Here is a 72089-nt window from a genome sequence, read left to right on the forward strand (position 1 = left end):
GGAATTTTAAGGGGAAATGCTGTCCAAATTGGGGTTCTTGTGTTTTATTGGATTTGGGTTTCTTTAGGGGTCGTTAGAGACCTTAGGGTTGTCTAAACCCTTAGTGTCGAGTGTTTATTATTTTATTTGCAAGTTCCTTTGGTTTGACATTAGTGACTTGTGGCTGAGATTTATGACTCGTAATCGAGTCTCATTGTGCTTGTTTGAATGTTTTAGGGCGTGACGGTGATACGAGACGCTCTTCGGGCGGAAATTTGTGAAACTTCCTTTGCTTGCTTGGTGAGTGTACTACTCACTTGGTTGTTACTACATGGCTTTGTTATATGTGCAATCTATGCTTTGAATGTTTATGTATATTGTTGTTATTGAATGAGACGAAGGTGTACTTTATCTCCCTCGTACTCTATGTCTTCTATGACTGTTTACTGCATCAATTGAATTCTACATGAATATACTTGAATTGGTGTCATTTGGACGAGTATCCAACGACCATTACTGTTATCACTGAGTTCAACCCCATTGGTGGTCGATTGAATCGAGCCGGCAAGGGCTTGGTCGTGAAAATTGACGAGCCATGGGGACTGTTATATGGAATCTTGGAGTATGAGACTTTCGATTCCGGTATACTCGAGTATTACCAATTCTAAACTGTTTGGAGTTCGGGCCCGGTAGGGGTATGTGAGGTGGAAGGAATGGGAGTAAAGTGGAGTCTACGTTTGGTTACTCTTTGAACATTGACGGAGGGTCAATGAGGTAAGATCAAGTATGGCAAGCGAGGAAAGAGGCTCTTGAGAGCCGTTCGTATCCTTTTACCAATTTTATTGATGTGTGCTATTAGTATACTCCCTTGTGGAATGAATTTGGAATGAAGGGTTTTATGCTTATATGAACTTCGCTGCTTGAGTGATGGTACCTCATTGGGCGAAACCTCACCCTATTCCTTTTGTTTTCCTTACAGGAGTTTGAACACCTTTTGAAAGGCTATGATAGTTGGTTGCCGAGTTGAGCTAGTTTTAAATACTCTTTTGTATAGCTCCTCAATGAATGAAACCCTAAGTGCATTTTGATCCAACCTTTTCTTTTGAGTTGTAATTTGTAAAACCGTACATGTATAAGTTTGTTGGATAACTTTTGTATGCTATTTTGACTTGTAAATATTTAATTTCAAGGTGTATATGCTTGGTTGATGTTTGGATGGATTTCGGACAGATTCGGATTTCAAATGGCGGAAAAAAATTTTTGGCAGGAAAGGACAGGGTCGAATCCAGCCAAGAATTCGGCCAGAAATTGGCCGGATTGCCCCTGGAAATTTTGGCATCCGGCCAGTTGCTCTCTGGCCTATATCCGGCCAGGAATCCGGCAGGAAATCCGGCCAGATTCCGGCCGGATTCTGACGTGTACGTCACTGTTCATTTCGGCTCCGATTTTCGTTTTTGTTTTTGTGATTTCCTGACTCGTTTGGGTGCGCTTTTATGTTCCGGAACGTTTTAGATCGTGTTTAACTGCATCGTGAGTCCTGACGAGAGTTGGGCAGGCAGTCTGCTAACCCCTTTGGTTCGCCTTAGGGGAAGGTGGGGCTGTCACATGGATTATATAATCTAATAAGAAAACAATAGAAAGATAATAATTGATTAATGCCATTTGTTTAATAATTCAAAACTATGATTGCTAAATAAGATAATGACTAATTACATAGAGATGTACACATATGGATATATAATATTCCTTTTGGTTTATTTTTTGAAATATGTTTTAAACTCTTAAAATATTTTGAAGTAATTTTTTTTTCAAATATTTTGTCAACTACCAGCCATCTGAACTTTTTGTTTAAGAAATTTATTTACAACATAATATAAAATAAATTTTTTGTATAAAATAATTTTCTAAATAAAAAATACCTAAGTACTAATTAATTATATTCACACTTAATCATCACAAACTATTAAACAAAATAAGGTCATAATAAAATAAGATAAAAAGAACAGAAAAAACTATTATAAAAGTTCCATGAATCGATCACCAACTAGTCAACAAAATAAATAAACCATAAATTTTAAATTGAACTAACCTCAAAAGTTCAAAATTATGAAATTAATCTTAAATTTTGTTAAGAATTGAGATTTACCTTAGAGTTCAAAAATTGTGATGAGATTTGGAATCATTTAATATAGAGTGATATTTAATACACATCTAAAATGTACATAGCATGTATTAGATTCTTTTATATATGTGTAAAGAACATCCATTTGCAAGTCATATCTCAATTTCATTTTTTTGACCCCAATATATATATATATATATATATATCAATGCATGTATGTATGTATATGTGTGTGTGTGTGTGTGCATATAGGCCAATTTGCATCACTATATAATTGCATAAGCTTACTGAATTTGAGTAATCACTTGCAATACTTATGTAGTTCATCACACTCTTACTATTCCAAGACTAAAGAGGAAGATTGGAGGATTACAATCTTCTAAAAACTCATAATTCAAGAAAAATAATTGTTAAAGCTGATGATAGTGCAAGTTGAACGAATAAAGATCTCAAGTACAGTAACTGAAAAGATTTTTGCAAAAAATATCCACAACCATATCATGTTGAACCATATCATGTTGATTGGATTAACAACACTACTATCATGGTAAAGAAATGGTATTTAGTTTCTATCTTTGATGGTGCCAAATTATTATCATTGTGTTATCTCTTCTATAGATTTATAAACTAACAAATTTTTTCTGAAGGCAATATATTCTTAATGCATATTATTATTAACAAATGAAAGTGTTCAAATTATTTTTAAATTTGTGGTATTATGCCAAGATATAAACATTAGAAGGACTCTTTTGTCAAGATATAAACATAGATCACGGGATAATTAAACAGCAAAACACTCCAAACTCCCTTTAATTATTAGTATTGCTTCTGCACAGAGAACCCTCAAGTCCTTTGTAATTTCTTTTTCTTATAATTTGTTCTGAAACTTTGGCCACCACTATAGCAATGAATGGACATCATTTATTTTATTTTTTTTCAATTCTCTGATTGTTTTCTCTTCTTTTGTTGTTTAATTTTTATATTGGATTAAAGGTTCTCGCAGAACGTGTTTGAAGTATATGTCTCATAAAATAACTAAAATATCTTGCAAGTTTAGTCTCCACCCGGATGAAATTTGATAAACTGTCACGATAACGTATTTTCAATTTATAACGTATAATTATAATCATTGTTTTAATTCATCTTGAAGATCTCTTCACTAGTCTTTACTTGTTCAACGCTATGCATTCTATTATGCCATACTTGATTAGTATTTCAAGTTAAAAAAAATTCTCTTCTACTAAGGCATTAACGGGATAGGTGTTAGTTAATTTTGAGTCATTTGCATAAGGTGCTCAAGGAAAAAATGAAACCAAAACTAAACTAAATGTACAAAAAGGTTTCTATTTAGCATTTTTTTATGTAGAGAAATATAAAAGCAAAACACAAGAGGTTAAATTAGACCACGTGTAGTGGCAAGACAAGATTTTTGGTTCTGGGAGAACGGGACTTATATGTACAGAAAATTGGCAGTTTATGGGTGCAATTTTAAAATTATGGTTTGCTTTTTTATTTTGTCTAATTGCAACTCAAAGGAAAAAGTTTTTAATTAAATTTTTCTTTCATTATCACAAGATTATTTTAATAAAAAAATGATTTAAGTTTGTGAAACATAATAGGTAAGCTATACATTCATTATTACATCAAAATATACATTAATGTACTTGTTAACATAACTATCCATTTCTCTTCTTTCTCATTCTTACAAATCTAAGATAGTGTTTTTAAACTCGGTGATGGATGAATCGGTTGAATGTCTGATTCGATTAGCCGATTCACTGATTCCTTAATTTTTGTAATTTTTTAAAACAAAAAAATGGCTAATAATAATTAAATACCTAATTACACTTATAAATTTTAAAACAATGAACAACTCTTGGGAAAATCAAAAGAAATGCAAACTTCACTAGAATAAAAGAAAATATTCATCATTAAAGAAATTCATCACATGGTAATAAAATTTTAAAATATTCATCCATTGCCATTTTAAGATTTAATATTTAATTGATGGCTGAAAATTTTTACCCATTCAAGAACCATGTTAAGAGGGAGAAAAAAAATCAAAATATTTACATTAGATTGAATAAGGAAAAAATCAATATAAAACAATTAGGAAAAAGTTGGCTAGCTTCAAAATAAATTATCAGGGCCATAGATCACATAAAATCAAACATCGTCACCAGAAACATCATCATCGACATCTCATCTTCCACTAGATATCAATATTATCCTAAATATTTTCTTATCTGTTATGCATAAAATCTCTAGATCTATAACATCATCACTTTTATCATCATAGTCACCACATAAAATACAACTAAAGAAATAAAACCAGAAAAAAATAGAAGACCGGTGGTGGTAATAGGGGCGCGCAGTGGGTAGTGGACGGCCATAGTAAATGGCTTATGGTGTCACTAGGAGTGGAGGTGGAGGAGAGTAGTGTGGCCAATAGAGAAGATGAGATTTTGGGATGTTTATTCCTTTCCGTTGATATTAGCCCACAAAGTACATAACAACAAAATAATGATGAAGAAATGGAGAGTTGGAGAAGAAAGAGAGACGAGAGTTAGGGAAGAAAGAAAAGAGGAACAAGAGAGTTAGAGATGACAGTTGCAGAGTTAATCTAAGGTTTTGTGTAGCTTAGCGTTTGGTTTCTTATGTAAAATTTAAAATCGACGTTTCACGATTCAAATAGTTCTTTAACGATTTAGCGATTTTTTTTTTTTTTTTTTCAGTTTTCTGCTTTTGCATCGAACCAGACTGGAGACATGGTCTGTTTCCGATTTAACCAGTCAAACTGGCCGGTCTAAGTTTGAAAATATTGTCCTAAGGGGAAAAGTATAACTTAACTCTTATATAGTATCAAAATTTAAAAGTAATCACATTTCAATCCGTTCAACCTTAGTCTATGCGAATTAGAGGCCCAACGAATGCATGAAACACTTTGTGCAGTTTGGAAGTACACAAATAACATTGCCAATTAGATGTAAATCTTGATTTTATATATTTTCAAAAAGAACATTTGGAACTACATAATTTTATTAGTTTATATTTTACATATAAAAGATCGTGTGTATGTAGAATCAAGTACTTAAATATGAGATTTGGCAGATAAAAATGAAGCAAAATGCAATAATTATTTCAAAGGTATATGCATTTTAGTTCCAAATTTTTTTTGATATAATGAATTATTTTTTAACTAGTCAATATGTAATGATAAAGATGTTAATTACAGATTGAATATTATAATCAATTAACTAATTAGCAAGGTCAAAAGTTTTAAAAGGGAGTAAAAGTTTAATTTTTTTTCATAAAGCAAAAGCTAGATAGGGTAGGACAATAGAACTTTGTCAAAATCTTAAGAGGACAAAAGGGAAGAAAGAAAGACTTTCAATAACTTTTTTTAATAATTTTCTAGGAACAAAAAGAAATATGTTGAAACTTGAGGAGCGATTACCTTGTCACTGCTGGATCTGCCACTAATAATGTACTTTTATACATGATAGTAATATACCTTTTTAAATATATAGCAAATATTCAAATCCAACTATTATTTTCTTAACATCAGTATTGCAATCCACTTGCAGTATCAAGCATTACTAATTCTACTTACTTGGAACCTGAAATGAACTAAGAACTACTGTCAGGCCCAGTGGCAACCTACAATTCTGCAAGTACTTTTCGTAAAGCAAGACATCAATATGTTCTAAAAGGATATATGAAATTATAAGTTCAACAAGTTAAACAGAAAAATAAATGAAGAATCAAGCGAACCACAATAACACAAGTTTGAATCAAACTTCAACTTGTATTCCCCCTATCGCACCCCATTTTTTTGAAAAATAATAAAATTTATTTATGCGCTATTGAGAAAATTTGAGTTTATTTGAAAGTGACGAGTGAAAAATGAGTTTTTTATTTTAAAGAATAAACAAAAGAAAACGGGCCTAAAATGGGACTTAAAAAGTGTGACGATTTGGTCCCAAAATAATAGTTTAAAAAGGGTTTTTAAGAAAAAATAGGAGTCGCCGCTTGGTATTGAGTTTTGGTGCACCAAGTCACATAAAACTGTATTTTTAATAAAAAAAAATAGATAAAATCCTTCTTAAACGACTCCAGATCTTTGAAAATAAGAGAAAAAAGTTTGGGAGTCATGGTTGAAGAAAGGGAAGGCAAAAACTTGACAGAATCAAACCTAAGGCACTCTTTCAACTTAACCAAGACTAGTTGCGGGATTTAGTCGAAAATTTTCTTAGTGCAACCTATAAAACTTATCACATTTGGATGTTTCTACATGGATACAAATCTAGACCAAAAGGATATCGAGAGGGTCGAAGTATCTCTTCAAAGTTTAATTGGTGCAAATCACATTAATTATGATGCCCAAAATGATTCTTAGAAGAGGTAACGAATATGCAAAAGTGAGACTCGAAGAAAAGAAGAATTATAATATATAGATATACGTGACCTAAATGAGAGAAATGAAATATAACGGGTACGGGGGACTAAAATTCGTGACTCAAATTTCCTTATTATAGGTGAGATACGAGTGTGCTAAGCTTAAGAAGCCACACACGTTCATTTCCCATATTTGAAGGATGACTCTCTTAACCTAATTAAGCAAATGAACTAACATACTTCTAATTTCCTAAATGAAATGCAAGTCTAAATATCATGTTTCACACACATAGGGATAAGAGAAATAATATATAGAGGGAATATCATGTAAGATGAGAAAAGAGCCTAAAAATGGAAAAAAAAACATGTATGAAATGCGATGAATGTCATGTTAAGAATGTGAATCTAGCGCAAGAACGGCCTAAAGGGTCTAGCGTTGGATTAACCCATCTCTACAAGTCTTCATTAGAGTTGGACTAGTGAGAAATTGGGGAGAATGGCCACAAAGAGCGTTGAACTAGTGTGGTGATGTTATGCATTTATTATAACTAAATAAATCATATAAAGCAAGTAAACACATAATGCACATTGAACACATAACACATAGGCATAATTTTCTAGATGCAAAGTCCTAGTGAAAGCGAATAAACACGTAAGCACATAAGCATGCAAGCACACAAGCAAATAAATGCAAATAAAAACCTAACTATTATATTTGGGGCTCTAACTACAATCTAAGGGGGAAATTAAAATAATAATAACCTAACTATTACATTTATCTAACTAATTACATTTTTGGCAAAAATTAAAACCTATCTATTACATAGCCTAATTAAATACATGTCTTGAGCATCTATCTATTACAATTTGATATTTAAATGCCTCTCAAATAATCATCAAAATTAAATAAATGAAACTTAAAAAAGAATAAAATGAATAATTAAAAGAAAGAGCACTCGAAACATGCAATTACACATAAAAATACATTGGAGCACATAAAAGAATTTAAAATAATAAAAGAAGTTACCTTCCTTGAAGTTGTGGTTAAATGGGTGAAATTTGCCCTATTTATGCTTCAAAATCAACAAAATGATCAAGGCATCAATTTAAAAAATGGAAATAATCATAAAATCTACCGATTAAAGTACTAAAATGAAGTATAATTAACAATTAAGGAAGAAAAGCAACTTGTATTTAAGAAATCAAAACTGTCAGGAATCTAATTGCAAAAATTAAGAATGTTTTTGAGGTCAAATGATAATTATTACAAAAATTAGGGGTCAAAATTAAAGAAAAATAAAATTTAGGGATCAAAATAAAAGCAACTTGTATTTAAGAAATCAAAACTGTCAGGAATCTAATTGCAAAAATTAAGAATGTTTTTGAGGTCAAATGATAATTATTACAAAAATTAGGGGTCAAAATTAAATAAAAATAAAGTCTAGGGATCAAAATGTAATTAAATTAGGGACCTAATTGAAATAAATCCAAAGTTTGTAGGGCCATAATAAAATTACTCAAAAGTACAGGGACAAATCTGCAAAAACATTTTCTGGTTTCTTGACAAATCAGGCCACTGGGCCATTTTTCTTACTTTTTGGGTCAGGATTCCCTAAGCCCAGTCGAAAGTCCAAAAGAAAAGGGCGGGCCGGCCCGGCTTTTGGTCCAAACAAACCCAACCGAAATACATTGGGTTTAATCATTCCAAGCCCATGTCAAAATCCAACCAAAATAACCAACAACCCGTTATGTATAACCCAGCCAAAATAAACCTAACCCAAAAACTAGCTTCTTACAAAACCCAACAAAATATTAAATCAACTAAAAAATCATTAAACCCTAATTATGCATTGAAATCCAGAATTAATCTGCCCAAAAACCACTTAAAATATGAAAAAGAGGATTAAAGTTTAAAGGGGGGCAAAATTGATTAATTTTTCCAGATTTTGGGCCACAATAGAATTATGTAAAAATCTAGGAGCCAAAGTGCAATTTTTGGAAATTTCTGTGCATCTCCTTTGAAGCTTTCCTCTACAGTTTCTAGGTTTGCTATGGAAGTTCATTTAACTAGCCAACATTCACACGCCTATTGCATCATGAAAAGGAAGACAATCAAGACCTTATTCTAGGGAACAAATCAAGTCAAAATCCTTTCCAAAAACTCCTAGCAAAATCATCCAAAACATTAGCCAGGTTTCCCAACTTCGGTTGAAGAAAGCACATTCTAGGAACCAGAAGAAAGAACGAAAAGCAGCAAACTTGCTCAACTAAAGGAAACCTAACACTAGTCAAATCATTCACATGTCTTGCCCTCCCTTTTTTACAACAAAAAAGCAAAGATTGAACTTATTAAAACGCAGCCCTGATTAACCAAAAAAAAACGCAGCCTGCATAGCCAAGATACCAAACCAAGCAAATAAGCAAGAATCCAATGCTCAGGTTTAGAGGATTTGAATTCGCATAGGAATTGAATGTTGGATCCTTAATCCAACATTGGACTTATATGTGAATAATTATGTATTCCAAACTGTCGATTAAGGTTAAACCCAATTAAAGTGATCAAATATAGTTTGGACTTAATGTATCTAATAGGATGTGGGCCTTTAATGTGTAGAGACTTAAGGGCTCCTATTTCTATGATGGGCTGAAATAGGGCTCCAAAAGGTAACTAAATGTTACCTATAAATAGGGTTTTGGTCCCCAGGTCACACGTATCTTTTCAATTGTCGTATTTGCTAATATCACAAAATACCTCTTCCCAGATATCCCATCGTCAGGAAAGATACCAGAGAGATACTAAAGGGCTCTCTCAAAGGATCGGTAAATACGTGTTGACCTGGAAGGCCACCCCAATATCTTTGGAGATTCATATATCAGTTTGTCAATATGAATCCAGGTCCGCTTCCGCAATTTTTCTTGTTAATTTATTTCTTAATAATCGCCATATAGATTTTGGGTTTAATAGGTGATGATTTTCACTAAAAGTTAATATAAATTACCGCCCTAACAAGTGGTATCAGAGCCCCTTATGGTTGATTATTAGGAAATAATTTGTAGTCTTTGAAAGTTTCATCTTAAAGATTGTAAATTATGAATGATGTCCTACCCCTGTTTTGGTTGTAAAGAATCGGTAAAAAAAAAAAAAACTATGATTAATTTTAGTTTTTTTTTATTTGTGCGGCTAATTTTGTTCCGTGGTTGCAGTCATGTTCATGATTTGGCTTTATGGTTCAGTTTCATGTTTTGGCTTTTATAATCCGTAAAAGAATTGCAATCACTTTTGGTTTTGTTGCATGGCCAATAAATCAAGACTACTTGTTTGCTAAAGTCATTAACGTGCTTCCTTAATGATTATCATGTGAATCTGTGGATCCCACCATTATGGACAAGTTAATTTTGTTTCATGTTAACAATTTTTAGTTCATGGTTTTATTTGCTTCCGCAATTCGGATCGGGGTTGTCCCGTACTTTGACTTTCGAGTTTTTGAATCAAGTTATGGTAGCAAGACATTGTTTCCGTGGTCCCAGTGTCTTTCACATGTACTGGCCAATCCATTGTTTTCAATTAACACACGAAACGTTTGCTTGCTATGACATTCTAATGGACCCTACAGTGGTCAAACTTTGGCCATAATATTTTACTAAGATACTTAGTTGGCTAATTTTCTATGTGTGACCGGTCAATTGTTTCTATTTTCTTTTGGCTTGCATCTTCTGTTTAAGAGCTGATACACATATTTATATGTTAAGTAATTAGGGTTTCTTTAATTTAAGTGAACCCTAATAAAGTTAAATAAGACATTTAAGCCCTATAAAATTCATATGTGTGGCCCATTAAACATGTAGTTTTTTTATAAAGTACTTATGGATTTCAAGAAAATTTTTGGGCTTGAATGTTAAATTTGGGTCAAATTATGGATATGGACTTTTGGTCCAATAAGTCATGATTTAATTTGATTGATTTGACCATGTTTGACCACGTTTTGACCAAAGTTGATTTTGATCAAAATTTTTATTTAATTTGGATAATTTTAAATTTGAATATTGTTATTAATATATATATTTTGGAATAAATTAATTGAAATAATATGCCACCAAAGTGACCTCTATTATGGAAATTAATTTATTTTAAAATATAACTAGTTGGGTACTTGTAATTTTATGAATATTGATCGGCCCAAAGGAAGGTCAATATTTAATGAAATTACATGTGCACTTGTGGTAATAAATACGTGATAATTATTTGGATTTTACATGTGATTTATAAATTGGCCCAAAGAAAAATTTATTTTTGACATGTTATTATTATCAGTGTTTATTACTGCACCAAGATATCACTTAGAAGTTAATATTTTTGTCCAAAGATAAAATATTAATGGAATATCGGTATCTTGAGATGAGACTACCATTATTTGAATTTATTATTGTTTTGATTTATGTGAGTATAGTTTTAATTATTTTATGTTTTCTGTTCAGTTGCGAATGATCTTACAAATATTACTGCCAACATCAATAATATTCCTATGTTGAATGACACAAACTTCAAATTCTAGAAAGAAAATCTCTTGATAGTACTTGGAGTAATGGATCTCGACCTTGCATTAAGGGATGATTCTTCCCCACCTCTTACAGATCAGAGTACCTCTGATGAAAAGAGAAATAATGAGAGGTGGGAGAGATCAAATTGCTTGTGTCTGATGATCATTAAAAAGGTTGTTCCAGAAGCATTCAGGGGAACAATGTCAGAAACGACTGTAACCGCTAAAGAGTTCCTTCAGAACATTGAAAAAAGGTTTGTCAAGAACGAAAATGCTGAAATTAGTAGGCTCTTGACACGCCTAATTTCAATGAAATATAGTGGTAAAGGCAATATCAGAGAGTACATCATGGAGATGTCTCATCTTGCTTCGAAATTAAATGCACTTAAGTTGAAACTATCTGAAGAGTTACTAGTGCATTTGATTTTAATATCTCTTCCTACACAGTTTAGCCAGTTTAAGGTGAGTTATAACTGTCAAAAAGAGACTTGATTTCTAAATGAACTCATCTCACACTGTGTAGAGGAAGAGAAAAGGTTGGAACAAGAGCAGACAGAAAGTGCTCATCTGGTGTCAATCACTAATAATAAAAGCAAGGGACTTAAGAGAAAAAGGAAAAAGGAACTGCAGGTACAGCGTCACAAAAGAAACAACAAAAGAAATCAAATGATCAGGGAAAAAATAGTTGTTTCTTCTGTGGAGTTGAAGGGCATCAAAAGAAGTATTGCACCAACTATCACGCCTGGCGTGCTAAGAAAGGTATGCTTCTTAATTTGGTTTGTTCTGAGGTTAATTTAATTTCGGTATCTAGACACACATGGTGGTTAGATTCTGGTGCAACAACTCACATCAGTGTGCCTATGCAGGGTTGCCTGAATTGCCGAAACCCTAATGATAATGAAAGATATATCTACGTGGGCGATGGCAAAACAGTTCAAATTGAGACAATTGGAGTTTTTAGATTATTGTTAAAAATTGGATTTTATTTGGATTTCTATGAGACATTTGTTATACCGTCTTTTAGACGGAATTTAATTTCTATTTCTATTTTGGACAAATTTGGTTATTGTTGTTCATTTGGATATGGAAAATTTGAATTGTTTCATGATTTAAAATTGGTTGGTTCTGGTTCTTTAATACATTACGATAATCTATATTTAATTGATACGATTGTCTCATTTAATGAATCTCTGCATTTGAGTACTAGAGGAGTAAAGAGAAAATTAACCAATGAGAATTCAGCTGCATTATGGCACAAGAGATTGGGACATATCTCCAAACGGAGAATGGAAAGACTTGTGTCAAATGAAATTCTCGACCTCTTGAATTTTACAGATTTTAATGATTGTATTAACTGTATAAAGGGGAAACAAACTAATCAAAGGAGATTTGAAGCCAATAGGTCTTCAGACGTCTTAGAACTTATACATACGGATATTTGTGGGCCATTTTCTACATCTGCTTGGAATGGTCAACACTATTTTATAACGTTTATAGACGATTTTTCAAAATATGGTTACATATATCTCATTTCTGAAAAGTCACAGTCACTGGACGTGTTCAAAAATTTTAAGGTTGAAGTTGAGAATCAAGTCAACAAAAGAATTAAAAGCGTCAGATCTGACCGTGGTGGTGAGTACTATGGTAGATATGACGGTTCAGGTGAACAACGTCCAGGACCATTTGCTAAATACCTAGAGGAGTACGGTATCGTCCCACAGTATACTATGCCGGGTTCACCCACTATGAATGATGTAGCTGAAAGATGAAATAGAACACTTAAAGACATGGTAAGGAGTATGATATGTCATTCTACTTTACCAGAGTCACTCTGGAGTGAAGCACTTAAGACTGCAGCATATATCCTTAATAGAGTTCCAACTAAAACAACTATCAAAACCCCTTATGAGATTTGGACAGGATAAAAACCCAGTTTAAAGCATATGCATGTTTGGGGGTGTCCAACTGAGGCAAGGCCTTACAGGCCAAATGAAAAGAAATTGGACTCAAGAACGATTAGTTGTTATTTTATTGGATATTCTAAAAGATCCAGAGATTACAAGTTTTATGATCCCACAACCAAATCAATTTTTGAGACAGGAAATGCTCGGTTCTTTGAGGATGTCGAGTTTGGGGGAGAAAATATAGTAAGAACATTGTCTTTAAAGAGGAATATATTAATATTCCCACAGGTGTCATTGATTTTGTTCAGGATCCTATTCATGAATAAGATCATGACATGACAAATCAAGACAATGTCGAAAAATAAACTGTTACAGAAGTTCAAACTCTCCCTCTCCAAGAACCAGTGCCATTAAGAAGATCCACTAAAGAAAGGAGAAGTGCAGTGCCAGATGATTACATTATTTTTCTCCAAGAATATGAGGATGACATTGGATTGATGGAACATGATCCAATCAACTTCCGTCAAGCCATGGAAAGTTCAAATTCTCAAAAGTGGATCGATGCTATGAATGAAGAGATTAAATTCATGAAGGACAATGATGTTTGGGATCTTGTCCCATTGCCAGAAGGTGCGAAACCTATTGGTTGTAAATGGATATTTAAAATCAAGAGGGATTCGAAAGGCAATGTCGCTAAGGGATTTACACAAAAAGAAGGTATCGACTATAAAGAAACCTTCTCTCCGGTCTCTTCAAAGGACTCTTTTAGAATTATCATGGCACTAGTGGCACATTTCGATCTTGAGTTACATCAGATGGATGTAAAGACAGCGTTTCTCAATGGTAACATTGATGAGACGATTTATATGGTGCAACCAGAAAATTTTGTATCGGAAGATCCAAAAAATATGATTTGCAAACTTAAAAAATCCATCTATAGGCTCAAACAAACGTCTCGACAATGGTATTTCAAATTTCATCAAGTGATCATCTCATTTGGTTTTGAGATAAATTTAGTAGATGATTACGTATACCATAAGTTCTGTGGGAGCAAGTATATTTTTCTGGTATTGTATGTTGATGACATTTTGCTTGCCAGCAACGATATTAGTCTATTGCATGAAATCAAGAAATTTTTGACTAAGAATTTTGAGATGAAAGATCTTGGTGATGCATCTTTTGTGCTAGATATACAAATACACCGAGATCGATCTCAAGGTATTTTAGGACTATCACAAAAGGGCTATATCGAAAAGGTTCTCAAAAGATATGGCATGCAAAATTGTAAATCAGGTGACACTCCTGTGGCAAAAGGAGACAAATTTAGTTTTGAGCAGTGTCCCAAGAATGCTTTTGAGGAAAAAGATATGCAAAAAATTCCTTATGCGTCAGCAATAGGGAGTCTAATGTATGCTCAAATATGTACATGTCCAGATATTACGTACATTACTGGAATGTTGGGTAGATATTTAAGTAATCCAGAATTAGATCATTGGAAAGCAACCAAACAGGTCTTACGGTATCTACAGAAAACAAAAGACTACATACTCACGTATCGGAAGTCAGATGAGTTAGAGATCATTGGGTATACTGATCCCGATTATGCTGGATGCCAAGATACTATGAAGTCAACGTTAGGCTATATCTACTTGTTGGCTGGAGGTGCCATATCTTGGAAGAGTGCTAAACAGTCCCTCATAGCATCTTCTACTATGACTGCAGAGTTTATAACTTGTTATGAGGCATCCAACCAAGGAATTTGACTGCGAAATTTTGTCACAGGATTACGTGTAGTGGATAGTATTGAAAGACCATTCAAATTATTTTGTGACAATAAGTCAGCAGTCCTGTATTCCAATAATAACAGGAGCTCGACGAAATCTAAACATATAGATATCAAGTTCCTGGCTGTTAAAGAAAAAGTGCAAATGGACAGTTATCGATAGAGCATATCGGGACAAACTCCATGGTTGCGAATTCGCTCACTAAGGGATTACCATCCAAAATGTTTCATGAGCATACTGCTCATATGGGTGTTGTGTTGTTAAATGATGTCAGTTTTAGTGGGACTTTGTTATTTTGAACGCCCTTATGATATTTTTCAGTTATTAAGAATTTGAGGATATTTTATGCATAAATAAAGTTTAGATTTATTTACACTCTGACTTTGGTATGGTTTGATCTCATGAAAATTTAAGGTGGACCAGTTGGAAATAGACATGTTCTGATCACATTATATGAAATTTCTATACTACACATCCACATCATGATTCATGTCATTCAATTGTATCGATATATGTGACCATTGATGGGTCGAAATACGAAATTGTAACAAAGGCCGCTTTGATCCTATATTGGTGTAATTGATGAACCGAATTGGTTATAGATACATTGTGATAATGACAGTAAAGTTGAGCTCATACGGTTAATTGCAAAACATAATTATAAGGTTACACATATAGTCCAAGTGGGAGATTGTTGGATCCTTAATCCAATACTGGACTTATATGTGAATAATTATGTATTGCAAACTGTCGATTAAGGTTAAATCCAATTAAAATGATCAAATATAGTTTGGGCTTAATGTATCTAATAGGATGTGGGCCTTTAATGTGTAGAGACTTAAGGGCTCCTATTTCTATGATGGGTTGAAATAGGGCTCCAAAAGGTAACTGAATGTTACCTATAAATAGGGTTATGGTCCCCAGGTCACACGTATCTTTTCAGTTGTCGTATTTCCTAATACCACAAAATACCTCTTCCCTGATATCCCATCGTCAGGAAAGATACCAGAGAGATACTAAAGAGCTCTCTCAAAGGATCGGTAAATACGTGTTGACTTGGAATGCTACTCCAATATCTTTGGAGATTCATATATCAGTTTGTCAATATGAATCCAGGTACGCTTCCACAATTTTTCTTGTTAATTTATTTCTTAATAATCGCCATATAGATTTTGGGTTTAATAGGTGATGATTTTCACCAAAAGTTAATATAAATTACCGCCCTAACATTGAAATGAACAAGAGGAGGGTTTGGAGTTACCCTTTGATAGCCTTTGGAGTGGAAACCTCAGAGAGAGATGGATCCAATGGTGGAAAGGTGAAGTTGAAAATTTCTTGGAAATTGGCTTCAAGAGTTGACAATGCTGTGACTTCGAGCCCAGATTCGATGATCTTAGAGATGTTTTCTCTGAAAATTTCCAACACAAAAGTTCTTCTCCTACATCTATAGAGTATCTAGAAATTAAGAATCGATCCAAAAAACGTCAAGAAGAAGAATAAAATGGTCTCTGGATAGGGCTTCCTGCTCAACCCTGGCTCAAGTTTTTCCAGAAAAATTTCTGCACTTTTTTCTTCTTCTTTTTCCTCTGTTTTCTCTCTGTTTTCTTTGTTCGCCACCTCTCTTTCCTTCTTGTTCTTTTGTTACCTAATGGCTGCATTTGGAGCCTTTTTATAGGAACAAAACCTCTCTCAAAACCTAGGATCAATGGTGCATATTTTGCTGCACCTTCTTGGCAATCTTTGAGCCATTAGATTGGCCTGATTCCAGAAGATTCTTGATGTTTTGGATTAGGGCCAGGTGGCCATGTACTGGAGTGATCGAATGGAGGAAAAAACGAAAGAAAAATGAGTGGAATTGGGAGGAGAAATGGAGCTGCAATTTTGCTATACTGATGCCTCGCTCATGGCTTTGTACTGCTGGAAGATGATGCGCACGTGGCTTACACGCGGTGTGGTTTTTTTTTTTTTTTACAAAAACTAATTTTGATTTTTGTTTTCTTTACTTTTCTGCTTTTCTTTTCTTTCTCCGATTTTTCTAAAAAACATGATTGTTCTCAATAAATAGAAATGAAACAAAATAAATTAAAATAAATAAAATTTAACTAAAAAAATGAACAAAAATAGGAATAAAATGAAAACTAAAATGGTAAAATTTTAGTGTCTACACCCCCAATATTCCTTCAAAGTAGGTGAATTAGCTTCATTTTATATAAGGATTAGGCTCACTTTTGCTCACGCACAATCACACACTTGTTGAGCCAAAAGTTTTACAATCACCACTAACCTATCCAAGTTATAAAAGAACTTATCTGTCTCACGATGAAGAGCACTCATTCAAAACCCTTTGAATAATCACAAATCACTATTACACCGAGTAATCTTGTGATTATAACCATTATTCTCTCTACTTATCCATTGTCTAACTCCTTCTTTCATGATTAGGAACACTAGTTATTTATACTTGACAAAAGGTGCCTTCAAAATTCTCAATTACTTCTGTAATAAATCAGGAGCAGCTAGTCGTTAGTACTTTCGAATGAATATACTATATTCAAATTTGCATCCTATCTTTTTCAAGCATAGAGTCTAATTCATAGGACAATTGAGGTTGTTTCCTACTTCTTCTTCAGGGTTGTAGAGTTGGTTCCTCTTGACAGTACTTTTAGGACAGTTTTAGAATTTCTACATCTGTCCAAATATTTGGCCATATAGTTATGTTTTGACATTTTTCGACACTGCTCCGTTCAGATGGTTGCTTCTTATCCAAATTTTCATCTGTTAAAACATCCTGTTGCAGCATATAACTCATCTTCCACGAGTATATTTTGAATACCCAAAGGCTTTGTTGATGTGTCCGATCCTGTGTTCAAATAGTTCAAATTTTCACTTTTTGTAAAACTTCCTCTTATAAATAGAACGTTAGAGAATATTGTTCATCTGTCCAAATTTTGTTCGAAAAGTAGTTCTATAACTTGAACATCCGGAACACTTAGACAAATTGTGAGCTCATCCTTTATTGGTTTTGTTATCATCAAAACAAACAAGGTAGATTAACAACTAAAATAAATCATGTCTTATAGACAATGTTGTAGCTGGAAGAGGTAGCTTATTCACTTAAGTCACGTCAGGCAGCATGAGACTGATATTTGAATTTTCGAGAGAAATCTTTAAATGTTAAAATCAAAATAAAAAAGGTTATGGTAAAATGTGTCAATATTGCTTTACAAAATTTACTTTTGATGTTAGTTATATTTGCCACTTCTTTGACTATTGATGTAACAAAGGACAATTGCTTGCTCACTTGAATTTTCTGCACAACCAGTTCAATCCTCTAACAATATCCCCCCTTTATCAATGTCCAATATTTTGATGAATTTGTACAATATGTTTTCTTTCACTATAATGCACAAAATTGTGGGGAAACATATGATATGATGATTTGTTAATTCCTTCTATTTCAGCATTGTTTTGTTCTAAAGAAGATCGGGATTAGATTTGGATTGGAAGTAGAACAAAAAAATATTAATTATTTTAAAGTTCAATTTACAAAATTGGTTTCTTTCAAAGTTGAATAGTAATCTCAATCCTTAACTAGTTTTTGTAGTTTATTTCATTATTTCTTTGTCTCTAGCTATCATAACAAGATAGTTAAATCATAAATAGTCACTATTAAGATTTGTATAGCCCAATGAAGAAATGCTACTGGTAATCTTACTAAGTTAGCTTAGTTTCATAAACATAACATTTAATATAGCCAGTCAGCATTACAGTTGAAATACAAATAGTCTATTCATCCAAAGGAACCGATGCCTTCAACCTTATAGATGATTTACTTGTAAAGTTGTTTAAATTTTGTAAATCAAGAAAGTATAATCATGATAACAAAATCAATGCTCCCAAATTGAGGAAAGCCTGTTCAAAAAACAACCACATGGCTTGATTGGAATAAAAATTTAAAATACTCAAGTTTTATTGAGAGAGTAGCACTTAGTTATTTATATCGTATGTGTACTAATGTTAAACTAAAAATTTAAAATGCCAACTTCACGCCTACCACTCCAAGGAACAATATAGCATAAATACGAAAAAATACATAACTAATACGTCTAACAATTATCTAGAATTTTACATAATTAATTATTCAAGAAAAGTAATGAAAATTAAACAATCTAATATCCTAATATCAGACCCTATAAAAGTCATCATACACCAATTTAAAGGATGTGGTGGAATCCATATGATCCAAAGAATTAGTATCAAAAGTCATATCTCTTCATAATCAGGCTATGGAAGATATGAGATTGTATGCCTTCTACTGACATTCTTTCTATGTCAGCTATAAGATTTGGAACTAGATAACTCTGCTTGTACATGTATGTTGTTGCTTCTTTTAAGCAAAGATAGATGAGAGCAAACTCATCATAAAGGTGGTGCAAAAATCTTCGAGCTCTACAAATTATGCTACGGGAGTCAAACACAAAGTCATGCTGAAGAAAAAAGTTGAGAAACCCTTTGCTCAAGGAAAGAGAAAAGGATCAAAAAATGAGAAGAAAGCTGAGAAACCATTTGCAGGGAAATCTGATAGTGGTTTATTTTTGCCAGTGGCCTGCCATCATTCATCTACAGTTTCCCTATGGAAAGGTTCTAGGATCTACATCTAAAGGGGAATCTGCTTCTGAAAGGGAGGGGAATCAAACACAAAGTCATGCCGAAGAAAAAAGCTGAGAAACCCTTGCTCAAGAAAGGAAAAAGGAATTAGAAAATGAGAACAAAAAGGAATCTAAAAATGAGAAAAAGAAGGGGAAATCTGAAAATGAGAAAAAGAAGGGATTTGGAGATAGAATTTGAAAAGTATTTCAGTGTTACCGCTGCTCTTATCAGGGCAATCCCTCCATTGATAAGCTGATGAGGCACTACTACAAAGATGTATCGGCCAAGCACATGAGGGTATTAGATGAACATTATGGGTTCGGATAGAGTAGATCCAAACAAAACCTTTATGATTTGAAGCGGTGCAGCAACTGTGACAATTTGTTTGAAAAGTCAAGGACCATCAACTTGAAAGTAGGGGGTTCCATTTAATCCTAACTATTACGGCCATTATGAAGACGATACGTTGAAGCTCCCATGCAAGGCCAATCACCCAAAGCCAAAACCAAAGCCAAAGCAGTCATAGCTAAAGCCACAGTAGCCATAGCCGCCAAAACCACAACCACCAAAGCCACAGCTACCAAAACCACAGCTGCCAAAGTCACAGCCACAGCCACAGAAGTAGTCAACTGATTAGTAGTTACTAGTGATTGCAACAACGGCCACTAGGGATTGTTAGTTCTTTTGTATGGGCCACTAGTTAGTAGTTAGTAGTAGTCAACTAGAATGTTTCAGACTGGTCATTGGACAATATATGAGGAAGGATGTGTCGACCTCCATTTTCTTTTTCCTGTATGGGGTCCGGTAGTTGCTTTTCTTAATCATACAACACATCAAATAGAATAATAATAATAATAATAATAATGATGATGATGATATCTAGCTATTCATAAAAAAGAAACTCATCATAAAGGCATTCAGGTATCATGGAACTGTTTTTTTTACATCGATAAATGAGGTTATAGATTCTAACAAATTTAGTTCTCTATTCTTGAAACTATCCTATGAATATTCAATCTAAATAGCCAATCCCAAATTCTAAAATCACATACAACCTTCCTCAACTTCATCAAATTTAACAACCAATGACAAAGCGCATTTCTTGTTTGAAGATGTATGGCACTTGAACTTTTCATATGTACCATATGAAACATATTTATGTCCAACAGTGTAATGTCTACTGAAGAACCACTTAGAAGTGATAGCAGTGATATATTGTATTGAATCATAAGCTATCACTTTCTAACTTGATGGAACCCTAATCACCTTTTTAACTTTTCTAATTTAGCTTACTGATTGTAGAAAGAACGTCAACATCATTGTCATACATAGTCTGAAGAAGACATTCCAACTCATCACTAATGGCTAACGTAATTGCTATCATGTAATGGTTTAGACTAATTACTTATATACAAGATGCAAACATGTTTGTCAATTGGATAGGGTGATAATTATCAAATACATACTTCATTTCAGTCTTTTTCTGCAATAATTTAAATTCAGCTAGTAAATATAATTGAACAAATTTTAATTTTCATATGATCTATTATAGATATCAAAAGAAAAAAGAATCCAAACTATAATAATGTCATAACTGTTATAAACATGAAGGTACTTGCAAATTTACTACGCAGCCACAAGGCAAAGGCAAAAAATTAGTTAAATATTTATGTTTCCCCTCTTAAAGCTAAAATTTTTCAACACACTCCAGTTAATGTTTAAAATGTAGAGTACATGAAAAATAGCTTATCATGTGCAAATTGTGTATATTTTGATATTTTGATATCTTGTCAATTCTAACCTAACTAATACCAAAAGTTAGATAATTTTACATTAACTAACTATCCGATCGTACATATATATTAGTGGTGGTTGATATGGATTTTAGTTAGATATAAGATCTCCCCATGCTATAGATTAGGTTTAGAAAATAGGATGCTAGTTGTTGGTTCATGCATTTTATCATACAATTGTTTCAAAGAAACTTACACATGTATCAAATCGTGATACATGTAAGTGACAATGATAAAATTTTAAGTGAAAATAAAATATAATAATATTCAACTCACTATAGCAATGCTCTTGTCAAGACATCTCATTAGTTCATTGTTCAATTTTTTTTATAGCTAGAAGGTGAACACAAATCATCATATGTCAATGTACTTATCAGTGTTTAAGTAACACTTATCTAGTATTCATACATACAATTTGGGCATATCAAATTAGTCACAAACTAACTTACTGTTCAAAAAAAATTTGACACTATGTTATACTAGATTATATGACTTAATAAGAAATGAAAATAAGAAAAATGACTGATGAATACCTTTTATCATAGTGGTAAAGCCAAAGACTATATACTAAAGGTGCTTAAATTTTGACACAACATACTTTCACAAAATAAAAACTACTTCCTCCATCTCAATATTAATGTCATATTTTCACTTTATTGATGTCATAAAATAAATGTCATTATTTCAGATTTAACACATGTCTTTCAATCTTGTCATTTGAAATATAACATTTTAAAATCCTAATGCACATTTAACAAGGAAATATTTTGAATTCAAAAAATACATATGTAAAATTCACCAATGTCACATCATCTGGACATTATATTACTATATTTCTACAAAAATTTGAATTTCTAAAAAAATGACTCTAATGTTGGAATGGTGGGATATTACATTTTATGAATCTCCTATAGGTAGTTATCCTTTAAAAACATTACAAAATTAATTTTTTATTGATTTTGTTAAAAAAAAATATTTTCAATGTGAATAACTAAACTGTCATACAACAATTGATCTTTTATCAATGATGCAGCCGTCTTTTAATAATTTTCATCACCGAAAACTCTTTTCACAGTTGAGATTGCAACAAATAAGATAATAACTAATTTCATATGGATATAAACAAATGGACATACAATATTGCTTTTGGTTTATTTTTTAAAATATTTTTTGAACTCATAAATATTTTGAAGTAATTTTTTTCAAGTATTTTGTTAACTGCCAGCCATCAATTTATAATGTAATATAAAATGAGATTTCATGTAAAAAGTTCTAAATCCTAATTAACTAATTTCATGCTTAATCATCGCAAACTATTATACAAAATAAAATCATATTAGAATAAGACAAAAAGTTTTGAAAAGCAATAACTATTTGGATTCAGTTGATCCACAAACATACTCCAATGGTTAACTACATTAAGTAAAACAAGATTTGATTGCATTTGGCAAAAGAATGGGCATAATAGTCAAAGTATACATGGGAGATTGAAGTGGTAAATTGTTTTCGGTTTGAAGTAAGTTACCTCAAAACATATGAGGGAAAACTATAACGTCTTGGATATTTTTTGAGGTACTCAACAAAACTTTTTAAAAATAGTTATATAGGTGTTTTTCAACTTTGAACTCCTTAAAATTGTTAAAATGATCCCCCACATTTTCTAATGAACTTTTTTAGTCTCTCATTTTCAAAATCAACCAAAATAGCCTATTAGATGTAAAAAAAAAAAAGGTGCCCCTTTGGTCTCGGAGCTCATTTTTAATCAATTTTCAAGCCTAAAAATGCATGTTTCCTTCACATGCCCATAATTTCAAGGACAAAATAGGAACATAATTATTTCCCTAAAAAAAAAGAAAAAACACAGGACTACCTCCTTAGTAGGAAAGCCTAATTCTTATCCACCAAACTCATAATCCAACACAAAAGAGCAAGGTCACCTGCATGAGAGCGATGAAGAGGGTGTGGGGATCAGATTAAAGAATGATTAACAACTATTAAGAAATTACCTTATTGGATAATTTTACAAAATGCCAAATGAAGAAGGAAAGTAAAGCTTCAATCTATCTGATTATGGTGAGTTTTTCCAACACTTTGATAAACAAATGTACAATGTAAAAATCTTGTTTTATATAGTGTAATATCATGATTTGCTGCATGTATTATGTAATATTACAAAGATATCACATGGTTTTTCTCTGGTGGGAAACGAATTCTTTTACCCTTAAAATTGTGGGTATGTGAGGTAAGCTTGCATTTTTTGGTTGGAGAATAGATTTAACAAAATGAGCTGTAAGACCAAATAGATACATTTTTTTATATCTAAGGGACTATTTTGACTGATTTTAAATATTAATGACTAAAAGAATTTTTTCCCAAAAATGTGACTATTTTGACAAATTTTCTCAGTTTTTAAATCTTCCCCCTTCCCTTTGCCCAAATTTACCTATTTATTTTAGGCTTGGATATGTAGGAGAGAAAAGCAAGGAATTGAATGGCTGCAGATCTCTCCAAACTTAAGAACTTTTCTTCCTAAAATTGGGATGAAAAGAAAGGAAGTGAAAGTCCACTATTAGTAAATAAATACATATAACATGGAAAATGATAAGTCTTTTAATCCTATTTGGAGTTTGTTCATTGGTCAATGACCAACTATTAGACTTGTCCGGTAGTTGGCCATTGACTAGGATAAAACTTGCCAATCTCTCCTAAGTGGGATCACAAGAGCTTTTGCTTTTCATGGTAGCAAGAAGCTCATCAACCAATTAGGATAATCTTGATGGGTTCTTTGAAAATTGATGTCATGTTAACTTTCAATATTTGAATCTTAATGTTATATTGCTATTTGATGTATGCATTGATACATAATTGCACTCTCAGTACATAATTGGCTCAAATAACTGATAGCACCGATTTCATTATATCAAAGGTTCCGATTTTGTAACATGCACACCTCAAGATATAATAACCAAATTAAACATATTTTTTAATTAAAATTTATACTACAAACTATAGAGTATGAATTAGTTGTACTTCAAGCTATGAATGTATATAGATTGTACCAATATAATATAACTTCATTTACTTATAGTTTGTTATAGTTTTAGATTATAAATGTAATTTATGGATAAATACACAAGACACTCAAATTTGCATATGAATTTAATAACTTATACCATACATAATTTCAATTTGCAAATATAATCAAGTTTCAATCATAATTATAAAACCTGACCTAATCCAGTGATCGAATTAGTTAACTCGGTGAACCGGCCATAGAATCGAGTTGGGTTGCTAATTAGATCGGTCAAGCAAGAAACCCATTGACCAGTCAATGACCTGGTGGTTTAACGGTGAATAAAAAAAAGCACCAATTGAACCATCGAATTTTTATTATTTTTATAATTTAAAACATATTATTATATCATATAATATAATTATTGTGTAATCCGTGGTTGAATCGCTTAATCCGCAATTGAACAGATGACCCGGTCAACTCTTCGAGTCAAGTTTCGGATCGAGTTTAATAACTATGGTTTCTATGATACTAGCCTATCATGTTGGTGTCATATGCGAATACTTTTGTCTACACTTATATATTAACAATTTATACATTATTAGAGTAAGATGCATCACACATTTGCAAAATTTAAATTTTAAATTCAAAGTTAGATCGTTCATATATCTAATGGGCGATAGTATATGCACTATCATTACATAGAAGATCTATGTTTGAGCTAGGTACAATAGAGTTAGGGAAGATCGATACTTAGTCAGAGACAAATGACGAAACTTTTGGTGTTTATTTTTGACTAATACTCCTTTTCTTTTTTTATTTAAATTCAAGTTAATTTAGTATCAATAAATTGTAACTGCCATATTTCATTGGTTACTATTTTGAAGTTATAGTGATAATATCTAGGGTAAAATACAAGGACCTCCCTTGTGGTTTCGCGAAAAGACACCTTACCCCCTATCGTTTAGAAACATGCACATAAACACCCTAAACTTCATAACTAAAGTGGAAATTGACCTATAACCGGATGTGCAATCTACTGACGATGGGTATGCGAGGTTCCTTTGAAAAGACCTTGAGTTTCATTCCCAAGTTACCCTTCAGTTGATATATTGAAGTGACTGAGTTGAATGATGAAATTAGCACGCACCATAACAGCTCATTAAGAGACAAAGAAAGATGAAAATAGGAGGTGCTCAACTAGTCAACTAGTCAGCTAAATGCGCCACCCAAGCCTTTCGGCAAAGGCCAACATCTTCTCCTTCTGGTCCTGAGTGAACTTGGTCCTAAATCTCTTCTTCGATCCCCCGGCTCCTCCACTGCCCCCTCCACCTCCTCCTTCGCCACTACTAGGATTCAACACGTCTTTGTCTTCCCTCGAAGTCGAGGGAAGCGGTAAGGGCCTCTGGTGATGATGATGAGAAGGTGGAGTGACGTGGAGGTAGCCGGAAGGATGGGGGGAGCGGAAAGAGTAAGTTGGTGAAAACTGGTGATGGGCATGGTGGGGATGATGATGATGAGGATGGTGGGGTGTGGGGTGGGGCTGGTGGAAACCTTCGCTTTCGGTTTCTTTCCTATCGGATCGAGCACTCCTCGACTTTGCAGGGGCTCCACTCGAATTTTCACGTAAGACAACAATCAGGTCCACAAATGCTCTGAGGATGAACCTGTATGATTTCTTATCATTTAAGTTCAAGTAGCAAAACAAGAGCTCTTCCATGAATTCCTAATCAATTTTCCCATTGTGATGCAGTCTTGCGTCAATCATTTCATGGTTTAGTACTTCAATCATTTCTTGAAATCATCATAAGGGCTGACGGAATATTTCAAAACTGTGATAAAATCTTCAGGGTTTAGCACTTCGTTCACGTCTCCCTCTCCACCGTCATCATCGTCACTTGCCGTTGTTGTTGAATCATTGATTCCACCTTTGTTGACTGAGTTGGTGGTGGTGGTGGTGGAGGAGGTGGAGGTGGAGCTAGTGCCTATAATGTGAAGCGTGCTTGTTGTCGAGCTCGTCCGAGCCTCCTCTATCAGTGAACCCGATGAGCTAATTGTACGATGCATGATTGAAGAATCTCCGATTGCAACACAGGAGGAAGAGGAGGAGTAGTGCAGAGATCCTGTCGCAAAGGTACTGGGAGAATTTCCAATGCCGTAATCACTTGCCATATGTCCTCCAGAAAATCTTTTCTTACTTGAGGAGGAATCCGCCTCTTCTTACCAAGAAGGTCCGAAAGGCGAGCAGCTTCTGGAATACGAGAGATAGACCTTATACTGCAGTCGACTATAGGGATAAGGGGCCATTCGTAAGCCAAGGATGATGCCAAAAACTTACCGAGGTTCCGTCTCCAATTTGATAGCAAATTGTATCCATTACATCATCTCTGATTCGGATCATATACGAAGACCGAATCAGAGTCTTTAGGCTTGTCCACCTACCACAGAGAATTCCGGCGAAGAAATTTCCTCTTAACCCAAGACAAGACCAGAACAAAGAGCCTAGGCGATCCACTCTGTCAAATCTAGCTAATAAGCTGAGTCAGTTCTTGATTCTCTCTCCCTCTCTATTATAAATGAGGGTATTTTGGGTATTCGACGTGTTGCCGGTAACTCAGCCGGTTCAAAAAGTAATTTCCACTTTAATTATAAAGTTTAGGGTGTTTATGTGCATATTTCTAAACGATAGGGGGGTAAGGTGTCTTTTCGCGAAACCATAAGAGGGTTCCTTGTATTTTACCCTAATATCTAATAAAGAAATTAGTATTTCCTTAGTTGGTAATTGAGAGTTATACTAACTACTAATGGTATACTAACATTAAATTAATCATGATCTATTTACTAATACAAGAAAATTAAGAGTTGGATTGCTATATTACATTTTTATAAAGAGAAATTAAAGATAATTCCTTCATTGATAATTAAAAATTATATTAAATACTAATTGTATAGTAAAATTAATTTTGTATCGTAAACTAATATAAAGAAGTTAAGAGTTGGTTGTTACAAAAAGAAATTAAAGGAGGTTTCTTATTTGATATTTAAAAATGATAATTGATAAGGTATTCTTACTACACTACAAATTTTAAAATCTTATTACCCTATTTTCGTAAGTGCACAGTTCGCTTATTGAGTATAGGGATAATAGGTGTCGATCCCACAGGAAGTTAGAATATGGCAATCGCTTGAATTTAATTACTTGCTTTATTATCTAGACAATAAAAGTTTAAGGAAGTAAAAATCAAGAAAGTTAACTAGGTGGTACAACCGATCATAGAAGATGTTAGTTTAGACAGTACAATCAGTCATATGATATAAGTAATAAATATAATACTGGCCATTAGGTGGTAAAACCAACCATGTAAGCGTTATGTTGCAAGAAAATAAATAAAAGTAAAGAACAAGTTAGATGAGGATTACTTTTAAAATTAAGTAAGAGGATGCTAGGGATTAGAATCCCTTGTTGTGTCAAGATTAGAAATTAGTTAAAGTGATTATACTTTATGCTTTCATGATTTGTCAAAGAATAACTTCTAAATGTATGTCATCGCTTTCGCCAATGAACATTAACTCATTGAATCATCCCTCACCTATTTTCATATAAAAACAAATAAGAAACAAGTTAAATAAACTCAATGAATTTATTGCATGAATCGAACCAACACGACTTTCATGAGAATAAAACTAATGTTTAAGAATTTAGATCTATTTGAAGGCAACTTTCATTGCTCAACAATAATCAAATCATTCATAGTTGATGGCCAAGCAACTACAAAGTATAAGTACAAGTTTTTAAAATAACAAATCAAGAAAAAGTATAATCATTCCCTAATTATTTCAAATCAAAACTACAACAAATTCATCTTCACCCTAGGATATGAAAAAGAAGTTTAGATAAATATCATAATAAGAACATCTAAATATGAAACAAACTTGTAACAAAGCATGAGAAATAAGAACAAGAGACAAATTTAGGAAGAAGAATTCTTATTCAATGTCTTGAAGCTTTTTTTTTTATATATAACAAGAATTGTATTAGAAGGTAGAGAGAGAAAATTATCCCCTCTCTCTCTCTCTCTCTCCCCCTCTCTCTAGCCGATTTTCATAGTTCTTATAATTAGGGTTTTTTTTTCATTAAAAGAAACTTTTATTAAAATGAAACATGCGTACATTATATCACCCGTATCCAACCACCCTTCTACGAAACGATGGGAAACCCAGCTTATCCATGCGAACATCCCCCCTGACTAGCCGCGGAAGATCAGAGAATCTATGAAATAGCTGTCCTACCTCCGACTCGGCACCGACATTTGCTAGACGATCTGCCGGCGAATTCGCTACCCTGTAGCAGTGCGAGATCGTGTGAAAATGTTGTTGAAACACAAGCAACTCATCCAGCTCCCTCTGCAACTCCCACGGACACGCACAAGCCCCTTGAATGATCCGAATGAGGGTCAGTGAATCTGCCTCCAAGTGTAAAACCAAATAACCTCGGGCAATGCAGTATTTGACTCCCAACAGGAGCGCTCGGAACTCAGCCTGCAAACTATTCCTTATACCAAAATGCTTCGAGTAGCCAAATACAAAGTCCCCATGACAATCCCTCACCAGCCCTCCCCCTCCACTCGACCTCGGGTTCCCTCGAGAACACCCATCTGAATTTAACTTCCACCCAACCTGCGGCGACACCCATCGCACAGGTTGAAGGGTCAACTTCTCATTATGGCTAGCCACCTCACGTAGTAACCCTTCCTACGAACCTTGCGACCACCGCATTCTCGGGAATTGCGCTTGAAAGATCTCAAACAAACATTGGATGATCCGATTCACCGACTTCCTGACCCGCAACCTCTGTCCGTCAAACACCCCCTATTCCTTGCCGTCCACAATTCCCAACAAATAACTGATGGGAGAATCCTATACAAGAACTTCAAAAACATATTGTTCCCTCTCCTCAACCACCAAAACCATACCAGGTGACGTACCGTGTGCATTCCTTCCATTTCTCCAGCCTGAATCTCGAAATACAGCCAGACTAATCTTGCCCTCTCCCTTGAGCAAAAAACATAGTCCAGAACCTCCTCCTGAGGATCCCGGCAGCACTAACACCTCGAGGGGCCACATACCCCAAACCTCCTTAGTTTGTCCATGGTAGGGAGCCTACCCTGCAGCAACCTCATCATGCAGAAAGAGATCTTGATGGGGAGGCCCGATTGCCAGACATAAGCAGAGATCCAGGATCGGTTATTGCCCTGGCGAACTAAGGAGTAGGCCGAGGACGTGGAAAAAGTGCTCGAAGTTGTACGAGTCCAAACCATGTGATCTGGCCCCCGAAAGGTTGGAGGAGCAACCTGCAGCACTCGCCCAACTAGCTCGGCGTCCAAATGCTGACGAAACATGACAACATTCCAGGTCCCCCCAGCCACGAAATCAGCTACCACATGGTCAGAGAAGATCTCCACCTTGCCACAGAGCGCCCCGGTGCCCATCCAGTTGTCATGCCAAAAATCCATCGACCCCTGACGTACGACCTAGCCGATGTTGTCGTCCCCTACCTGCTGCACTGCCACCATCCTCTTCCACGTGTGGTAGCAGCAGTCGTTCTGGGCGGATCTTGAAATACCGCCAGACTAATCTTGCCCCCTCCCTTGAGCCAAAAACATTGTCCAGATCCTCTTCCTGAGGATCCCGGCAGCACCAACACCTCGAGGGGCCACATACCCCAAACCTCCTTAGTTTGTCCATGGTAGAGAGCCTGCCCTGCAGCAACCTCATCATGCAGAAAGAGATCTTGATGGGGAGGCCCAGTTGCCAGACATAAGCAGAGATCCAAGATCGGTTATTGCCCTGGCGAACTAAGGAGTAGGCCGAGGACGTGGAAAAAGTGCTCGAAGCTGTACGAGTCCAAACCATGTGATCTGGCCCCCGAAAGGTTGGAGGAGCAACCTGCAGCACTCGCCCAACTAGCTCTGCGTCCAAATGCTGACGAAACATGACAACATTCCAGGTCCCCCCAGCCACGAAATCAGCTACCACATGGTCAGAGAAGATCTCCACCTTGCCACAGAGCGCCCCGGTGCCCATCCAGTTGTCATGCCAAAAATCCATCGACCCCTGACGTACGACCCAGCCGATGTTGTCGTCCCCTACTTGCTACACTGCTACCATCCTCTTCCACGTGTGGGAGCTCCACTGATTCCCCTCCACCAGGCACGAGTGCAAACCTGCACAATACTTCCTTGACATGAATTCCACCCAGAGCAACTGCTGCTGCCAAAACTTCCACCAGAGCTTAACCGAGAACGAGTCATGTACCCCTTTCAGACCCCACAAGCCAATACCCCCATCTTCCCGCAGTTGACACAGGTCCTTCCACCGAATCCAGTGGAAGTTAGTGCCAAAGTCTGATGACCCCCATAAGAAGTCCGCAAACAACTTTTCCAAGGCCACAAGAGTCCCTTTTGGAGGAGAGGAAGCAGCGAGCAAATGAATCGGCATTGAAGACAGCACACTTTGAATGAATACCACTCTACCTCCAACTGATAAAAGCTTATTTTTCCAAGACAGAATACGAGCTGCCACCGCATTATATAAATCCGCAAAATAGACCTTTTTCCTCCTATCAACGTACAAAGGACAACCGAGATAGCGTACTGGAAAGGCCCGCTTCTGGAAGCCAAGGATCTGGCCAATTGCTGCAGCCTTCTGTGGCGGAAACCTCGGGTGAGTCAAAAAACAACTTTTTTGGGCGTTGATCCGTTGACTCGACGCCTCCTCTTGAGCCGATCTAGGGAGGGACGCCCTTCACTAGAGAAGATGATCATGTCATCTGCATACGCCAGGTGCGTCATGACCGGACAACGAGGAGGGACTTTAAACGGAGTGAACCGGCGTTGTGTGACTAAAGCATTCATGGCTCGAGACAAAATGTCTTGAAGCTTGAATTCTTGAATTCCTTCACAAGTTGATCTCTCAAATAAGATTGGTACAAGAGTGCTCTCACTTTCCTCCCAAAACTTTTAAACTAAGAAAGAAACTCTCAATACTAAACTAGAGTTAAAACTACTTCTACTCTATTCTATTTCATACTATAAGATGCTACAAGATGCTCAAATTAATGAGATATAAAGGGTATTTATAGATATTTGTGAAAAAAAATGTGCTCATCATGTGATCATAAAGTTATTTTTAACTTTTTCAACTCAAGTTTAGTTGGATTCAATTGGATTTTATGAGAAAAATTTGTCCACAAAACAGTGTGAAACCAGTGCAAGTTGCAGAATTAACTTGCAGCAGTCACTCAAGGATCTGTGAGGTGTAGGGATTCGTGAGGTAGCCTTACGAATCTGTGGATTTTTTCTTTTAAAGAGCAGATTTCTGCATTTTTTCACTACTCTCTACACTTTCAACTTCTATAAAACATGAATCTAATTATTGTTTAACAAAATGTAATACCTCAAACAAGTTTAAAATGATCTAAACATGCAATCTAACCCTTCATAACGAATCAAAAACATCTAAATCACAAATTGAGGGGTTGAGTTCTTCATGTTTCTTGTTCCTCGCCAACCTTCAAAAAGTCATTTTTGCATCAACTTTTGAAACCTATAAAATAAACATAATAAATACAACTTAATACATCTAATAAACATGAAAACACACTAAAATAAAAGAAATGATTTAAAACATTGGGTTGCCTCCCAATTATCTCTTTTATTTATAGTCGTTGGTTCAATTCAAAAGTGTTTCTTCTTAAAATTCACTTTGGAGGGAAAAAAGAACTAGTTCTTTCTCAAGAGTTAAAACTTCTCTTTCCATTTACCATGTTTTGAGTTTGTCCTATCTCCAAATCATTCTTATCATCAAACAAAGAAGAGTTAGTATGATCACAATGTATATAAGAATTTTAGAAAAATATTTGAAACAATCCCAAAGTCAACCAGTATAAAGAATGATTTCGCTTTAATGATGACGTTTTCAATTATACCAATCGGACGCTTTATGAACCTATCCGTCAATTGAAGAGTAACATTTGTATTCTTCATCTTCTTCAAATCAATTTTCCTTACAATGAAAAGTGGCATCAATGGTACATTTGTACCTAAATCACATAAAATATTAGTGAAATTCAAATGGTCAATGGTAGAAGGTATAGTGAAACTCCCAAATCTTTAACCTTTGTTGGAAGTTTAATTTGAATGCATGCCGAGCATTCTTTCGTTAATACTATTGTCTTGATTTTCAATTTTTCTCTTTCTTGACATAATATCTTTCAAGAAACGAGCATGAGAGGAAATTTGTAAGATAGTATCAACAAAAGAAATATTAATTCTAATTTGCTTTAACATTTTAGAAAATTTCTCAAATTCCTTCTCCTTATTGCTTCGCTTCAACTTATTGGAAAAAGAAATAGAATTAGTAGTATTCTTGTGAGAAATATGAGAAGAAAACATATCAAATTTATTTGAAACATGATCCCTTTTACCTTCTTATTCATTATTACCCCCATTTTCATCGTTCTTTCCATTTTTACTATGGTGATTATCCTCTAATTATTTACAGCTTCTAAGAGTGATTGCATTCTCATGTTCTCTAGAATTCACCTCAATTTTAATTGAAAATTTGTCTAGTTACCTCAAATTAATAGAATTAGCAATATTACTCAATTGGTATTCTATATCTCTAATCACGGTCATCATACTGTTCATGATTGTTTTAACATCATCAAATCTTCTTTTATTTCATAAACATGTTTTTCAAAATTGGCCTCCAAAGTTAAAAAAAACATGACTTAAGTGGCCTTGTTGAAAAATTGGATAGGTTGATAGATTTTTGTGAATTTGTTTAGTCTCTTCACGCTAAATTAGGATGATTCTTCCAACTGAAATTGTAAATTTTCAAAAAAGATTATTTTGAAGTGGCCGATTGTAGTTGTTAATATTATAAATATGAGAACCTGAAAATTTTCACATTTTACAGGCATTATTTTATTTCTTTGCCTACATTTTTATTACTTTCCTTTAAAATATTACATTTTCTATATATGTTATAAGTAAGTACAGTTTTTAAATCATTTTTCTAAAATAAGTTAGTGTACGTTCAATTTGAAGTGCATTAGAGGCGTGGGACCCGCTAGTGCGCTTAGTACGATAAAATTTTTGGCGATTAATTGAATTTTGTATTAAGAGATATTATTTTACAAGGTGCTAGGAAATAATTAGAGGTTACCTAGATGGATTAACCATGGGGAGACAAGAAGATAATTTTAAGCAAAAACAAAGTGCCAAGTGTCACCTTCCTATTCAAGTTGACTTGCCTAACTTTCTTACCTTTACTAATAGATCAATTTTGACCCAAATCATCTTCATTTTGTACCCTTCTTGGCCGAACCTCTCCTTGAGAGAAAAGAAAAGAAAGCTTCAACTACTTCTTCCATTTCTTGATTAAATCTTGAATTTGTCCACAAAAGTGACTTGCTAAGGAAGATTGAAGGTCTTGGTGGAGTTGTTTTGGAGGAGAAACCCCTAAGCTACTACCTTTCTTGAGGAGTTAAGGTATTTTTCTTGGAAACTCACTCTTTGTTCCTAATCATGGTAAATTGGTGACTTATGGTAGCTAACTAGGTTATTTTATGGAAGATTTCATGGATTAAAGTGGAGTTAGCTAAATTTCTGATTTTTTTGGGATTTTTCTATTTTCATATGATGGTTATGTTTGGCCTTGGATTGATAGCTCTAAATTGTGTTAAATGGATCCCTTGTGCATTAATTGCGGAAAATTTCAGTTTTGTGTGAAAAATTTCAGTTTTAGGGTTCCAATCTGCCTTGTTCTGATTGGCTTTATTAGTGCATGTTAGAGGCCGAATCAGGCTTAGGTTAAAACATGAAAGTTGTAGTAAATGGTGTTAACTAGATGCCTGAAAAATTTCAGCTCAATCTGAGCTCTGTACCATGTGAAATGACCGAAATACCCTTGACTGCCCATGAGCCCTGTTTCACAGACAGATTTCTGTTTTCGTGGGGATTTCCATTTTTTACCATGAAAATGCATGATTTGGCTTTGGAGACCTTCATAGGAAATGTAGGTATATGTTTTGGCTTTGAAACTCCATAAGATTCGTTTCAATCCGATAAGTGTAGCTACAGTTGTGCTTATTGTGCCGAAAGGTGTATTTTATAGTCTATGATGTGTATGTAGTTGATTTGAGATGAATTGGTGTTGCTTGTAGGATGGAAAAGTAAGGAAATGTAGGGAATATGCTGTCCAAACTTTGGGAGTGTTGGATTTCTTTGAGTTTGGTTTGGTTTGGGATATATATAAGAAGGGCTTTTGGGGTTGTTCGAGCCCTAGGTCTTCATGTTACCTTTTCGTCCCAAAATCATGTTTTGCACACTTGCATGAGTAATTATTTGGCGAGGTCTACGACTTGTAGTCGAGCCTCATTTGTGCATTTTATTTACTGGATTTGTGGCTGTGGGAACCATAATTGTTTACCTTGGTTATTCTAGGGTTTCTTGGTGATTAGAGCCCTACTTTAGTTGAAACTTTTGAAGTATCCTTGCTTTAACTGGTGAGTGTACCACTCCCCTGAATTATTGCTAAACTGGTTATTTGTACTTGCAAATTATTATTTGAATGTCCTTACCGACTGTTTATTTTGTACGAGACGAGTGTGTACTTTATCGCACTCGTTCTCTGGCCTGTGTGACTTGTTTCATGTATATACTTGAATCTGTTACCTGCGCCTGTTATAATGTCGTTTGGAAGTGCATCCAACGACCTTCCTGTTAAATCTGAGCTCAACCTCATGGGGAGTCAATTGGATCGAGCCAGCAAGGGCTTGGTCGAAAAATTTGACAATCCATGGGTGCCTGTTCTTGGGAAATCTTTGCATATTGGAGACTCTTGATTTCCGGTATACTCGAGTATTGCAATTCCTGTTCTTGTTTGGCGTTCGGGCCCGGAAAGGGGTATGTTTGGTGATCGGAATTTTGGCGTAAGCGGGGTTTACGGACATGTGTGTTTCATTAAACGTTGATGGAGGGTCAACGAGGTTGGATCAAGTATTGCAACGGGTGATTTGGCTCCTGAGAGGCACTTGTATCCTTTAAATTGTGGTGTTCGTTCATTTATCTTATTTAATGTGTATATGTGCCTTAAAAGTGTTTTCTCATGATTTCTACTGTTTATACTTTTGGTACCTCATTGAGCTTCTTTCTCACCCCGTTCCGTTATCCTTGTTTTCCTTACAGGGAACCATCTTTTGGAACTTCGATGTTTTGAAGAATGAAATGAGCTAGTATAAATACTCTTTTGTATAGCTCATCGGGAGTTGGAAAATCCTAAACGTACCTTAATCCAAATATTTCCCTTTTGATTTGTAAATTACAAACGTATGTATATAAAATTGTTTAATCATGTTCGTGCATTTTATTTGGTTTGGAAATATTATTCTCTAGAGTTATATAACGTTATCTGTATTCGATTGGGTTCCGGCCAAATTGTGACGTGGCAGCGGCACTTCCATTTCGTTTTGATTTCTCGTGGGAACGTTGTACCAAAGATTGATTGTATCTTTTAGTTCGGCTCAATTGGGTTCTAAATGTTCATCTTCTCGAAGTTCCTTTGAGCAGTTGGTAGGGTTTACGTTTGTTCCCGATCCGTAGTCCCTACGAGAGTTGGGCAGGCGGTCCGCCGAACCCTTTGGTTCGCCTTAGGGTGAGGTGGGGCTGTCACAATAAACTTATTCCATATGAAAACAATTAGCACTATCATGATTACCACCACATGTTGAACAATAAGCAACACTTACATGAAAATTTGAACCACCTTCTCCTTGTTTACTTAGAAACCTCTCAATGTTATCCATACGAGAATTAAATATATTTTCTAATTTAACACTTAACAAGTTGAGAGTGTCAATTTCATATATACCAGTTGCTCTTCTTGAATTATCTCTTTCATTTGTCCATTGATAGTTGTTAGAGGCAATTTTCTTTATTAAAATTTGAGCATTCTTGGTTGATTTTTTCATCAAAACTCCACCGGTGGCAGTATCTATGTTGATCTTGGTTGGGTAGTTGAGTCCATTATAGAAATTTTAAATAACCAATCAATCAGAGAGACCATGGTAGGGAGATCTTCTTTGAAGATTCTTGAATCTCTCTCAAATTTCATATAACAACTCACTTTCATGTTGAATAAAACCTGTGATATCTATACGAAGTTTAGCCATTTTTTCGGAAGAAAAATATTTATTTAAGAATGCTTTTGTCAACTCACCCCAAGAAGTGAAAGTATTAGGTGAATAAAAATTAAACAATATATTCGCTTTATCACAAATTGAAAAAGGAAACAATCTTAAGTTAATTGCACCACATATGTCCATTTATTTTTATTGTACCACATAAGTCCATGAAATTATCTAGATAAGTATTAGGATCCTCCGTTGTATTTCCTCCAAATTGACTTTGTTGAACCATTTGGATGAGTGAGGGCTTGATTTCAAAATTGTTTGCATTAATTGCCGATCTTGCAATGTTAGTTTGTGCTCCCGATTCATTTGGCATGGCACAATCCCTCAAAAGTCTTAGCCTTTGCTCCTCTATTTCAACGAAACTTTTACCTATATTTTTCACCTCAATTTGCTTTTGTTGGGTGCATCTTCTTCTCATCTCGCTGTGCTTAATTCTTGAAGGCAAATTTTTTCTTGGTGAAGAATTTAGTACCTAAAAATAATAAAAATTACAACTAAAAGATAGAAACTATAAAATTAGCAAAATAAAGAGAAAGTAACAAAGTCTAGATTAATAAAACTTACTTTAACTCTAGTGTTGCAGCTAAATCCCCAGCAATAATGCTAAATGTCGAGGCAAAGTGATAAAATTTGATTTTAAAATTAAATTAAGACTCCATATGTTGGTCTTAAAAATTTTATGGGGCCAATATAAGTTTTAGAAAACTTTGAGTGAGAGGGGTGCTGCCCTTGCCCAATTCCTTTTTATTTTATTTTTAATAAGAGAAAGGTGAAAATTAAGAAGGGGGAAGGAAAAGAGGGATTTAAATTTAGAATCTCTAATTATAGAGTCTCAACCTTAATTGCTAAATTAAGAGTATATTTGATAAAAACTAAAATCTGAAAACTAAAATTTGAAATCTAAAATTTGAAATTTGAAATTTGAATTCATTAAGTTATTGAATTATTAAGTACTAAATCTGATACATTTGAATGTATAGCATATTTAGTAATAAGTGAGTTGCTCATCACTTATTGTTTGAAGCAATTTTTTTTAGAAAATTCAGTGCTATTTGATTAATTTAGATGTTCTTGTTCTGATTATTAAACGCCTCTCAATAGATCTAAAGCCATTAAATTTAAGTGCTAAATTGGATTATCAAACATGGCCTAAAACCTTTCGGCTCCTTGAGCTCAATGTTGTTTAGCTTTGTGGATCATAATCTTTTCCTTCATTGCCTTCTTGGTTGCCATTTGAAACAATTTTATTTCGAGACTTGGCAATTGCTATGGTACGAGACACATGCCTCGCTTCTTGCAATGTCACAGGCAACTTTTGTTGTGAAAGGCTGCTATGTGTATTTAAGTGGAAGTTAAGGTTTCTCTACTCGTCGGACACATCTTGACCTACCTTGGTTCTGTTTCTTTGATTTTTTTAGAATTACAGTATGTGCATCTACTGACTCAATGATCCAGGGCATCACAGGTTCCATTTTACTCCATTTCATAGTAAAATGGTCATTTCAATTTTATTATGCCAAATATGAATTTAATTACACCATGTTTAAATTTCTGCACACTATCTCTCAATTTAGTTACATTCAAGAATAAACTTATCTGAAATGAAACTTGAAAGGTCCCATCCTACCTTAAATGTGTCTGATCCCATCATATATCTAAACGTGATTATCATTGTTTATCTTTATCATTGACTCTCCTTCTCATCTTTCTTATTATGTAACTTGGCAACTTTTTTTTTTATTCATGTTGAGGTACAATTTATTTTAATTCAACTTGTTCCTTTTCCATTTTTCTCCAACTTTCCACCAGCTCCTGAATAACGATTCTTTCTTGCGATGCAAATGCAAATATTTTGAAATTTAATGACAAATTAAATTGCACTAGATCATGTCTCGTCCTAAATGAACTTAACACCAATTCAAGAAAAGTACATTGGTGCAAATTGTTGGAAATTAGTTTGTAGTATAAAAATTGATCATGACTTGTGACATGATCTTTCTTTTCATATCTAGAAGTTTGATTTATGAATTTTCTACACAATTCATTGGTACATTGATGTATCTTCTTAAATTCATTTGTTCATTTATGGAACCACACAATTCATGCATTTGGTGTACTAAATTCATAAATGGATAATAAGTGAAGATACATTGATGTATTTTCTCAAGTTCATTGGTTCATGGAACTACTCAATTCATGTACTTGAAGTACTAAATTCATGAATGGTTATTAAGTGAAGATACATTGTTGCATCTTCTCAAGTTCATTAGTTCATGTATTTGGTGTACTATACTCATAAATGGAAATTAAGTGAAGTTTATGTACTTTTGCTCTTAGATTGCCTATAAATAAAGGTAGTCTAAACCTCTCTTGTGGCAACTTGTGCTTAAGGTATTTTAGATTTGCAAAATCAATTTCTTGTATCCCTTTCTTGTGAAAACTAGGTTTAAACTTGCTATAGGCTAATTTTTGTTTCCATTGTATCCTAGAGCTAATTTGTCATTTCAACCTAGTTAGCAAGATAGTGGGGCCAAATAATACCTTAAGGAGAGTGATTACATACCTTGAATTCTCCAAAAAAATTAGTTTAGTCAATTCTTGAAATTATTCTTGTAATAGTTTTGTAGTAGGTTCCATACACTTGTAATCCTCATTTTCTCTAACAATCTTAAGGTGTTATTTGAGATTGGTATGGAGTCTACTCAAGAATATGTTATCAAGATAATGAATCAAGACTTTGTCAAGTTGGACCGCTTGGATGGAACCAGAACCAATTTCAATAGGTGGAAGGACAAAATGTTCTTCTTCTTGACAGCCTTGAAGGTGGCATATGTGTTGAACCCAGATCTTCTAGAAATTCCTCCTCCAAAGGATGATGATTCAGAGGCTTTAAAGAGACAAAGGATGTTGATCTTGATCCCTAACTTTTAATGTTTACAAAATAATTGGATGATATTAATATCTCTTCAAGAAATACTTTCACCTATGAAGCAAATCTAATTCAAAGAACAGGAGCATTTGAAAGAGATAAAGGAAGTTGAAAGTTGTCGGATGCTCGCGAAGACAACATCGGACGTCCGATAAACAATGCAAAACTTCGGACGCATGAAGCACTCCATCACCGGACGTCTGAAAGAATTAAGATATCCCTTTAAGCTCACTGTCTGCTTTCGGACGCAAAGCATTAGAGGTACCAGACGTCCGAAAGAATTGAAGAAAATGTTTCAAATTCACCATCTGCTTTCGGACGCAAGCATCAGAGATACCGGACGTCTGAAAAAAATGAAGAAGATTTTTCAAACTCACTGCCTGCTGTCGGATGCAAGTATCAGAAGTATCGGACGTCCGATAATCCCAACGGCTAGTTGACTCTTCAACTGCCTTCTATCTGTTGGAAGTATTAATGGGGCAGTTTTTGGTCTCATATAAATAGTGCATGGTCAATAATTTCAAAAGGACTTTTACACATTGAGAATACGAAAGATCAAGAGTAGTTTTAGAGAGAAAACACTCTACAAGGAAGATTTGTACTCTTTGTTGTGTAAAATTTGTGTAAACTTTTCTTGTGTGAGAAAAATATTTCAATAGTGCAACTTTGTGAGGGTTATCTTGAGTGATAGTAAAACTTTCTAATTTGACCGAGTGTAACTTGGGGCAAGGAGAAAGTGATCCTTTCTTTGTACACAAAGATTGGTTGTATTTCATCAACTTGAAGAAACTTGTTCTATAAAGTGATATTCAAGCTCAAGAGGAGTTTGGAAGTCAAATTGGTTTGCTATTCTTCTCTTATTATTTACTATCTTGTGAACCTAAATTGCTTATCTCTTCTACTCTCAAGCAATCTTGCTCTCTTACAAATTATTTCATTGAGTGGTCACCTAGAAAAGAGGGTAAACTTCATATTGAACAAAAAAGTGTCTCATAACCTGATTAGTTTTTAAATAACCTAATTCACTCCTCTCTTAGGTTGTTTTCGATCCTTACAATTGATATTAGAGTTTGGTCTCCTAGAGATTAAGCTCAAGCGATTTTGGAGTAAAAATGACAACCAACAATGTCATATTTTTTTAAGGACAATCTGTCACTAGACCCCCAATATTTAATGGGTCCAATTATGTGAGTTGGAAGGAAAGAATGATTATCTTCTTGCGATCGATTGATATTGAATTATGATTTATTGTCAATGAATGTCCATATGATACCTTTATAATAGATGAACTTACTCATAGACCAAGACCAAAGACCAGAAATGAATTGACTGGTGATGATAGAACCCACCTCACCTTAAAGACAAAGGTTATGAATGTGTTATATAGTGCTTTAGACTCAAAGAATCTATTAGGGCCAAAGGCTGTAAGTCAGCTAAGGAAATTTGAGAGAAATTCATGAAAGTAGTGAAAATGTTAGAGAACAAAAGAAATCTATCTTAGTTACTAAGTATGAGTCGTTTAACATGGAACCTCATGAAAATATTGATAAAATGTATTGTAGATTCAATGATTTTATTAAGGATCTAGAGGTGCTAGAAAAGGAATACTCTTTAGGAGAGAAAAATAGAAAAATCTTGAATGCTTTGTCCAAGGATTGGAAGAGTAAGGTGACTGCTATTGAAGAGGCTAAAGATTTGAATTCTATGCCTATTGAATCTCTTATTAATTCTCTAACCTCTTATGAGTTGAAACTTAAGACTAAGGTATAAGAGGAAGAAGATGCAAAGGTAAGAAGGAGCATTATTCTAAAAGCATCTCAAGATGAAGATGACTTGGCTTCCCTGGATGGAAAAGATGTGGAGGTTGACGACAATGATCTTGCTCTCATCACAAGAAGTTTCAAGAGAATCCTCAACAAAACGAGATTTAGAAAAGGAGGACCCAACAATTCATTTTCAAATCAATTCAATAATGTAAGAAGCAAAGGAAAGCAAGAGACCAATAAAAAACAAGCTGACAAATGCTATGAATACGGCCAACTTGGACACTACATGAGTGAGTGCCCAATGAAGAAGAAGAAAGAAGGAAAAGTTGAACGAAAACCAAAATTCAACAACTTTCAAATCACATGGAATGAATGCAACTCAGATGGTGACGTTGAAGAGGAAGAGGAATCTGCTCAAATGGCTTTCATGGCCATTGGTGATGATGAGGTAACTACTTGCAACTCTCAACTTGTTAGTGATGATGAATTTGATGATGATATTGAATCTTTCATTGAGGCACTGCATGATAACTTGAAAGAATCTTATGTTAGAAATAAGGAGTTAAAACAGAAAATTAGCTTTCTGCTTCAAGATAATGCAAATCTATTTCAACAAAACAAAAAACTGAAACTGAAAATGACTACTTCAAAAAGGGTAAGGCTGATCTACATGTTAAGTTTGATAGAAAACAAAATTTTCTGAAATATTCAAAAAGGAACAAGGTGATTTAAAAAAAAGGATGAACAATCTAAATGAGTTGCTCAAACACAAAAAATAAAGCTGTTGTCAAGGAAATATCTCAAAGCCTTATCTTGACATTTATGAGAAAAAGTTAAATTATAGTGCAAATGAATTTACTATTTATAAGAGAAGGCAAGTAAAGTTTGTCAAACCTGCCCATACAAGTAACTCGTTGACTATGTGTAGTTTTTGTTGTCAAATAAGTCACATGAAAAGTAATTGATATGTGAGGAAGAACATGAGAAAATGCATGAAATACATGTGGAAAGTTAGATATGATGCTAACTCTCAAGAACCCAAAAATTAAAGGGTACCAAATGTTATCTTGTGAACTTTTGTTTAGGTGAACTTGGTGAATATCATTAAGGAATCAAAATGGTTCATAAATAGTGGATGTTCAAGAGACATGACCGGTGATCCATCACAATTCAGTAATCTCAAGCCAAAATCAAGTGAAAAAGTGACATTCGGAGATAACAACAAAGCCAAAACAATTGGAGTAGGAGATGTTGATAAGAATGGTCAGACGTTTGTTCATAATGTTCTTTTAGTTGATAATTTGAGTTATAACTTGTTAAGTGTTAGTCAATTATGTGATAGAAATTTGTTTGTTTTGTTCAAAAAGCATGAGTGTCTTCTTGACTCAAAGTTTAATATCATTTTCAAACAAAAAAGAATCAATGACATCTATGTAGTTATTCTTGAAAATGTTGATTCCTCTAACTTTAAATGTCTTAAAGTTTCAAATGAAGTTCTTTGGTTGTGGCATAGAAGGTTTCGTCATTTCAACATGAATTTATTAAAAGAAATTTCCAAAAAATATCTTGTTAGAGACTTGCCAAAAATTAAGTTTGTAAAAGACAAAATTTGTGATACTTGTCAATTTGAAAAACAAGTCAAAGTTTCTTTTAAACCCAAAAAATATGTTTCTACTTCAACACCTTTGGAGTTTTTACATCTTAATTTGTTTGGTCCTACACAAATTGCGAGATTGGGTGGTAAGAGATATTATATAGTCATTGTTGATGATTATTCTAGAAACACTTTGGTGATATTTCTTGCGCACAAGGATGATACTTTCAAAAATTTTGTTTCCCTATTCACAAAAGTTCAAAATCTGATTGGGTTAAAAATTGTTAACATTAAGAGTGACAATGGGTCGGAATTTAAATTCTATGATTTTCTAGAATTTTGTGATCACAATGGAATTAGACATGAATTTTCAATTGCAAGAACTCCTCAACAAAATGGTGTTGTTGAAAGAAAGAATAGAACTCTTCAAGAAGTCGCAAGAACGATGTTGAGTGAATGTAACTTACCAAAATATTTTTGGGCCAAAACCGTAAATACGGCTTGTTATGCAATGAATAGGGTTCTCTTGAGACCAATTTTGAATAAAACCTCTTATGAGTTAACTTTTTATAAAAAGCCAATTGTTGAATATTTCAAAGTTTTTGGTTACAAATGTTTTATTTTAAATATCAAGGAACATCATGAAAAATTTAATAAGAAATCCGATGAAGGTATTTTCTTGGATTATTATGAAAATAAAAGAGGATTTAGGATCTATAATAGAAGGACTCTTGTTATAGAAGAAACCATACATGTTACATTTGATGAATCTAATGATGATATTTCCAAGAGTTGTTGTGAGGATGATAATGTAGGTGTTCAAGAAGGATTCAAGAAACTCACGATTCATGATCAAGACAATACTCTATTAGAAGAAAATTCAAAGGAAGATGATCTTCAAAAGAATCAAGCATTAGAAGAAAATGACAAGGATGTTGGTACACTTAGAGATCTTCCAAAAACTTGAAAGTTTGTTCAAAATCATCTCTAGGAGCTTATTATAGGTGATCCATTCGAAAAGATAAGAACTCGTTCCTCCTCTAAACAATTGATGGATAATTTTGTCTTAGTCTCGCATTTTGAGCCTAAAAATGTTATTGATGTTTTGAGAGATGAAAATTGGATTTTAGTCATGGAAGAGGAACTAAATCAATTTGAAATAAACAATGTTTGGACACTAGTTGAAAGGTCTCAAAATCATCCTATTATTGGCACAAAATGAATTTTCAAAAATAAAATGAATGATAAAGGTGAAATTGTAAGAAATAAGACTAAACTTGTCGTTAAAGGGTATACTCGAGAAGAAGGAATAGATTTTGATGAAACATTTGCTCCCGTAGTTAGATTAGAATCAATTAGAATATTTTTGGCATTTGCATGTTTCAAGGATTTTAAATTGTTCCCAATGGAAGTGCTTTCTTAAATGGTTTTATTGATCAAGAGATTTATGTTGATCAATCTCCCGGTTTTGAAAATGAGACATATCCAAATCATGTGTTTAAACTTTTAAAAGATTTATATGGATTAAAACAAGTTCCAAGAGTATGGTATGAACAGTTAAGTGGTTTCTTAGTTGAGAATGGTTTTAAAAGAGATATTGTGGATACCACTATTTTCACAAAACAAAGTTCAAATGATTTTCTAATTGTACAAATATATGTGGATGATATTATCTTTGGTGCTATTAATGAGTGTTTGTGCAAGGATTTTTTCACTATTACGCAAAATGAGTTTGAGATGAGCATGATGGGAGAGTTGAATTTCTTCCTTGGGTTCCAAATGGTTCAAACCCGAGAAGGTACATTCATTAATCAACATAAGTATACAAAAGAACTTCTCAAAAGATTTGGAATGGAGGATTCAAAACAAGTTGGAACACCTATATGCACATCTACCAAACTTGACAAGGATGAAGAAAGTATAAAAATTGTTGAGAAGTATAGAGGTATGATTGGTAGTTTACTTTATTTAACCGCAAGTAGACCTGATATTAGGTTTGCTGTTTACTTATGTGCTTTTTTCCAATCCTGTTCAAAGGAATCTCACTTAATTGCTGTGAAAAGAATCTTTAGATATTTGAATGGAACCTTGAACTATGGTCTTTGATATCCAAAATGTCATGAATTTGGCTTATGTGATTTTTCGGATGCTGATTTTGGTGGATGTAGAATAGATAGAAAAAGCACTAGTGGCACATGTCACTTTCTTGGTAATTGTTTGGTGTCATGGTTTAGTAAGAAACAAAGTACTATCTTCTTGTCTACGGTCGAAGCGAAATATATTGCCGCCGGTGCATGTTGTGCTCAATTGTTGTGAATGAAAAGTACCTTAAATGATTTTGGATTAGTGTATGACTGTGTGCCAATGTATTGTGATAATATAAGTGCCATAAATTTGACAAAAAATTTCTTTCAACATTCTAGGACAAAACATATAAACATAAAGTATCATTTCATTCGTGATCTTATCCAAAAAGGTGAAATTTGTGTACAATATGTTTATTCAAAAGATCAAATTATTGATATTCTTACAAAAGCCTTACTTCTGGATTAGTTTATATTTTTCAGAACAAAGTTGGGCGTTTTGGAAAAGAATCTCTAAAAATTCTCTGGTCAAGTTTTATCTGACGTCCGATACCAGATAAACGAACGTCCGACAGTGTTCTAAACTATTTTTCAAAAAAATTTTTTATCAGACTGTAGTATCGGACGGCTCTCTTCGTTCGGCCGTCCGACACTCAAAAAGAGTCTGTTATAAAGAAGCTTTTCTCTCATTTGCTTCTGAACACACCTTCATTTCGGACGCACCCCTTTCTTCATCACCAACTGCAAAAAATTCAAATTCGTGCCCTTTCAAGACAAATGTCTATAAATTGATTCTGCAATTTGTCTCACAACTCCTTTGCGAACTAATTGACATTCACAAACTCTTCTAACTGTCAACCATTCCACCGATTCTAAATTGCATCAGAAACCCTAACTACTTCAAATTCACCCATTTTGGAAGATTCAAGCATTCATTTTAGTCTAAATTGCAAAAGTAGTCCATTCCATACACATTATCACCATATTCTGCACACAAATCATTCCACATTTCACTATGGTCTACTTGAGAGGAGGATCTGCCGGCACCGGACGCACAACCAGGCTCAGAGATGAAGAAACTGTTGTGCCTTCACCAAGAAAATCAACTCGTACGTTTGAGAAACGCAGTGGAAAAAGAAAACGCATTGATCAAACTGAGGAGCAATCCACCACACTGCCCAAGTTCATTGATGACGCTGCCAGGGACAAATTTGAGTTGATTTCACAAAAAGGCTTAATCACTCAAAGAACTATCCTTTCTTCCGAATTCCGTAAGCTTGACTTGGAGCCTGTTCTTAAGCTTTTTGAATTTCAGAAGTGATCTCACATTCTGTCTTTGCCAAATACATACTACCCTGAAATGCTATACTGTGACGCCCCCACTTTTCCCTAAGGCGAACCAAAGGGTATCCGCGGGACGCCTGCCCAACTCTCGCCAGGGCTCAAGTAATCACCATTCAAGCTTATAGCGGTGCTAGAAGTCAACAACCAGAAAAAATAAATACAATTAGTGCGGAAGCGTTCAAGTTTAACGAAATATAACAATCATCTAATCCTTACATCGGTTTTCCATAATACAGTCCAAAATATACAATATCCCAAAAGTTTAGACAAAAGAGTTGGAACCCTATTACAAGAGTACACAAAAGAGAAATTCCTCCGAATTTCATTCCAAACTCAAATCCTGTTAAGGAAAACAAATCTACAGGGTGAGCAAAACGGTCGTGAGGCCAAGAACACACATGCAAGCACATTGTTCAAGTAACAACCCAAATTTAACAAGTAAAGCAACAATATTGCAATAAATAACAATCCAAGCGGAAAAGTAAACAGAAACAATTCAAGGATATTGGAGCTCTCAGGAGCTAATTTCCACTTGCTTTGCCAATATTATTCGTATACCTTCCCGCGATGACACTCCGTCAACCGGGTCGGTATTCTATTCCGTAGATCACCACTTACTTCCCTCCGTCCACCGTGCACCTCCCGGGCCCGCAAGACAATTATAAGGCGATACTCCACGAGTATGCCAAGCAAGACCTCTCATTAGGTCGAGCTTATTTATCTCATGGCTCACCAAGGTTCCCGACCAAACCCATGCCGGCTCGAGTCCAGGGTCGGCCTATGAGTTTGGGCGTCCTCCATTTACATTTGAGAGTCGAGGAGATTCACTCCAATGACGTATGCAGCCATAGCATACCATTTCATTTCATTCAATCATTCAATCATCTAATTTCATTCAATTCAGTCATTCATAATTCATTTAGTACATTTGAATCATGAGTCATTTATTTCAAATAAGAACGAGTGCGGTAAAGTACACACTCGCCTCTATTTTCAAAATCTCCAAACAATCATAACAATTAAATTTGTATCAAGTATTCATACACTTGACACTCACCAATATAAGTAATGAGGAAGAAATGTCCCTCGGAGCTTTAGTCGTTCACTGTGGGATCCTCTTGAAGGTCCTCGTGTGCGCCTGAGCAAATAATAATAGACTATCATTCACAAACCCCTACTATTAAAGAAGATTGTACTATAGTACAATCTTAGAAAGTCTCGTGAAACAAGCCTAAATTATCCTAAATCGAGGCTCTCAAGTGGGGTTTCAAAGTACAAGAGAAATTTAGTTTTCATCTTGGAGATCAAGTATAAAACGTTCAAGTAATATCGAAGAAATAAGGAGTACTTGAAAAACTCCATTTCCTTGGAATTCGGAAAAATTTCAGTTTTGATATGATACATTAGTCAAAAATTGGAAAACTTGATACCGTTGGAAACTTCTTCCAAGGTACTAAAAGTTTATAGAATACACTTTTTCATGATTTCATACGGAAAGTATTCAAAAATTGGCTCAAAGTTGCTGTTTTGAACATGAAGACAGCTTTCGGGATTGGTTTTTGGCCAACTTTGGAAATTCGGCAAAATTCACCCATTGCAAACCAGCCTTTGAAATTTGGAACTCAATTAGAGTTACAAACATGGTTTAAAACAAAGTAAGCGGAATGAAAATCGGAGTTTTGAGCACCGAGATACGGTAGCTCAAAGTTACCCAAATTTCCTTGCTAAACAAGGGTTTTCCAACATCAAGTCATGAACTTTGGAAATTTAGTTGAATCATGAAACGGCCTCAGAATAACACCAAAATTAGCAGTATAATACTATCATATAAGGGTTGTTCCTCTACCAAATTTCATGGAGAAATAAGCACGGAAAGTGGTTTAACAAAACCGTTGAAATCACAAGAAATTCTAAGGCTAAGCTGCCTTTGAACTTCCATTTTGCCATTTCCAAACATTTGGTCAAGGGACATCTCAAACATGGTCATTCCAGTAGAAAATGTCCAAAATGTGTTCAAGATACATTCAATAGATGATTTACACTAAGAAGCTTCGGATAACAAGTCCCAAACCATAGTTAGTTTCAAATTTGTCCAAAACACTGTTTTCGTTCACAAAGTCAGTTTTGAATTTTGATCATAAATCACTCAATTCAACTCAGAATTGAGCGTGGTTTGTGGCGTTAGAAAATAAACTCATAAGGCTATATTTTCTCAGAAGAAACCACTTTCAAAATCTGTCCATAACCAGCTCATACATGAGCATCAAATCGCAGTTCATAATCTGCCTCCCAGTGAAAAACAAACAGAACAGCAATTTTTAAACGAATGCTTTGGCTCACTCGAGAGGAACCAGAATGTGTATTTTATACCAAATGAAAGCTGGGAATGTCTAGTTTCCAGTGCCATAAACGGAACTGGATTCCGACATCGAAGCGATGAATTATAGCCGAAACAAGATGACTGTTTGGGTAGTGACGGGAATCATTTTCCAGTTTTCTAAACTTTGGAAATCACTTCATTTAACCAACCAAATCATATTATTTTTCCATAAAAATTTTTACACAATCAATATAACATGTAAACAACATAAACAAGCCATTAAAACCTCAAAATTTTACACAAAAGTGGTCGAACAAACCAGGGGTAAAATGGTCACTTTTTTCCCATTGCACCTCATTTGAGTTTTTACTCATAGCATCACTCATTTCTAGTATAATAAGCACTAAACCAACATTATTTTCATCATCAATCACCAAATCAGTCCTTCCATCAAAGGTGGGAGTTCATAGAGCCCACCAAACAAAAATCCATCATAAACAAGACTACCCACATGCATGCAAGAGTTTATACGTGTAATTCTACTTCCATAAACCAAAATTTGATGGTCGGATCGTTACCTACTTGTGTGATGAACAAAGGCAGAATTTTCGGTCCTCTCTTGGCCAAGAAAAATCGTGAAAAGCTCCCCCTTTTCTTAGCTAGTTGAACTCTCCAAGTTAAGCTAGATGTGATTAAAATTTGAAGTGAATTGGAGGAAGTTTGATGGAGGAATTTGAAGAAGAAAGTTGGAGCTTGGAGTGTTCCTTTCTCTTGTGTTGCTCGGCTGATGAGAGAGGGAAGAGAGGGCAAAAAAAATCTGATGGACTAGCTCCTTAGAGGTAACTTAAAGGTTAAGTGTTTGGTGCACCAAAGTCAACCGCAAATAGTGCGCGTACGCGCGCGTTTTGTGTTCGATTTCTCTCGAGTTTATTTCACTAGTGCACTAAACCTTTAATGCACCCCTATTCATATAAATATTATTCACTCTTAATCATCCCAAAATAAGGGTCTAAAGTCCCTCAATTAAATCGCGCGTGTGAAAACGCGTATTTCCAATTTAAGCGCGATAAAGCGAAACCTCCAAGAATTTCTTATATCGATAGTACTAATAACTTTCACTGGAGTATTTAAATATAAAAATACCTATTTTAAGTCCATCCTGCAAATCTCTAATTTTTCAAATTCATTGTATTCTCGAATCGATTATTAACTCCAAACGCGTATTCATTAATTTCAATTAACGAGTTTCTAAAAATTAAATTTTGAATCGAGTCACTTTAAAAATATAACGAAACTATAAATCCATGTATTTAAGTCTAAAAAGGTTAGAAAATAATATTCGGAATAAATGGGCAATTAAATATTTAAATAACCTCGAAATGAATTTTAAAATAATAAATTTTTGTGAGTCCTCACATATACCAGTTTTTTGCTAATTTCAGAAAGGGTAGTTCCCACACTGAACTTATCTCGCGTGTCAATTCAGTAGACATTGTACTCACTCTTAATATTGTCAATTTAATTCTGAAAATCAAAATTGAAGATGGCTGTAGGAGTAAAATTGTAAATTTTTTCTCTTATGGAGAATATCCGACCACTTATGACCATTTTCATCTTGAAAAATTGATGGCCTACTTTCAAAATCACTTTAACACACCTGTTGAGACCAAATTGGAGGATTGCAGTCCTTAAAATCTGATTATTTTCACAATCATTTCAAATTTGTTGGTTCCTACTGATTGATACAGAACTCATGCTAACAAAATGTAACTCTATCTGTTCTATTGCTTTGTTGAAAAAATCAGAATTGATTTTGGCTTTGACATGTGTAAATTTTTGCTCAAACTCAACACTGATAACTGTAGGAAACTCTCCTATAAAAAGTTTTTAACTTCAATTTTTGTTCATTTCAAAATTCCTTTCACCGGAATCTCTCCAAAAGAATCTTCATCATCCATTTTCATCAAAACTTATTTTGAGAGAAAAAGTATTAGGTTTTTTGAGGGTCACTGGTGTTATAAGGAATCTATCTTGGAGTCTAGAACCCAGAGTCGTCATGAGGCCTCAGTCACTCCTAGACCTTCCACACAGTCTCACGTAATTTCACCCTTTTCCATTCATCCTAGAAGATCCTCTACTCAACCCACCTCATCCAATCATGAAATCCATGCCTCGAACTCTCAGCCTACTCCTCATGATCCCTCGACTTTAGACAAAGGCAAGACTCCAACTACTGAGGCTAGTGAAGCAGATGATTAAAAAACTGAAGATGAGTTGGATCCATCTCAGTTTCATCTGGCAAGAAGAAGGCCTGGATCATCCAAGATCATCATTTAGGCACTCTAGGGGCATTTGCACTTCATATTAGGATGCATCTTTTGTATTTTCTCTTTTGATGTTTCAAGTACTCTGTACTAACGGATCTTGGTTAACATTGATGGTTTCTAGTTGAATTGCTAATGTATTTTGGTTGATATTTCTCTGTTTGATACTTCTTTTGGTATTAATTCTCTGGTTTTGGCTGATGATTGCTAAATGTTAGTATGTTGGTGATTGCCGAATTCTGGATTCTCTATTTTTTATTGGTATTTTAGATTCTCTGTTATGGATTATAGTTACTGGATTTTACTCTCATCTTATGATGACAAAAATGGGGAGAAATGGATGCTCTGTGTAAGGGAGAGTTATTCTGAAATTATAAGTTTGACACTTAAAAATTTTGGATACAATGAGTGAGGGGAGCTTATGCTCAATCTTTTGTTCTTTCTTCCATCCATTATTTTGTTATCATCAAAAAGGGGAAGAATGTTGATCTTGGTCCCTAACTTTTGATGTTTATAAAACAATTGGATGATACTAATATCTCTTCAAAAAAATACTTTCTACTATGAAGCAAATCTGATTCAAATAACAAGAACATTTGAAAGAGATAAAGGAAGTTGAAAGTTGTCGGAATCTCGCGAAAACAACATCCGATGTCCGATAAATAATCCAGCACTTTGGACACATGAATAACTCCATCACCGGACGTCCGAAAGAATTAAGATATTCCCTCTAAACACACTGTCTGCTTTCGAACGCAAAGTATTAGAGGTACCGGACGTCCGAAAGAATTGAAGAAAAATTTCAAATTCACCATCTACTTTCGGACGCAAGCATCAGAGATACCGGACGTTCGAAAGAAATGAAAAAGATTTTTCAAATTCACTGTCTGCTGTCAGATGTAAGTATCAGAAGTACCGGACGTCCGATAATCCCAACGGCTAGTTGACTCTTCAACTGCCTTCTATCCGTTAAGCATTAATGGGGCACTTTTTGGTCTCATATAAATAGTGCATGGTCAACAATTTCAAAAGAACTTTTGCACATTGAGAATACGAAAGATTAAGAGTAGTTTTATGGAGAAAACACTCTACACGGAAGATTTGTACTCTGTGTTGTATAAAATTTGTGTAAACTTTTCTTGTGTGAGAAAAATACTTCAATAGTGTAGTTTTGTGAGGGTTATCTTGAGTGATAGTAAAACTTTTTAACTTGACCGAGTGTAACTTGGGGCAAGGAGGAATTGATCCTTCCTTTCTACACAAAAATTTGTTGTATTTCATCAATTTGAAGAAATTTGTTCTATAAAGTGATATTCAAGCTCAAGAGGAGTTTGAAAGTCAAATTGGTTTGCTATTCTTCCCTTATTATTTACTATCTTGAGAAATTCATGAAGGTAGTGAAAATGTTAGATAACAAAAGAAATCTATCTTGGTTACTAAATATGAGTCGTTTAAGATGGAATCTCATAAAAATATTGATAAAATGTATTATAAATTCAATGATTTTATTAAGGAACTAGAGGTGTTAGAAAAGGAATACTCCTTAGGAGAGAAAAACAGAAAAATCTTGAATGTTTTGTCCAAGAATTGGGAGAGTAAGGTGACTGCTATTGAAGAGGCTAAAGATTTGAATTCTATGCCTATTAAATCTCTTATTAATTCTCTAACCTCTTATGAGCTGAAATTTAAAACTAAGGTACAAGAAAAATAAGATGCAAAGATAAGAAGGAGCATTGCTCTAAAAGTATCTCAAGAAGAAGATGACTCGACTTCCTTGGATGGAGAAGACATGGAGGTTGACGACAATGATTTTGTTCTCATCACAAGAAGTTTCAAGAGAATTCTCAACAAAAGGAGATTTAGAAAAAGAGGACCTAGCAATTCATTTCCAAATCAATTCAATAATGCAAAAAACAAAGAAAAGCAAGAAACCAATTAAAAGCAAACTGACAAACGCTATGAATGCGGCCAACTTGGACACTATATGAGTGAGTGCCCAATGAAGAAGAAGAAAGAAGGAAAAGTTGAACGAAAATCAAAATTCAACAACTTTCAAATCACATAGAATGAATGCAATTCAGATGGTGACGTTGATGAGGAAGAGGAATCTGTTCAAATGACTTTCATGGTCATTAGTAAATCCTTCATTGAGAGACTGCATGATAACTTGAAAGAATCTTATGCTAGAACAAGAAATTAAAACAGAAAATTAACTTTCTGCTTTAAGATAATGCCAATCTATTTCAACAAAATAAAAAGTCAAAAACTGAAAATGACTACTTTAAAAAGGGTGAGACTGATCTACACATTAAGTTTGATAGAAAAATAAAGTTTTGTGAAATATTCAAAAAGGAACAAGATGATTTGAAAAAAAGATGGACAATCTAAATGAGTTGTTCAAACACAAAAAACAAACCTGTTTTCAAGGAAATAGCTCAAAGCCTCATCTTGGCATTCATGAGAAAAATTTAAATTCTAGTGCAATGAATTTACTATTTATAAGAGAAGGCAAGTAAAATTTGTTAAACGTGTCCATACAAGTAACTCGTTGACTATGTATAGTTTTTGTTGTCAAATAGGTCACATGAAAAGTAATTGATATGTGAGGAAGAACATGCGGAAAGGCATAAAATGCATGTGGATAGTTAGATATGATGCTAACTCTCGAGAACCCAAAAATTAAAGGGTACCAAATGTTATCTTGTGAACTTTTGTGTATGTAAATTTGGTGAATATCATTAAGGAATCAAAATGATTCATAAATAGTGGATGTTCAAGACACATGACCGGTGATCCATCACAATTCATCAATCTCAAGCCAAAATCAAGTGAAAAAGTGACATTTGGAAATGACAACAAAGCCAAAACAATTGGAGTAGGAGATGTTGGTAAGAATGGTCAGACTTTTGTTCATAATGTTCTTTTAGTTGATACTTTGAGTTATAACTTTCTAAGTGTTAGTCAATTATGTGATAGAAATTTGTTTGTTTTATTCAAAAGGCATGAGTGTTTTCTTGACTCAAAATTTAATATCATTTTCAAACGAAAAAGAATCAATGACATCTATATAGTTATTCTTGAAAATGTTGATTCCTCTAACTTTAAATGTCTTAAAGTTTCAAATGAAGATCCTTGGTTGTGGCATAGAAGGTTTCGTCATTTCAACATGAATTTGTTGAAAGAAATTTTCAAAAAGGATCTTGTTAGAGACTTGCCAGAAATTAAGTTTGAAAAAAACAAAATTTGTGATGCTTGTCAATTTAAAAAACAAGTCAAAGTTTCTTTTAAACCCAAAAAATATGTTTCTACTTCAAAATCTTTGGAGTTTTTACATCTTGATTTGTTTGGTCCTACACAAATTGCGAGATTGGGTGGTAAGAGATATTGCTTAGTCATTGTTGATGATTATTCTAGAAACACTTTGGTGATGTTTCTTGCGCACAAGGATTATACTTTCAAATATTTTGTTTCCCTATTCACAAAAGTTCAAAATCTGATTGGGTTGAAAATTGTTAAAATTAGGAGTGACAATGGGTCGGAATTTAAATTTTATGATTTTTTAAAATTTTGTGATCACAATGGAATTACACATGAATTTTCAATTGCAAGAACTCCTCAACAAAATGGTGTTGTTGAAAGAAAGAATACAACTCTTCAAGAAGTCGCAAGAACCATGTTAAGTAAATCCAACTTGTCAAAATATTTTTGAGCCGAAACCGTAAATACGGCTTGTTATGCAATGAATAGAGTTCTCTTGAGACCAATTTTGAATATAACCTCTTATGAGTTGATTTTTGATAAAAAGTCAATTGTTGGATATTTCAAAATTTTTGGTTGCAAATGTTTTATTTAAAATATCAAGGAACATCTTGAAAAATTTGATAAGAAATCCGATAAAGGTATTTTCTTGGGTTATTGTGAAAACAAAAGAGGATTTAGGGTCTATAATAGAAATATGCTTGTTATAGAAGAAGCCATACATGTTACATTTGATGAATCTAATGATGATATTTTCAAGAGTTGTTGTGAGGATGATGATGTAGGTGTTCAAGAAGGATTCAAGAAACTCACGATTCATGATCAAGACAATGTTGCACTAGAAGAAAATTCAAAGGAAGATGATCTTCAAGAGAATCAAGCATTGGAAGAAAATGATAAGGATGTTGGTACACCTAGAGATCTTTCAAAAGTTTGAAAGTTTGTTCAAAATCATCCCAAAGAGCTTATTATAGGTGATCCATCTGAAAAGGTAAGGACTCGTTCCTCCTCTAAACAATTGATGGATAATTTTGCTTTAGTCTCTGATAGGTTGCAATTTTATCATTTATTTTATAATTAATTTCCCCTATTACCTTACCCGATGTAGATTACTTGTCAAATTCTACTCATTTTGGTAATTTGTATTTATTACAGGGAGTGGAATGCAAATATCATAAAAAGGGGAAAAATACGGCATCCAGGGGCACTTTTAAAAAAGGGGAACTTTTCCTCTTTTGGTAATTGCCGATGAGAGAAGAGATGGAACGAGACTAGGAGTCTTCTTTTTCTCCTGAAGAAAGCCGCATCGTAGAAGTAGCAGAGGGTAGATAGAAAAGATAGCAGACAATTTGGACTTTTGGGAGTCTCTAGCTTTTGACTTTTCCTTTTCGTCTTTAGTAGCTTTCTTCCCTCGTATGTCAGGGACAAGTAGAAACCAATGAATCATTCGCTGTAGCTTGCTTTCCTTTGTAATTTGTACAAATTGAATTCTCTCGATCAAGGACAATGGCTGCGACTGGTTCTACAGCTTTGTGTGGGTTTTTCTTATCAAGGATGAACTAAATCCTTTTTTCTAGTCAAGGAACAACGGAGGTTTTGGTTCATCTAAAAATTGTGAGATCGAATTAATTTTATTTATTCCTCTTATTTACTGGTATTTGCATATTCTCTATTTGCAGTGTTTATGGTTGTTTTGTTAATTGAATACTTAGGTCCGGACGTTGAATTAATTTAGCAACCTAATGTCAATTGGGGCGTAATTGTTTAACTGCTCTAAAATAGTGACAACTGGCATGATTAGGTTTGTGTCAGGGGAATACGCAGGCTAATCTAAAATAACCCTGGTAGTGTGTTATTTGGTTAGAATAGGGCTCCTCTAATACGTAAGGTAATTGGAGAATTAAATCTTACGGGCATACTTAGAATTATTTCTCGATTAGAGTAGTGATTAACGGGCGTACCTTAGTCATCGATACAGTAAGGAGGAGTTGACTGTCATCACTTGTTTGACAGTTATAACCTATTTATTATTTAATAATTGGAGTTATCTCTGCATTGATGATCAATTAGTTGAACCATTGCCGAAATTGCTTCTTGACTAGAGCTGTTTAATACTATTTGAGTTTTTACCTTATTGCTATTTAATTGTTATTTATTTCTTATTCAACTGCAATATTTCTTTAGCGTAGCTTATTGTTAATTTCCCTAAAATCTCCTCATAACTTGAACTTTAGTAGAAACGAATTACTTCCAGTCCCTGTGGATTCGACCTTACTTGCTCTATATACAAATTAACAAGTTCTCGGGAATAAATTTTGGTATATCAGATTTAGTAAACTCTTTGGAACTAAGGTGAATCGAATAACCCATTGCACATTTAGAATCCCTGCTTCAGTACTAGAATTGACTCGAAACTGTTTTTGTTGGCAACTAGATTTATTTTTATTATTGTACAGGCATCGACAACCTGTCAATTTTTGGCGCGTTGCCGACGACTGGCGTTAGTTAATTTGTTTCTTTTTAAGTTCATTTTCGTTTTAATTTTCTGGTACTTTTCTAGTGTATGCCCCGTTCCTCTTGAGCAGCTGAGTTAATTTTTGACCATGAGATAAAGAAGACTGCGCATAATGTCAGCTCGAGCGATTCTGATCAAGAAGACGACGTCATGGCTAATGCTCGAACTTTAAGGAAGTTGGCTACTCCAAACTTAAATCAACAATCATTATGCATTACCTTTTCAAATTTAAATGAAGAAACTCCTTTTGAATTAAAGTCTGGTCTAATTCACCTTTTACCTTCTTTTCATAGTTTTTCGGGTGAGCATCCTTACAGGCACTTGCACGAATTTGATGTAGTATGCACAAATATGAAACCTCTGGGGATTACTGAGGAGCAGATAAAAATGTGAGCATTTCCCTTTTCTCTCAAGAATGCGGCAAAAGATTGGTTCTACTATCTGCCACCAGGTAGTATAACAACTTGGGGACAGTTAAAGAAGAGGTTTTTGGAAAAATATTTCCCTGCGTCAAGAGTCGCCAGTCTGAGAAAGGAAATATGCGGCATTACACAGCATCCGGGGAAGTCTCTCTACGATTATTGGGAGCGATTCAAGAAAATATGCATCAAGTGCCCTCAACACCAAATAAGTGCTCTGTCAGTATTTTTACGAGGGTTACTTTTCAGAGACAGGAGTATAATTGATGCTGCAAGTAGAGGGGCGTTGGTGAACAAGACTCCTTGAGAAGCGTGGGAGTTAATCGAAGGGATGGCTGAGAACTCGCAACAGTTCAGTACAAGAGAGGATGTCCCAACACGTAGAGTGAATAAGGTAGAAACATCCTCTATCCAACAACAGTTGACTGAGTTAACATCATTTGTTAGGCAATTGGGTACAGGAAGTGCCCCACAAGCCAAGGTGTGAGGGATTTGCACGGCTATGGTCACTCTACAGAGATGTGCCCATTGACTCAAGAAGAGAGTGCGGAGCAAGTAAACATGACTGGCCATGTGCCCGTGCCAAGAAAGTCATATGACCCGTACTTGAATACATATAATCCGGGTTGGAGAGATCACCCTAATCTCAGTTATGGAGGGAATAGGCGATCAAATTTTGCACCGATCAGACAGCAAGGGTATCATCAGCAATACCAATCTTGGCCAGCACCACCACCATCTCCAAGCTCAGGACTGTCTTTGGATGAAATGATGAAGCAGTTAATTGCTAGCCAAGCGCAATTTCAACAAAAGATGGAATCTGACTTGCAAAGTCAAATGGGTCAGATACAAGCAGTGCAAATGGGACAGATGCAAGCAATGCAGAGTCAGATGAGTTAGATGGCAATAACAATCAACCGTTTGGAATCTCAAGTTTACGGAAGACTTCAATCTCAACCTGAAATTAACTCAAAGAACATGAGTGCCATGACCCTCAGAAGTGGAAAAGAAATTAAAAGGCCTACAATTCTGGAGGATAAGAGTCAAGATCAACTTCAAAAAGCGATGGAAGATGAAAGGCGTGAATTGGCATCTACACTGTGACGCCCGAAGGAAAAGAAAAGGGAAAATTTTTCTTATTTATTTTATTTTTCGCGTGCATTTCTCTTACTTTATTTTATTATCAAAATTTTCCAAAGACTTTTATTAATGAATATAGTTTTCCAACCATTTTTTCTAGTATAAGTTAGTTCGGGTCAATTTGAAGCGTATTATGGATGTGGGGCCCGCTAGTGCGTTAAGTGCGATAAATTTTTACAGATTAATTGAAGTTTTGTATCAAGAAATATTATTTTACAAAGTATTAGGAAATAATTAGAGATTACCCATATGGATGGGTGTTGGAGAGACAAAAGGATAGCTATGCATTAAAGAGGTGACAAGTGTCACTTTGTGATTCAAGTTGGACTTTTGACCATCTTACCTCAACTTTACTAAAACCAAAATTTGACCAAAAATCAAGCCATTTTCTCCTTCTTATGGCAGAAACTTTGAGAGCAAGAGAGAGAGAAAAATCTTCATCTTTCACTCCAATTTCTTACTCCAATCTTGAGTTCTAACCGATAGAATTGCAAATTACTCCATAAAAGTTGTTTACTAAGGAGATTCCAAGGTGTTTGTGGAGCTAATTTGGGAAGAAGAACTCTAAGCCATCACCTTTCTTGAGATTTCAAGGTAGCATGTCTAGCAATCCATTCTTTGTTCTTAACAATGGTTTATTAGTGACTTGTGTTGGTTTAAGAGGTGATTTTATGGAAGATTTCTTGGATTAAAGTGAAGTTAGTTAAATTTCTGTTTTTTTTGGAATTTTTCTATTTTCCTATGATGGATATGGTTAGACTTGAATTGATGGTTCTAAATGGTGTTAAATAACTCTCTTGTGCGTTAATTGCGGTTATTTGCGGAAAATTTCAGTTTTGTGTGGAAATTCCAGGTTTAGGGTTTACATTTGACCTGTTCTGGCCGGATTTATTTGGGCATGTTAGAGGTTGAATCAGGCTTAGGTTAAAACATGAAAGTTGTAGAGAATGATGCTAACTAGCTTCCTATAAAATTTCAGCTCTATCCGATCACTGTAGCCTATAAAACGACTAAAATACTTTTAATTGCCTATGAGCCCTGTTTCGCACCCAGATTTCTGTTTTCGTGGAAATTTCCATTTTTGACCATGAAAATGCATGATTTGGCTTTGGAGGTCTTCATAAGAAATGTAGGGTTATGTGTTGGTTTCGAAACTCCATAAGATTCGTTTCAATCCGATAAGTGTAGCTTCAGTTATGGATATTGTGCCGAAAGGTGTATTTGATAGTCTATGATGTGTATGTGATTGATTTGAGATGAAATGGTGTTGCTTGTAGGATGGAAGAGTAAGGAAATGTAGGGGAAATGCTGTCCGATCTTTGGAAGCATTTGATGGCTTTGAGTTTGAGTTGAAGGCCTTGGACTTGATCGAGGAAACTGTCTACGATAGATGAGGATTATGAGCCGTGGTTGGTGAATGACCCCAAACTGTTTCCAAAGCTACTTATGAATTGTTTCTTGCATTATTTACTCGATTGCATATCATGTGTGCTTGCATGTGAGTACATGACATGATTTGGTTTAAATGAGTTCTTGGGAAGTCTTGGGTTTAGAACCAACGTCTCCACCACGGTTTACTGTTTACCTGGAGCAAATGGCTCCCTATTCCTGTTTCACTGTTTATTGTTAACTGATCAACTTGAGCGTTGGCCGTCTAAGTACCATGATTTCACTGGCTCACGAGAGCAATAAACGTACATTTGATTACTGATTCATGACATCATTGAAATGAACTATTATGAAACTGATTTGATTACTGATTTGACTGGTTACTCGCTGAGCTTCTAGCTCACCCCAAAAATATTTTATTCCCCTCCACAGGGCTCGAGGCAAAGGAAGTGCTTATAGTACTTATTCATGTGGCTGGATGGATTATCTCCTGTATAGTTTGAGTTTTAGATTTCTCTTGTGTAATAGTTGGGTTTGTATGAATGTTTGGACTTGAATGGATGTACGTGTACATTCCACGCTTGGGAATTGGTTCCGCTGCGTTTGTGTTATGTAATTCTTGGAGAATTTGATGTAAATTTGAGATATATCTTGTAATTTAATTGAGGACTGTAGTGAACGACTGAGTCCCGGCGAGAGCTGGGCAGGCGACCCGCCGAACCCTTTGGTTCGCCTTAGGGTGAGGTGGGGCTGTCACATACACTGAGCAAATTGAATTCTCCAATTTATGAAGAATTGCCCTCACAGACCATCGTCAACGTTAAGAAAGATAAGGATGTAATTATTCGAACAAATAACATGGAATTGCAAGAGTTTCAAGAAAATAGATCTAAAGATGCAGCTGAAAAGGAAGTTGAAGTGCAAGAAATGAGGTATCATCATCAACTCGTTCAAATGAATGAATTCAGTGAACAATCTCTAAATGCGGTAACATCTTCTCCATTTCTTAATCAATATTCTCTTGACTCTTATTCTTCAATTCCTGTTAGTGAGATTGATTTTATTATACCAGAAAATTTTAAATTTCATGACAGGAATAAATTAAAAATGGTGATGACAAAATATCTTGAACCAATAAATGCGCGTGATGGAGGAGTGAGTGAAGAGTTCAGATTATTGTTGACTTGTTTGGCGCGATCTACTAGTCCATGGAAGATCGTAGCTCGTGTGCTCAAGGATGACTCTATTTATGAGGGCTATCAGGACTATATAGATGATGAATCATAGAAACGAGCCACAAGATTTTATCCACCCTGAATAAACATGGCAGTGTCTAGCCAAAAAATATTAAAGAAAGGCGCTTATTGGGAGGCAATCCAAATATTGGTTTTGTTTATTTTTCGTTGTTCAATGCTTTCAATTTATCATTTCTCACTTGAGTACTAATTGATTTTGATGTTTTCCTCAACTGTGACCTGGACAGGGAAACTTGGCGTGCCCACGCGAGGAGGGCACGCGTTAATCTTATAAGCCCCAGTCTCATGGTTAGGAGACTTTTGCAAAACATGGCGTGCCCATTCCATGTTGATAAAACCTCAACATCTCGTGACATTGGCAGGAAGTGGAATCATGGCGTGCCCACGCGAGGAGGGCACGTGTTAAATTGCAAAAAGTGACTCCCAAGCTCAGAATACTTTTTCCAATCTTGGCGTACCGACGCCATGTTTGACGGCCCAAAAAAAAAAAAAAAAAACCAAAACCTATTTTTTTTTCTTTTCCCTTCTTTTTCTTTCTTTCTTCTTTTTCTTTCCTCCTCTTTTCTTTCTATCTTCTTCTCCTTTTCCCCTGCTCTCCCCTGTTTCTCCTTCTCTTTCGGCCGCAAACCCTTTTGCCACTGCCGCTGCCAACGCCGCCGTCCCACAATCACCGAGCGCCACCCGCCGCTTCCCCCTTACTCTCTCCCTCCCCGGCCGAATGCTCCATCGTTGCCAACGCCGTGCCCGTCTCCCTCTCTACACCGCTACCACTCCCGTTTTCTTCATTAGGACAACGGTGGAGGTTCACCACGTAGATGAGTGAGTGATGAACATCGCCAATCAAGTGACTCAGATGTCTTAGAACCTGGTCGCCTACTTCCACCATATTGGCTTCACTCCACCGTTCCCGCCATCCCTTTGCCACTTGAGAGGGAAGTTTCATTGTCCTATTTGCTCTAATTGCTATATTACCTTCATTGAGGATAATGTCGGATTTAGGTGTGGGGGAGACAGCTGTGGTACTAGTATTTCTAGTTTTTAGTTTTAGATGTTTTTCCTTTATTTTTAGTTTGTTATTTGTCTATTTTTCGTTTATTTTCTTTTTTTCTAGTGATCAGTTCTTCTGTGACTACCAAGGTTTGATGTTGGTTGTTTGGCTCCAATTCTACTATTGTCAAGTTTTAGTAATAAAAGTGTTTCAAATTAATGTGGTTGAGTTCAAGAATATCTCTTTGGTGAATATCGGTGATTGCTTGACCCTTATAATTTTTGGTTAACTTTTCTAGGCATAGGGAATGATTGTTGGCATTTTCATGTGAATTGGTCCAGTTATTAACTTTAGTTCTCCATGTTTGAAGAAATGAGGCTAGCTGCTGCTATTTTTATTTTTTTGCTGTGTAATTTTGAGTTATTGTGTTATCTGGCTGTGAATAAAGGTTGACTGTACTCTGCTAGTTGTTACTACTGAGTAATCGGAGATTTTCAAATAAAGTGTCGACCCTCGCATCAAAAAGTAGTAATTGCTATGAGTACGTGATCGCGTAGCGATAGGAGCTGAGTAACCGGGCTCCTCCATCTGGAAAATATTGGATTTCGCGTCAAAAAACTCCAATGGCTAGAGACTAAGTCGTTTGTTACTATTGAAAAAAAAAGAGAAAAATTGAAAAGCGTGATAAAAAAGTGAAGGTTGTGTCAGTATGTGATAACAGTCAGCTTGCCGATTTGTGGATTTAATGTTGAGATTTTGGTTAATAGTTGGACCATTTGCTGATAAATGTTGAGCGACCATTCCTTTTACCTATATTAGTTAACCTGAAACTGGAGGAGTTTGTGGTTTAGAAGCTAACCGGGGTGATGTTTTTTGGATACTGACCATTGATGCTTGTTATATGTTTTTCTTGGTACCTTGGCAATAAGATAGATGGAACAATAGCCATTGTCAAATATTGGTGTTTGTTTGCTGTTCTCATGCTTGAGGACAAGTATGGTCTAGGTGTGAGGGGAATTGATAGGTTACAATTTTATCATTTATTTTATAATTAATTTCCCCTATTACCTTACCCGATGTGGATTAATTGTCAAATTCTACTCACTTTTGGTAATTTATATTTATTATAGGGAGTGGAACGCAAATATCATAAAAAGGGAAAAAATACGGCATCCAGGGTCACTTTTGAAAAAGGGGAACTTTTCCCCTTTTGGTAATTTCCGATGAGATAAGAGATAGAACGAGACTAGGAGTCTTCTTTTTCTCCTGAAGAAAGCCGTATCGTAGAAGTAGCAGAGGGTAGATAGAAAAGATAGCAGACAATTTGGACTTTTAGGGGTCTCTAGCTTTTGACTTTTCCTTTTCATCTTTAGTAGCTTTCTTCCCTCGTATGTCAGGGACAAGTAGAAACCAATGAATCATTCGCTGTAGCTTGCTTTTCCTTTGTAATTCGTACAAATTGAATTCTCCCGATCAAGGACAATGGCCAGGACTGGTTCTACAGCTTGGTGTGGGTTTTTCTTATCACGGATGAACTAAATCCTTTTTCCTAGTCAAGGAACAACGGAAGATTTGGTTCATCTAAAAATTGTGAGATTGAATTAATTTTATTTATTCCTCTTATTTACTGGTATTTGCATATTCTCTGTTTGCAGTGTTTATGGTTGTTTTGTTAATTGAATACCTGGGCCCGGACGTTGAATTAATTTAGCAACCTAATGTCAATTGGGGCATTGAATCCGTAATTGTTTAACTGTTCTAAAATAGTGACAACTGGCATGATTAGGTTTGTGTCAGGGGAATACGCAGGCTAATCTAAAATAACCCTGGTAGTGTGTTATTTGGTTAGAATAGAGTTTCTCTAATACGTAAAGCAATTGGGAAATTAAATCTTACGGGCATACTTAGGATTATTTCTCGATTAGAGTAGTGATTAACGGGCGTACCTTAGTCATCGACACAATAAGGAGGAGTTGACTGTCATCGTTTATTTGACAGTTATAACCTATTTATTAGTTAATAATTGGAGTTATCTCTGCATTGATGATCAATTAGTTGAACCATTACCGAAGTTGCTTCTTGACTAGAGCTGTCCAATACTATTTGAGTTTTTACCTTATTGCTATTTAATTGTTATTTAATTCTTATTCAACCGCAATATTTGGTTAGTGTAGCTTATTGTTAATTTCCCTAAAATCCCCCCATAACTTGAACTTTAGTAGAAACGAATTACTTCCAGTCCCTATGGATTTGACCTTACTTACCATATCTACAAATTAACAAATTCTCGGGAATAAATTCTGGTATATCAGATTTAGCAAACTCTTCGAAACCATGGTAAATCTAGTAATCCATTGCACATCCAGAGTCCCTACTCCAATACTAGAATTGACTCGAAACTACTTTTGTTGGCAACTAGATTTATTTTTATTATTGTACAGGCATCGACAACCTGTCAGTCTAGCATTTTGAGCTTAAAAATGTTATTGATACTTTGAGAGATGAAAACTGGATTTTAACCATGGAAGAGGAACTAAATCAATTTGAAAGAAACAATGTTTGGACACTAGTTGAAAGGCATCAAAATCATCTTATTATTGGCACAAAATAGATTTTTAGAAATAAAATGAATGACAAAGATGAAGTTGTAAGAAATAAGACTAGACTTGTAGTTAAGGGGTATGCTCAAGAAGAAGGAATAGATTTTGATGAAGCATTTGCTCCCGTAGCTAAACTAGAATCAATTAGAATGTTTTTGGCATTTGCATGTTCAAGGATTTAAAATTGTTCCAAATGGATGTTAAAAGTACATTCTTAAATGATTTTATTGATTAAGAGGTTATGTTGACCAATCTCCTGGTTTTGAAAATGAGACATATCCAAATCAAGTGTTTAAACTTTCAAAAGATTTGTATGGATTAAAACAAGCTCCAAGAGCATGGTATGAACGGTTAAGTGGTTTCTTAGTTGAGAACGGTTTTAAAAGAGGTATTGTGGATACCACTCTCTTCACTAAATAAAGTTCAAATGATCTTCTAATTGTACAAATATATGTGGATGATATTATTTTTGGTGCTACTAATGAGTGTTTGTGCAAGAATTTTTTCACTATTATGCAAAATGAGTTTAAGATGAGCATGACGGGAGAGTTGAATTTCTTCCTTGGGTTCCAAGTGGTTCAAACCCGAGAAGGTACATTCATTAATCAAGCGAAGTATACAAAGGAACTTCTCAAAAGATTTGGAATGGAGGATTCAAAACAAGTTGGAACACCTATGTGCACATCTACCAAATTTGACAAGGATGAACAAAGTATAAAAATTGATAAGAAGAATTATAGAGGTATGATTGATAGTTTACTTTATTTAACCGCAAGTAGACCTGATATTATGTTTGCTATTTGCTTGTGTGTTCATTTTCAATCTTGTCCAAAGGAATCTCATTTTATTGCTGTGAAAAGAATCTTTAGATATTTGAATGGAACCTTGAACTATGGTCTTTGGTATCCAAAATGTCATGAATTTGGTTTATGTGATTTTTTGAATGCTGATTTTGGTGGATGCAGAATAGATAGAAAAAGCACCAGTGGCACATGTCACTTTCTTGGTAATTATTTGGTGTCATGGTTTAGTAAGAAACAAAATGTTATCTCCTTGTATACGACCGAAACGGAATATATTGCCGCCGGTGCATGTTGTGCTCAACTGTTGTGGATGAAAAGTACCTTAAATGATTTTGGATTAGTGTATGACTATGTGGCTATGTATTGTGATAATACAAGAGCCATAAATTTGACAAAAAATTCTATTCAACATTCTAGGACAAAGCATGTAGACATAAAGCATCATTTCATTCGTAATCTTGTCCAAAAGGATGAAATTTGTGTACAATATGTTTATTCAAAAGATCAAATTGCTGATATTCTTACAAAAGCCTTACCTCTGGATCAGTTTATATTTTTGAGAACAAAGTTGGACGTTTTGGAAAAAAATCTCTAAAAATTCTCTGGTCAAACTTTATCGGATGTCTGATACCAGATGAACGAACGTCTGACAGGGTTTTAAACTATTTTTCAGAAAATTATCGGACGGTTCTCTTCATTCGGCCGTCCAACACTAAAAAAGAGCCTGTTATAAAGAAGCTTTTCTCTCATTTGCCTCTGAACACACCTTCGTTTCGGACGCACCACTTTCTTCATCACCAACTGGAAAAAATTCAAATTCGTGCCCTTTCAAGACAAATGTCTATAAATTTATTCCGCAAATCGTCTCACAACTCCTTTGCGAACTAATTGACATTCACAAACTCTTCTAACTGTCAACCATTCCACCGATCCTAAATTGCATCAGAAATCCTAACTACTCCAAATTCACCCATTTTGAAAAATTCAAGCATTCATTTTAGTCTAAATTGCAAACGTAGTCCATTCCATACACATTATCACCACATTCTGCACACAAATCATTCCACATTTCACTATGGTCTGCTTGAGAGGAGGATTTGCTGGCACCGGACGCACAACCAGGCTCAGAGATGAAGAAACTATTGTACCTTCACCAAGGAAATGAACTCGTACGTCTAAGAAATGCAATGGAAAAAGAAAACGCACTGATCAAACTAAGGAGCAATCCACCACACTGCCCAAGTTCATTGATGATACTGCCAGGGACAAATTTGAGTTGATTTTATAAACAGGTTTCATCACTCAAAGAACTATCATTTCTTCCGAATTCCGTAAGCTTGACTTAGAGCCTGTTCTTAAGCTTTTTGAATTTCAGAAGTGGTCTCACATTCTGTCTTTGCGAAATACATACTACCCTGAAATGCTATACCAGTTTTTTGCTAATCTCAGAAAGGGTAGTTTCCACACTAAGCTTATCTCGCTTGTCAATTCAGTAGACATTGTACTCACTCCTGATATTGTCAATTTGGTTCTGAAAACCAAAATTGAAGATGACTGTATGAGTAAAATTGTAAACTTTTTCTCTTATGAAGAATATCAGACTACTTATAACCATTTTCATCTTGAAAAATTGATGGCCTACTTTCAAAATCACTTTAACACACCTACTGAGGCCAAATTGGAGGATCTCAATCCTCAAAATGTGATTATTTTCACAATCATTTCAAACTTGTTGGTTCCTACTGATGAACACAGAACTGATGCTAACAAAATGGAACTCTATCCATTCTATTGCTTTGTTGAAAAAATCAGAATTGATTTTGGTTTTGTCATGTGTAAATTTTGGTTCAAACTCAGCACTGATAGCCGTTGGAAACTCTCCTATGAAAAAATTTTAAGTCCAATTTTTGCTCATTTCAAAATTCCTTTCGCTGGAATCTCTCCAAAAGAATCTTCATCATCCATTTTCACCAAAGCTTATTTTGAGAGAAAAAGTATTAGGTTCTTTGAGGGTCACTGGTGTTATAAGGAATTTGTCTTGGAGTCTAGAACCAAGAGTCGTCATGAGGCCTCAATCAGTCCTAGACCTTCCACATAGTCTCACGTTACTTCACTCTTTTCCATTCATTCTAGAAGATCCTCTACTCAACCCAACTCATCCAATCATGAAGTCATCTTCCTACTTGAGGAAGTCAAACAACATGTCCTTTTCCTTGAAGATGGTCTAATGATGACCATGACATCTGAGTAACAAGCCACCTTTCTGGACAAAAGAAATCTGCTTGTGCCTCTTGTCTCACAAGAAGATGAACATGTGCACCAAAAGGAGCCACGCACTGAGTCAACTCCTGTTCCACAAGAGAAAGAACCACAATCTGAGTCCATTCCTCCCACTACTGAAGTCCATGCCTCGAGTGTCGCGCCCCATTTTTTTTAATAAAATAAAATGAATGGTTTAAAAAGTAAATTTTTAATCAAAAATATGATTTTTGATTTAAAAGAAAAATGGGCCTAAATGGGGTTTGAAAGTGCGACGATTTGGGCCCAAATTATAGTTTAAAAAGGGTTTTTGAAAATAAAATCGAGTCGCCACTTGATAATGAGTTAAGGTGTACTAAGTCACCTAAAAATGAATTTTTAAAGAAAAAATAGGAAAAACCCTTTTTAAACGACTCCAAGTCTACACAAATAAAAAAAAAAGGTTCGCGAGTCACATTTGAAGAAAGGGAAGGTAAGAATAAAAATCCGAGGCACCCTTTCGACCTAGCCAAGGCTAGTTGCGTGATTTAGTCAAAGATTTTCTTATTTTAATCTAAAGATTTATCACATTTTGAATGTACTATATGAATGCAAACCCTAGACCTAGGGGGGCAACGGGGGGACAAAATTTCTCTTCAAAGCTTGAATGGTGCCAATTACATTAATTGTGACGCCCCATAATGACTCTTTGGAGAGGTCACGAACAATGCAAACATATGAGACTCTAAGAAAGAAAAAGGATAAAATAATTATACAAATATACATGTCTTAAGGAATGCATCATGTCGGGTACGGGGGACTAATGTTCGTGGCTCAATTTTCCCTTTAATAGAGGGAATACGAGCGTGCTAAGGCTAGAAAAGCCAAACTCGTTCATATCCCATATCCAAGGGATTATCTCTAATCTAATCAGGCAAAATGCACTAATCTACCCCCTAATTTCCTAAATGAGATGCAAATCTAAATGTTATATATACATAGGGGTAAGGGATATGTTATTAGGGGAAATATTATGTGAAAATGATAAAGATCCTAAAAAAATGAAAAAATATGCATGAAGTGTAGTGTAATCATACAAACATGATCTAACGAGGGAGGTCCCTAAGGGTCTAGCATTGGATTAGCCCATGTCTATGAATCCTCACTAGCATTGGACTAATGGGAAATCGGAACAAAGAGCCACAACTAGCGTTGGACTAGTGTGGTGACGGGAAAGGAATCACAGCTAGCATTGGACTAGTGTGATGACATGCATTTATTACAGTCTAAGAAAATCAGATAAAGCAAAATAAAGCAAATAAACACATAAATCACATAAGACACATAGCACATAGGCATGATATCTAGATGCACGTCCTAAGAAAGCGGTAACACATAGCACATAGGCATGCGAATCACACACAGCAAAGATAAAACGAATAAATCCCTATCTATTACATTAGGGGAAGACCCTACTACAATCTAATGGGGGGAAGTGAGAATAAATAATTAAAATAAATACCTAACTATTACAAATTTGGCATTTAAATGCCTTCTAAATAATCAAAATTGTACTAAAATAAATATACCAAAACTAAGCTAATAAAGCAAATAAATAAATGAAATAAATAAATAAATAAACAAAACATTCAAGAGGCATGCCATTAAACACGTAAAGTCACATAGGGCACGTAGAGTCAAATAAAGTGAGAAATAAGGGATAGAGGTTACCTCCCTTGCAATGGTAATCAAATGACGGAAATATTAGCTTCAAAATAATAAAAATGGCAAGGCACCAATTAAATGGTAAAATATAAACAACAAATCACCAAATCCCTCTTAAATTGCAACTTAAATGTAATCAAATAATGCATAATTACAAAGAAGGTAAATTATTGGTCAGATTTCTAAAATAGAAAAACTACTAAGGATCCAAAAGCAAACATTGACCAATCCTTCAAATCCAATTAAAGGGTTTTGGGGACTTAAAAGGTCCCTAAGTAATGAAAGGGTCAGGTGATGGTTCAGATTGCAATTACTTTAGGACCCATTTGCAAGAAATTAGAACGTGATTGGGCCTTTGTTAAGCGAGAGGAGCCTTGAGGGGTCAAAGTGCAATTTTTGGGAACTTTTTCATGCAACCCATGCAATCCACGAGGGAAAAACAAGCTTCTGCAACACTTTGCTCTTAAGCTTTCAGCAGCCAAAACAAAATCTGAACGTAGCTTGCTTTCAAATTCAGATTTCAAACCCAAACACATGGCTTTAAACTAGACACAAGCTACATACTCCCCATTATCCAAACAGGCAGTAAATCTTAGAAAGATCTCATGTAAAATTCTGAAAAAAACATGCAAAACATTTGAAGAAACAAAAACTGCTGCAACTTTCTTATCATTTCATCAACACAGACAAGCTGACCGAATATCAGATTTTTTTGGCTTGGGTCAAAAACAAACATTGCAAGTCTCACTCATGAATTAAACCAAATACTATATCTTGTTGCAGGATTAAAACAGCAAATCTAATTGACTGACAGTAAAGGAAGGAGATAAGAAAAAAGAAAAAAAAAGAAAGAAGAAAAACAAAGAAAGATGCAGCAGGAGCTTCCCTGCTACTTCATGCTTCTACGCTACAAATTTGCAGCTTTCTCCCTCACACGGACATTTTATGCAAAAAAAATCAGATGAAACCCAGCAACTAACATCACATAAACTTCAAAACAGTCCAAAGAGAACCTAGCTTTAAATCTATACATGTCAAAGGATCCTGAATAAAAAAAAATCAAAGCTGGGAATTTTCTACACTTTTCATTGCTACCCTCTGCAACCTGCTGTGCTTCGTTACCAACCGAAACATTACCAACAAAACATTAATTTGGAATCAACAAAACACAAGACACCATCCCCCCCCAATCGTCAACCAAGCCAAATACTAAACCTTTATTACGGGATCAGGGCAGAAAATCTGGAAAAAAAAGAAGGCCAGGAAAAGAAAGAAAAAGCAAAACAGAATGCAGCGAAAGCTTTTACAATGGCAAAGCAAGAGTGCAGCAAAATTTCTTGTCGTTTCTCTGTGATTTTTATAACTTATTAGCGAACCCACAAGATTACATTAGATTTCAAAAGGCCATCATAAAACACTAGATTGAACCATGCAAACTAATAACCCATTCAAGGTTCACTCCAAGTTATATTCAAACACAGTTTCCTGCTGCAAATTCGCTGCTATGGAATTCATAACGGAACCAGGTAACAAAATCCAAGAAATATCAGGTTTTCAAACCAAGCAGCAAGATTATGGAGTTCAAGCATCAAGATTCCATCATGGTACATTTAATGTCAAATTGGTGCTATAAACCCAGAACTATCATCTCATAAGATGAGCAAGAAAAGTGCAGCAAAAGGAAAGAATAATGCAAGCAAGTTTCTCTTCGCTACAACTAACATCTGAACCCAAACGTCATTCTCTAATTTCAAGCAAGCAAAATACAGTCACTCGACATCTACACTCACACAAAAACCTTTTGCTGCAATTTCATTCAGCCGAAGTCCACTCATGTGGAAAACTCAGACGAACCCCACTGTAATGATTTGGCCCATCTATATTCATATTACCCGAATAACATTTCCCATTTTTCAGAAGATCTGACCGTGTTGCTAATCACAGAAATGCAAAAAAAAAGAAGAAGCTTGTAGCAAACTGAAGCTAGATTCATCGAAAGTTACTGCCTTTTAACCATACCATCTAATCATCAAATATCCACTTACTCTAAAGCCTTTACATCTCAAAACATCAGAAATCACAGAAAGGTGAACTACCAGATGTATGTACAAGAAAGGAACAAGAAAACAGATGACATGAAACGAAAAACTGCTTTTACCTCAAGACAAGCACGTTGCTTTTGGAAACGAAAAACCCCAAGGAACGCTTGTTGCAGAAACTCTTAATGCTGATGAAATCGCTCCTTCTTTCTTGGTTTCCTTTTGTTCGATCTCCCCAGATCTTTTAAGCCGTAAAAACCCTCTCTTTTTCCCGTTTTTCAGCTTTGCCCGTGACCTTTTTTCTCCTTTTCTCTCTAGCTTTCTCAACCTCCAGATTCCCTGCTCTCCGCCGTCACTTCCTCCCCTTTTCTTGTTGCTCTCCCCCTTTTTTTTTTATCTCCGGTCGCTTCTCCTCTCTTTTCTCTCAGACTTCCGCCGCCTGCTAAACCTCTAGAGCTCTCTGCTAAAACCTCTCTGTTTTCTTCCTTTTTCTCTCACGCAAACCCCAGCCGTCACCTCCTTTTACTGCGGCTTCCTCTTATCCCTTTTATATGGGAAGCTAAACCCTCAAACCCTCACATCTAAGGCTAGGATGATAGTTGGGTTTTTTTACCAAAATTTTGGAGCCCTTAGATTTTATGAATGAGATCTCTGAGTGATGAACTAGACCTATACCAACAGTACTTGGAGAAAAAAGGAAAAAATGCAACAGAAAATGAGTAAAAAAAATGGAAGAAATGGCCAGCTGCAAATTTTCTTCTGTACTGTCCGAAGGCTTCACCATTTTCTTTTTTCCTTTTTTTTTAAATGCTCTTAAAACAATTAAAATAAAATAAGAGACACGAAACACGAATAATATAAAAATAAAATAAACCTAAAATTGAAACAAATAAATCTAAAATTAAATTAATTAAATAAAGA

The 72089-nt window shown here is 34.9% G+C and overlaps 1 protein-coding gene, 2 non-coding genes and 1 pseudogene across 3 annotated transcripts; 1 reads left to right on the forward strand and 3 right to left on the reverse strand.

Moving 5' to 3' along the window:
- Window positions 1-25261: 25261 nt before the first annotated feature.
- LOC113710087 (uncharacterized) lies at window positions 25262-26717 on the reverse strand (annotated as a pseudogene).
- A 2960-nt stretch (window positions 26718-29677) lies between these two features.
- Window positions 29678-30289, reverse strand: LOC140014884 (uncharacterized). Its single transcript, XM_072066521.1, has one exon. It carries the CDS (start codon window positions 30287-30289, stop codon window positions 29678-29680), a length of 612 nt encoding a protein of 203 aa, XP_071922622.1.
- Window positions 30290-36303: 6014 nt separating this feature from the next.
- On the forward strand, window positions 36304-36410 carry LOC113710755 (small nucleolar RNA R71). Its single transcript, XR_003452941.1, has one exon. It is a non-coding gene; the product is annotated as a small nucleolar RNA R71 (small nucleolar RNA).
- A 20683-nt stretch (window positions 36411-57093) lies between these two features.
- LOC140014915 (small nucleolar RNA R71) lies at window positions 57094-57200 on the reverse strand. Its single transcript, XR_011821661.1, has one exon. It is a non-coding gene; the product is annotated as a small nucleolar RNA R71 (small nucleolar RNA).
- Between the last annotated feature and the right edge of the window lie 14889 nt (window positions 57201-72089).

This window comes from Coffea arabica, chromosome 9e (assembly GCF_036785885.1).
Source record: "Coffea arabica cultivar ET-39 chromosome 9e, Coffea Arabica ET-39 HiFi, whole genome shotgun sequence".
NCBI lineage: Eukaryota > Viridiplantae > Streptophyta > Magnoliopsida > Gentianales > Rubiaceae > Coffea > Coffea arabica.

Coding starts and splice junctions, on each gene's coding strand:
- LOC140014884 (XM_072066521.1), bottom strand. CDS start 30,289: ATGGATTTTTGGCATGACAACTGGATGGGCACCGGGGCGCTCTGTGGC.